General features: G+C 46.6%; 1 protein-coding gene across 1 annotated transcript; it reads left to right on the forward strand.

The window, feature by feature from the left end:
* The first annotated feature begins 1,553 nt into the window (after nt 1–1,553).
* Nucleotides 1,554–19,416, forward strand: gdf5 (growth differentiation factor 5). Its single transcript, XM_055652281.1, has 2 exons — nt 1,554–1,774; nt 16,331–19,416. The coding sequence occupies exons 1-2, from the start codon at nt 1,660–1,662 to the stop codon at nt 17,200–17,202; spliced, it is 987 nt and encodes a 328-aa protein (XP_055508256.1). The 5' UTR covers nt 1,554–1,659; the 3' UTR covers nt 17,203–19,416.
* Nucleotides 19,417–72,089: the final 52,673 nt, after the last annotated feature.

The raw sequence follows: 72,089 nt of genomic DNA on the forward strand, positions 1-72,089 counted from the left end.
TATCTACACATCTCATCCCATGCCTTAAAAGTGCACTGTAAAGCCCCTGTCCCACTTAGGAGACCTAAACATCAACCTCTGGTGACCTTGCCCGTCACCCCAAAAAAAAATCAAGGTCGAGGTGACCTGCAACCTCCTACCACCTCCTACACATACGTTGAAAACCTTCCTCGACAATGAAGAAAACTTGCTACGACTAGACCTGCGACTAAAATTTTTTATTAATTTTTAAAACGGCAACATATTTTTAGTCGAGGCCGGTTTTAAACATGATGAAAAAATAGCAGCATGAAGCCTAGATGAAGCCTCGACCACGCGGAAACCACTTTCGACCATAAGGGAGAGTGACCAAAACCTCCGGTAACCTCATGGAAACCTTGGGTGGCGGGCAAGGTCACCAGAGGTTGCTGTTTAGGTCTCCTAAGTGGGACAGGGGCTCAATAGGGGAGCGTTTTGGAAATTGCAAATTCAAGCTGTCATCTGAATTTCATACCAGTGTATCCAAATTTCATTTTTTTTTTTTTTGGAACACAGGACAATGTTTACTTTGCCAGACCATTGCAAAGAGTCCGCACACTGTGGATGCCGAGATCTATCTATAAGTGTGCACCTATATATTGCACCAAGAACTGTACATAATATTAGAGGCTCTTCTCCCTCTCCCTCTTTCCCTCCCTCCCTCTCTCTCTCCCCCCCCCCCCTTCACCCCTCCTCCCTCCCCCTCCCCCCCCCTCTCCCACCCTCCCTCCCTCTCCCTGTGCCTCTCTCCCTCGCAGGATTGTTGACATTCACCGAGAGCGAATCCGTGGGCACCTGCCCCGAGCCGCATTTTGAGTGTGAACTATTTTTACTGGACGTGATTCAATCTTTGGAAGTTTTTAAGAGAGCGCGCTAGACAGAACCCACGCCATTCCTGCTCCTTTGGACATGGGATTTAAACAAGACTGAGTCGCCCCCCTCTCTCTCTCTCTCTCTCTGTCTCCCCCTTCCACTCTCTCAGCCTCCCCGGGCTGAAGGAACGAGGGAAGGTTTTTTTTTTCTCCCCCCCCCCCCCCCCTCCCCTCCCCTCCCATTCACCCCTTCTCTCTCTCACTCTCTCACTCTCTCTCACTCTCTCCCCCCCCTGCCCCTCTCCCTCGGCTGTCTGGAGAAAGGGTCCGGGGGGTTCAACTACGCGCCGCTACAACAACAAAACGAGAATTCCACTATGGGACAGACTGAAAGAGTTCGGTGGAAAGTTGTGAAGACGTTTTCTTGGGAGTTTTGGGAGCCTTTACATGTGCAACTGGGAGTCGCTTTGGCAGCATCTGTTCCCGGCCAGCGCGGACCATGGAATTATTGAGGAACTTCGCTTTTATCGTTTGCTACCTCGGCTACTTCGGGGACCTCGCCGGCCTGGAGGCGGCTGCGGTGGAAGGAGCATCGCGCAAGGGGCAGCCCGCGTCCCGCCAGCCGCAGGGCAACGCCGGGGCGGCGGGGAGATGGAGCCCCGGGGTCGGCAGAGGGAGCGCCGGCGTGAGGACGGCCAGGGGCAAGAGCGGCGGCGGCGGCGGCGGCGGCAAGCCCGGAGACGGGGACAGAGGCAAGGGCGAGAGCGGCAGCTTGAGGCGGAGGGCGAAGGGGGCGGCGGCCACTCCGGCCGTCACTCCCCACGACTACATGCTGTTCCTCTACAAGACGCTGTCTGTCATCCAGCGCGGAGGCTTGAACGGCAGCGCCCCGCAGCCCGCCGCTCTCGCCAACACTGTCACCAGCTTCGTGGACAGGGGGCAAGGTAAGCCTCGGCGCCCGGCGGGACGGGCAGCGGGCTGGGGTCCGGGAACACACACACACACACACACACACAAACACAAAGAGACAAACTGGCACTGCACACACACACACACACACACACACACACACACACACAAACTGGCACTACACACACAGACGGATACGCACATACACACAGATACAGACGTTGACACACACACTAACACAGAGATAACATAGGCATGGACACACTCACAGACATATACACACTCACGGATCCACACACTTGCGCGTTCTTGCGCGATGCAGACACACGCGCACACACACACACTCTCACATTGACACACACACATTGACACACACACACTCACATTGACACACACACACACACACTCACACTGACACACACACACACTCACATTGACACACGCTGACACACACACACTCACATTGACACACACACACACTCACTGACACACACACACACACATTGACACACACACACTCACTGACACACACACACTCACATTGACACACGCTGACACACACACATACACACACTCACACACGCTGACACACACACACATTGACTGACACACACACACACTCACATTGACACACACACACACTCACTGACACACACACACTCACATTGACACACACACACTCACTGACACACACACACTCAGAATGATATACACACACTCACATTGAACACACATATACATCGACACACGCGGACACATTCACTCACATTGACACACACATATACATTGACACATATTCACTCACATTGACACACGCTGACACACACACATACGCTGACACACATTGACATGCACTCGCATATTTTAACACACACGCTGACACACGCTCATACACATTGACACACACACTGCAAGCACACTGGCACACACACTGACACGCACGGACACACAGTGACACACACACTGCTCTGTGGGGTACCGGCATATACAAACAGGCAAAGCCTTCTCCATTTAGGAATCGCTCCTCGCGCAGCGGTAGAGTTGCTGCCTCGCAGCACTAGAGACCCGGGTTCGATCCTGACTACGGGTGCTGTCTGTACAGAGTTTGCACATTCTCCCCGTGACCGCGTGGGTTTTCTCCGGGTGCTCCGATCTCCTTCCGCGCTCCAATTACGTACTGATTTGAAGGTTAATTAGCTTTGGTAGAGATTGTAAATTGTCCCCAATGTGTGTGGGATTGTGCTAGTGAACGGATCCGGTGGTCGGCAAGGGTTGTTTCTCTGTTGTTTCTCTGTTGTTTCTCTGTTGTATCTCTAAACTAAAATAAAACAATGCGGAGACACAAGCAACTGCGGATGTTGGTTTAATACATAGATTCCACTCTGAAAAAAAAAGTCTCGATTAGAAACTCACCTATCCATGTTCTCCAGTGATGGTGACTGACCCTCTGAGTTACTCCAGCACTGTGTGTGTGCTTGTGCCAAGATAAACTAATCTCCTCTGGCAGCACATGATCCATATCCATCCATGCGCACTATCCAAATATCTCTTAAACGCCACAATCGTATGTGTCCCCAGCAGCGCGATCCAGCTTCACTCATTCACCACCCTTTGTGTGTAAAAAAACGTACCCCGCAAATCTCCTTTAAACGTTGCCCCTCTCACCTTAAAACTATGCCCCTCCAGTCTGTGGCCCAGCATTTTCACCCTGGGGGAAAAGGGGTTCTGTCCACCCTATCCGTGCCTCTTACATTTTTAGACATTTCTATCACGTCTCCCTCCCTCAACATCCAGTGAAAACAACGCGAGTTGATGGTACTCTCCGTCTCGTTAACGAGACTGTCTTGTTGTCTGGAAGTCAAGCAGACGAAACTCTGCTCCCATCCTCCAGGAGAGAACTTGCCCCCCCCCCCCCCTGCTCCCCTCCCTCTCCCTCCTCCTCCTCCCCCCCCCCCCCCCCCCTCCCCCCTTTCTCCCCCCCCCCCCTCTTCCCCCCCCCCCCCCTCTCTCCCCCGTCTCTAGCCCGGACATTCGCCCCCCACCCCATCCAAAAGTAACAGAGTTCTGGACATTGGAGCCCAGGCGTAAATCAGAGATGGTTTAATTTAGAGAATACAGCATGGAAACGGGCCATTCGGCCCATCAAGTCCATGCTGACCAACGACCATCCGTTGTAGAAACGAGGAACCGCAGATGCTGATTTAACAAAAACATACAAGGTGCTGGAGTAACTCAGCGGGTCAGGCAGCATCTCTGGAGAAAATGAAAAGGTGACGTTTCGGGTCCGAGATCCTTCGTCTGACTCAGGCTGAAAGTCAGGTCTCCGCTAAAGCGACCCGAAACATCATCTATCCCTTCTCTCCAGAGATGCTGCCTAACCCGCTGAGTTACTCCAGCATTCGGTTTATATATGCGGTGTAAACCAGCGCCTGCGGTTAGCTCCTTCCGCCACATTTAACCTACAAACCCGCACGTCTTTGGGATGTGGGAGAAAACCGGAGCACCCGGAGAAAACCCACACCCACGCGGTCACAGGGAGAACTTGCAAACTCCACACAGATAGACAGTACCCGAGGTCAGGATCGAACCCGGGTACTCTGTCGCTCTCCCCGTTGCATCGCCCCTTTGAGAAAGTGTGAACAGTCTGGAACTCAAGGTCTTCAACGCTCAGTACTTGCAGCTCATAAAACCGTTCGCCCCAAACGACCACCCCTCCCGTCTCCAAAGCGTTGCTTTCCATTTAATGCCGTGGGGGGGGGGGGGTGGAGTGGCCCGGTTGTATTGTAGTCCCGCACGGTTCGTCCTGTACGGGATACACCGACACAAAGCCTGGCGTTGAGGTTCCCACCCGGCTCCGCTGAATATCAAGGGTTACGACGCGGAAAAGGCAGGAGAATGGGGCTGAGAGGGAAACACAGACCAGCCGTGATCGATGGGCGCAGATGGGCTTAATGGCCGAATTCTGCTCCCGTGTCTTATGGTCAACTCAGGGTTATTGTCAGTTTGAAGTAGTGTCTCGACCCGAAGCGCCACCCATCCTCCAAAGATGCTGCCCGACCCGCTGAGTTACTCCAGCACGTCGCGTCTATCTTCGAGCTTATTGTCATCTGCACAAGTGCAATGAGGTTGAGTGACAATGAATATCTTGCTTACAGCAGCATCACAGGCGGGTAGAGTCAGATAACACACAGAAACATACATTACACACATATTCAAAAACATATGGAACAATGTGGAACAAGCTGCCAGAGGAGGCAGTTGAGGCAGTTACTGTAACTCCATGTAAAATACACTTGGACAGGAACATGGACAGGAAAGGTTCAGAGAAATATGGGCCAAACGTGGGCAGGTGGGTCTATTGTAATTGGGGCATCTTGGTCAGCATGGGCAAGTTGGGCCGAAGGGCCTGTTTCCATGGTGTGAGTCTCTATGACTCCATGACTCTATTGTGAAATGAAAAAGACACGCAAAATCAAGAAATTCGTTTTGTTTTTTTAAAACAGGATTAGAAAGCAAATACAAACAGTGGTCCGTGATGTTCTGTTATGGACACAAGGAACTGCAGATGATGGTTTATTAAAAAAACTGCAGCGTCAGAGTTACTCAGCAAATCAGGCAGCATCTCTGGAGAATACACAAAAGTGACATTTTGAGTCGGGTCTGAAGAAGGGCCCTTACCTGAAATAACGCCTAAACATGTTCTCCAGAGATGCTGACTGACCCACTGAGTTACTCCAGCACTTTGTGTTCTTTTTCTGTTGCTGCATGGGGTCAGTTCAAGTACCTCGTGGACGTAGGAAAGTAGCCACTTCGTGTAGAGATACAGCGTGGAAACAGGCCCTTTCGACCCACCGAATCCGCAATGTCCAACGATCATTAGTTCTATCCTACAGGACAATTTACAGAAGCAAATGAACCTATAAATCTGCAGGTTACACAAAAAAGCTGGAGAAACTCAGCGGGTGCAGCAGCATCTATGGAGCGAAGGAAATAGGCAACGTTTCGGGCCGAAACCCTTCTTCAGTCTGAAGAAGGGTTTCGGCCCGAAACGTTGCCTATTTCCTTCGCTCCATAGATGCTGCTGCACCCGCTGAGTTTCTCCAGCTTTTTTGTGTAACCTTCGATCTCCAGCATCTGCAGTTCCCTCTTAAACACTATAAATCTGCACGTCTTTGGAATGTGGGAGGAAACCGAAGCATCCGGAGAAAACTCATGTGGTTACAAGGGAGAAGGTACAAACTCCGTACAGACAACACCCATAGTCAGGATCGAGTCTAGGTCTCAGGCTTTGTGGCAGCAACTCTACTGTTGTGCCACTGTGCCGCCCCCTAGTGTATGAGTGATTGTTGGTTGGGGTGGACTTGGTGGCCTGTTTCCACGCTGTATCTCTAAACTAAACAGCTACTTTCCTACATCTGTTCCTGAACCTGGTGTTGTGGGACTTAAGGTTTCTGTACCTTCAGCTCGGCGGCAGCAGCGAGAGGAAAACACGGCTCGGATGGTGAGGACCCTTGGTGGTTGATGCCACCTTCTTGAGGCTGTGCCTGGTGTCGATGCTTCCAATGGTGGGGAAGGCTGTGTTGAGTCCATGATGGACCGGGATGAGTCCATCACTCTCTGCAACCACTTGCATTGAAATTGCCGTAGCAGGCTGTGATGCAACAAGCCAGAACTGGGTGGCACAATGGCACAGCTGGTAGATTCACTGCCAGAGACACGGGTTCAATCCTGATCTCAGACGCTGTCTGTGTGGAGTTTATACATTTTCCCTGTGACCACGTGGGTTTTCACGGCGGCTCCGTTTCTTCCCACACGCCAAAAAGGTACAGATTTGTAGGTTAATGGGCCTCGGTAAATTGGAAATTATCCCTAGTGTGTGGGACAGTGTTAGTGTACAGGATGATCGCTGGTTGACGTGGACTCTGTGGGCCAAAGGGCCTTTTTACCATGCTGTATCACTTAGCTCTAAACTCCTAACTCTCAATGATACTCACTACAGTGCATCTGTAGAAGTTCGAGTATCTGGCAACAATTTGCCAAATCTCTGTAAACGTCTAAGAAAGTAGATTCACGTCCGCCCATTTAATAATGGGCAGAAGTTCTATGGTTGGAATTTGGTCACATCTGGCTTGGAGGGCTGTCCCATCCTAGACAAGGTGGTGGCTCTCCTAGAAGGTCCACACCAGATGCTACACCTGGTTGCGAGGTACAGGTGACTGGGGTGTTGGTGGGACGGGGCTAGTGGGGAGGCCAGATGTGGAGAGGTCAGGTTGTCAGGAAAACAGCCTGGGATGGTGGGGGTGAAGGGTGTGGGAGGGGTTAAGGGTGAAGGTGGTGGTAGGGTTTAGGGTGCTGGGCTGAGTGGGAGTGAGTGTGGATGGAGGAGATGACATGAGATTGTGAGCGGTTTAAAGACTGGATCAGGTTGGGTAAAGCCTGGATCAGAAGATCATAAGGCATTGGAGCAGAATTAGGTGATTCGGTCCAATGACTGCTCTGCCAACTCTATCCAGGCCTTTCATTATTCAGTAGGTTTAAATGAGGTCTCCCCTCATCATAAACATTATTAGCCAAGTATGTTTTGCAACATAGTAGGAATCTGGTTTGCCATGCAGTCAGACCAAACAAGCAACAAGACACACAACTACATAACATTTTGACATAAACATCCACCACAGCGGCGCCTCCACCATTCCCCACTGTGATGGAAGGCAATCAAGTCTTATCTTCTTTCCTCTTTTTCTTCCGCGGTCGGGGAGTCGAACCATCCGCAGTCGGGGTGATTGAAGCTCCCGCAGTCGGGGCAGTCGCGGCTCTCGTGGCTTGGTGCTCTGGAAGTCAGTCTCTAACCAAGGGACGACGAGATGCACTATGTTAAACTCCCGAGGTCCCAGCAAGAGGCCGACAGCTCCACGATAATAGGCCGCAGTGCAGCCGGAGATACGACACAGAAAAAGTTGCATCTCCATCGCGGAAAGAGATTTTAAAAAGTCCCCCCCCCCCCCCCCCCCCCCCCCCACATAACGCAAAACTAAACTAAAACATACATTCAATAACAAACTAAAAACACAAAGGAGAAAAAAGACGAGACCGACCATTGGCAAGGCAGCCATCGGTGGTAATGTATCTAAGCTGCAGCAAGTACAGGCCTAGAGCCGCCAAACGCTCATCATACGTGATACATGAACCCATTCATCTCTGGGATCATTCTTGTAAGTATCCTCTGGACCCTCTCCAACACTACCATATCCTGCCTCAGATGTGCATCCCAAACCTGTTTACAATATTTTAAAATATCCCACGACACCTTAGATTCCTGCTTGGGTATCTTACAACCCGTGGTATGAATATTGAATTGTCCAATTTTAGGTAATTTTGTCAAATATCTCCCTCCCACACCCCCCACACCTTCATTCACTAAAAGTCCATTAAATAATTCACAGTTCGCAACAGTGCATCCCACATGGGCCCACACAGTCTCTTGCCAACAATCAGGGAACCTCCTTGCCTGAGGTCATCTGTTGGTAGCCCTGATTTGTCTTGGGTTTTTTTCACACCTCCAGTAACCCCCCCCTCAAACACCACTACACTTGGAATTTGTACATTCTCCCTGTGACCACGTGGGTTTTCTCCGGGTGCCCCAGTTTCAATCCCACACTCCAAAGACGTACAGGTTTTGTAGGTTAATTGGCTTCTGTAACAATGTAAATTGTCCCTAATGTATAGGATAGTGTTAGTACGGGGTGATCGCTGGTTGGCACAGTCACGGTGGCCCAAAGAGCCTGTTTCTGTGCTGTGTCTGTAAACTAAGATGTCTTGACAGGTTGCTAACAGAGGGATTTGCAGATGATGCTCACAGTGGCCTCAGTGTTGGAGGGCAGGGGGTGAATGCTTAGATTGGGGGTGTCGTGTGCCTAATGGGTGGGCTGCTTTGGCAGAAGCTTGCTGGACCTTCATCATCCTGACAAGTGGAGGGGATTCCAACTCTCTCCTGACGTGCCTTGGAGATGGTGAGAAGTCTTTGGGGAGACTGGGAGAGAGCAACCACCACCAACCTGTGTTGAATCTATATGACCAACGCAGTTAAATGTACTACTACTAGTAACAAAGTCACAAAGTGCTGGAGTAACTCAGCAGGTCAGGCAGCAACTGGAGAACAGGGATAGGTGACGTTTAGAGTCAGGACCCCTCATAGGTTATAGGAGCAGAATTAGGCCATTCGGCCCACCGAGTGTACTCTGCCATTCAATCATGGCCTATCTCTATTTCCCTCTCAACCCCACTCTCCTACCTTCTCTGTAACCTTTGACACCCACACTAATTCTTCAGACTCATGTTCTCCAGAGCCATGTTCTCCAGAGATGCCTGACCTGCTGAGTTACCCCAGCACTTTGTGTCTTTTTTTGCAAACCAGCGCCTGCACTTCCTTAGTCCTGAAATCCCACCAGTGATCAAAGTGAAATCCCCCCCCCACCCCCCAGGCCAGGGAACTGAAGATAATTGGTTGATGAATTTATTGGTACAGTGTGGAAACAAGTTCCTCAGCCCAATGAGTCCACGCTGATCACGCATTCACACTAGTTCTATGTTATCCCACTTTCACATCCAATCCCTACACATTAGGGACAATTTACAGAGAGACCAATTAACCTAGAAACCTGCGGGAGGAAACCAGAGCACTCGGAGAAATCCCACACGGTTGCAGGAAGAACGTAGAAACGCCACACAGATAGTATCCGAGGTCAGGATTGAACCTGTGTCTCTGATACTGTGAGGCAGTGGCTCCACCAGCTGTGCCACTGTGTCGCCTGTATCAAGCCTCTGCTGCAAGCCCACATCTCGAGCTGCAGGACAATGCTGAGATCCCCTAGTCTGTGTTTGATTGAAGTAACTTATGCATATTTTTTTTAACCTTTCAATGTTATAACTCTTTCTTGAAGATTTGGGATGTCTGCAGTTGACGATGAAAAATGGAAAGGCCCAAGACAGAAGGAACTGCAGGTGCTGGAATCTTGAGCAAAAACACAAAGTGCTGGTGGAATTCAATGAGTCAGGCAGCACCTAAGGAGGAAAATGGAGCAGGTGACGTTTTGGGACGAGACCCTTGTTCAGACTCTTCTTGAATCTGAAGAAGGATTTCTACTTAACGCATCGTTTCACGGATGCTCCCTGACACCCCCGCTGAGTTGCACCCGCACATTGTGTTTGCTCAATCTTCATGGGCAACCTCTTCAGGACTTCTTTATTTGATATTAATTAACCCAGTCATATTATTAAATATTCCTATGGGATACAATGTGTCTGATCACACTTAGGAAGGATATCATAAACCTGGAAAGATACAGCGGAAATTTACGAGGTTGTTGCCAGGACTTGATGTACAGGGAGACGTTGATGTACAAGGCTATGAGTTTATTCCTTGGAATGCAGGAGACTGAGAGGCGATCTCATAGAGATATATAAAATCATGAGGGGGGATAGAAAGGATGAATGCATAAAATATTTTATCCAGAATAGCGGAATCAAGTACCAGACGGTACCGGTTTAAGGAGATAGAGGAATGGTTTAATAGGAACCTGAGGTGCAGCTTTTTCACACGGTGGGTACATGGATTGAGCTGTTTAATGATCCAAACCCCTTTCAATCCGTCACAGTGGCGCGTCGGGTAGAGCTGTTGCCTCATCGCCGGAGGTCCAGGTTCGATCCTGAACGGATATTGTCTGTCATGCCATGCTTTGTCCTGCCCCTCCTCTCTTCCAGTTTTTTCACCCTCTCTGTTCCCCTAAACTAATTTAAAAATCAAGTTGTAATCTGAATCAACCCCCCCCCCCCCCCCCACCAGTCATCTATTAGCTTTGTCCTTCCCTCCTTTGTACACCAGCCTCTGCAGAATCAGTCATTGTCCTCCTTTGTACACCAGCCTCTGCAGTCCATTGTTTCTATTCACAGATAACATATAATAATAAACAAAAAAATCTATACATTAATAGCCCAAAGCTTTAGTGCAACTAAAGAAAGTCCATAGTTCATAGCTGAGGTTAGTGTTGGGTTGTGTTCAAGTGCCTGATGGTTGTTGTGAAGAAGCTATTCGTGATTTTCACACTCCTGTACCTTCTTCCCGAAAGTAGATTGTTTTCTTGGAGGGAGAAATTTGGCTCCATCCAATTCCACCTCTGCCCATCTCCTCCTCCCTCTAGAGGGCAGTGTCTGTGGCTGTGCCACTTCTCGTGTCCCAAGCACACCTTGGAGAAGTATTGTTTTGTCTAATATTGCTATATTACCATAATGCTGCCTGGATAAGGGGGCATTAGCTTAAAGGAGAAACTTGGATAGTTTCCACTTGAACGCCTGATGAAAGTATATAAAATGATGAGACAGATTATGGGCGGGAGAGGGGCATCATTATGAATTATACGGTTCATGTGTCTAACGGAGGGAAGAATGGCTGGTGATTGAAAATCGCACCTGGTCTCCTAGAACTTAGAAGCGTTCTCACCATCACCCTCCCGCCAGCCTCTGCCAGTGCCGCTGCTTGTGTGACAAAACCTCTCTGTGTTTGGAGTATTGCATGCAGCTTTGGTCACCCCATTACAGGGAAGGTGTGGAGGCACTGGAAGGGGTGCAGAGGAGGTTTACCAGAATGGTACACAAAAATGCTGTAGAAACTCAGCGGGTGCAGCAGCATCTATGGAGCGAAGGAAATAGACAACGTTTCGGGCCGAAACCCTTCAGGGTTTCGGCCCGAAACGTTGCCTATTTCCTCCGCTCCATAGATGCTGCTGCACCTGCTGAGTTTCTCCAGCATTTTTGTGTACCTTCGATTTTCCAGCATCTGCAGTTCCTTCTTAAACGGGTTTACCAGAATGTTGTCTGGATTAGAAGATTTCAGCTGCAGGGAGGGGTTGGATAGACTTGGATTGTTTTCTCTGGAACGTCGGAGGTTGCGGGGAGGCCTGATAGAAGTCTATAAAACAATGAGAGGCAGAGATAGGGTAGATAATCAGAACCTTTTTTCTCAGGATGGAAAAATCAAATACCAGAGGGCATGCTCCACCTATTGTACTTGAGCTTGGCTTGGTTGTATCTATGTATGGTATTAACTGGTCTGTTTGAATAGCGTGCAAAACAAAGCTATATCACTGTACCTTAGTACATGTGACAATAATAAATCTGAACCTAAACTTCAAATTCATTTTAAGACCTTTCAGAAATGCTATATCTGCCCTCAACAGCATTTAGCCTATATGTGATTTCCAAGTTCGAAAGAATAGCCTTCTGAAATAGGAAAAAAGACACAGTGCTAGAGTAACCTACATGGCCATAGGAAGAACATGCAAACTCCACACAGACAGCACCTGTAGTCATCAGATCTCTGGCGCTGTAAGACAGCAACTCTGCTGATGCATTCTCAATGCTGCATAGCTTGATGACTCTTTGACTCACTGCCACCCAAATACCACAGGTTGGCTAAAAGTGGTTGATTTTGCATTCTTGTCCCCATTGATAATTTCCCAAACACAAATCAAGCAAGCAAGGAAAGTGTGGAAACTGTGAACTGCAGATGCTGGTTAATACACAAAAGGGCTGGGTGGGTTCCGATCCGAAACATTACCTATTCTCTTCTCTGAGATGCTGCCTGGCCCATTGAGTTACTCCAGCATTTTGTGTCTATCTGCAGTTCCTTCATCCACAAAGGGCACAAAGTGCGGTAGTAACTCTGCGGGCCAGGCAGCATCTCTGGAGGACATGGATAGGTGACGATTCGAGTCAGGACCCGTCTTCAGACTGACTGTAGGGAGGGAATCAACCTGAAATGGCCTGGCCACCTTCTTAAGGAGAAATGGGAGACTGCTAATAATTAATGGTCTTGCCTGGAACACTGCATTAACTTTGAAAACAGTTATTGGCGATATAAGAAGCTTCCTTCCTGATTCAGGAGTTGTAAGAGTGCAGTATGTATGGTTTATTTTTTCAAGAGCAAAGTTTAGGAAACTTTAGTACCTTGAGCATAATATCTATTTACATTACATGCTGGCTGCAATCAAGTGTAGATTTATCATTCAATATAAATTCATACTCCATTGCAGTAAGTTCTCTGGAACGCCGGAGATTGAGGGGAGACCTGTTGGAAGTATATAAAATTATGGGAGGCATAGAAAGGATTGACAGTCAGAACCTTTTTCCCAGGATGGAAAAAAATCTAATATTAGTCATAGAATTGTAGAGTAGGGTCAAGGGGCAAGAGTATTTTACTGTAATTTGACCCAAAACGAACAATGAATTTCTTACGAACAGATATGTGAACATAGTACTCTGTAAAACCCATAATAACAGCAAAAAGCAGTAAATGTAACAAAAACGAAGGCAAATAAATAGACAACAGCAGTGCAATGGAAACACGCAGGTTTGTAGGTTAATTGGCTTCGGTAAAAATTGTAAATTGTCCCTAGTGTGTAGGATAATGCTAGTATACAGGGATATTGCTGGTGAGCGCAGCCTCGGTGGACTGAAGGGCCTGTTACCCGCGCTGTATCTCTAAAGTCTAAAGGTGAAACCTTTCACCTCTACATGTAACGCGTGGCAGGAACTGGAGTGTCTCCCACGAATGACAACCAGTTAGAAGATGGAACAGCACAGCACAGCCCTATGACCCACCATGTCCATGCTGAACATTAGATGTCAAGACAAACTAACCTCACCAGCCTGCACGTGATCCATATCCTTCCTTTAGTTTAGTTTTACTTTCAAGATACAGTGTGGAAACAGGCCCACCGAGCCCACGTTGACCAGTGATAACCCCGTATACCAGCACCATCCTACATACAACTTACAATGTTTAAATGGAAGTGGATCACTGACCAAGGCAATCTCATTGGATGAAGGAACAGACTGGAGGGGACATCTTGATTAGCAAGGATGAGTTGGACTGAAGGTGTATGCGACTCCATGACTCCGTGACTCTACACTAACAGCGAAGCAAGCCAACATTTCTCAGGCTTCTGAATGGTGCTCTCATTATATACTGGGGCACTGACCGATTCATCTGTAACCCATCACTTACACTGGACTGTCTATGGAACTGGTGCTCTACAATGCTGAGAACTATATTCTGCACTCTGTATCTTCCCCTTTCCTCTACTTATTGTACTGGAGTTTGGCTTGATTGTATTTTTGTATAGCTTCATCTGATTTGATTGGAGACCATGCAAAACAACGTTTTTCATCGTACATCACTAAACGTGAGAATAATAACCCTAAACCTAAACATTATTTTCTCCTTTGGAATTTTTTTCCCAGTTGCACGACCTGTTGTGCTTGAGTTTGAACTGATTGTATATATTTGTGGTACGTTTGATCTGTTTAGATAGCGTGCAAAACAAAGCTTTTCATTGTACCTGACACGTGAGAATAAATAGAACAAAACTCAACTAAAACAAAATATGGGAAGGAACTGCATCTGAGATGAGGTGTAATGAAAAGGAACTGCAGATGCTGGTGTATACCAGGATTGACACAAAATGCTGGAGTAACTCAGAAGTTCAGGCGGCATCTCTGGAGAAAAACAAAAAGCATGGGTGACGTTTCGGGTTAAACCCTTCTTCAGACTCGCTGAGTTATTGTGTCTAATGCTTGAGATCTTGCACCCCTGAAATTGGTATTTGTTTATTATTGAAATGTGTCATAAAGTCAGAAATAATAGGAGCAGAATTAGGCCATTCGGCCCATCAAGTTTACTCCACCATTCAATCATGGCTGATATATCTCTCCCTCGTAACCCCATTGGCCTGCCTTCTCCCCATAATCCTTGACACCCATACTAACCATAATTTGTGTCTTATGGTTGAGATCTTACACCCCTGGAACTGGTATCTTTATCATTGTCACGTGTATCGAGATGCCGTCAGCAACTTGGTTTTTGCGTTCTTTGCCGGCAAATCGTACCATACGCAATGTGTAGGAAGGAACTGCAGATGCTGCTTTACACCGAAGAAAGACAAAAAGTGCTGGAGTAACCCAGCAGGTCAGGCAGCATCTCTGGAGAAAATGAATAGGCGACATTTAGGGTCAGAACCCTTCTTCAGACCGGTTACCTATTCTTCTTCCCGTAAACAAAAGCATTCATTGTATGCCCATGGTATGGGTTAATGAGCAAAGGCTTAAGTTGTGATGTCCTCTGTCCACAGTGATATTGGTAAACATCTTGTGAGAGAACGTGCCGTCTACAGGGACAAAGAACCAGTCTTGAGTCGACGGTGGGTTTATGAATCACACACTGCGATGCATTCTGCATTGATCCCTTGCTTTGCCACAGTGGTTGGCATTACAATGGAAAGCACACAGTTTGTGGTGGAACCTTTCCGACCCTACTACTCACTCGCCCATTATTCCGAAAAAAACGGAATGCCCGCAGATTGCTAGGACGATAGTTTCTGAGTTACAGGCAAGAGGCACCACTGATGTCACCTCCGAGAATTGCACCCTGTTACCAACTCCTGATTGTGGTCCCATCACAAATGGGCACCAGTGTCCATTAGTGGTCAACTCTGATTCTTCTAGCAGAGTGTGACTACTCTTTGATTATGTTTCTTGAGGCAGCATGAAGTGTGGATGGAGTCAATGGTGGGGCGTCTGGACTGTGTGATGAACTGGGCTACATCCACAACTGAGAGCTGATCCCAAACCAGGCTGTGATGCAACGCAACGGTATATTGTTTCCAGAAGCTCCTAGGTCACCAGCTCGTATTTCCATGGAGGTGATACTTTAAACATTTCTTTAAACTGTGCCAAGAGAAGGGGGCAAACCAACGAACTGCAGATGGTGGTATAACAAAAAAGGCACAAAGTATAAAATCATGAGAGGAATAGAACGTGTAGACGCACAGAGTCTCGACCAGAGCAGGGGAATTGAGAACCGGAGGACAAAGGGTTACGGTGAAGGGGAAAGATTTAACAGGAATCTGAAGGGTAACTTTTTCACACAAAGAGTAGTAGGTATATGGAATGAGTTGCCAGAGGAGGTAGTTGAGGCAGGGTCTATTACAACATTTAAGAAACAATTGGACAGGTACATGGATAGTGCAAGTTTGGTGGGATATGGGCCAAATGCAGGCAGATGGGACTAGTGTAGATGGGACATGTTGGTCAGTGTGGGCAAGTTGGGCCAAAGAACCTGTTTTCTCACTATATGATTCTATGACTCTAAGTGCTGGAGTAACTCAGTGGGCTAGGCAGCATCTCTGGAGAACATGGATAGGCGACATTTAGGCTCCACCATCTGTAGATCAGAATCCCCTCTCACCTGTATCAACCTATTACTTCCCGACTTTGCCCTGCCCTTCCTCTCTTCCAGCTTTCTTTCCTCTCCCAAAAATCGGTCTGAAGAAGGGCCGCGAGCAGAAACATGACCAACCATGTCCTCCAAAGATCTTCTTGAATGGTTGAGATACTCCAGCACTTTGTGTCATTTTTTGTATCAGTAGAACATTATCTATTTGAAAGACAGAAGTTCCGTTAATGCATCGCTCTATATCTTGACCCCATTAATTGAACTAATCGGAGCATTAAATGGGTTTGTTTTCTTTTTCCCGCAGATGATCGTCACCCCTTTGTGAGGAGGCAGAAATATATCTTCAACATCAGTGCGATGGAGAAGGAAGGGTTGCTGGGTGCGGAGCTGAGGATTCTCCGAACACGACCTGTGGACGGGAGGAGAGGGCGGACTCCAGGGAACATGTGCACTCTCCGATTGTCCAAGTGCCCCGCCGACAGGCAGAAGCCGATTGTCGTCGACTCTCGCTCCATTGACCCATTGGACACGTCAAAGTGGGAGGTCTTCAACCTCTGGAAGCTTTTCAGGACATCGAGGAAGGAGCAGCCTTCGACGCAACTCTGCTTCGAGCTGGAAGCCTTGGACAGAGGCAGGACGGTGGATCTGAGGAGCTTGGGATTTGGAAGAGCTGGGCGTCAGACCAAAGAGAAGGCTCTCCTACTCATGTCCGGCAGGACCAAAAAAAGGGACCTGTTCTTCAATGAGGTCAAAGCCAGGTCCGGGCACGACGACAAGTCAGTTTACGAGTTCCTGTTCAACCAGAGGAGAAAGAGAAGAGCACCTCATGCATCCCGCCAGACAAAGGGCAAGAAAGCCAAGCCCCGTTGCACGCGGAGACCCCTCCACGTCAACTTCAAGGAGATGGGGTGGGACGATTGGATCATCGCGCCGTTGGACTACGAAGCGTATCACTGCGAGGGGGTTTGCGACTTCCCCCTCCGCTCCCACTTGGAACCCACAAACCACGCCATCATCCAGACCCTCATGAACTCCATGGACCCTGAATCCACCCCGCCCAGTTGCTGCGTGCCAACAAAACTCAGCCCCATTAGCATTTTGTACATAGACTCTGCCAATAACGTGGTGTATAAACAGTACGAGGACATGGTGGTAGAGTCCTGTGGTTGCAGGTAGCATTGGTCTGAGGCACCAGGCAACCACGTAATAATGAGCACACTGGGACTTCTACCTGAGTGAGTCTTGCAGGTATTGGTTGGTCTCCTGGTAATGCTATTTGTCATTGGACACCGCAAGCTATTGGAAGTGAGTTGGAGATGAAAGATCCATGGCGATAAAACTGCCACTGAGGCTAAAGGTTCCTCAGTGCAGCTCCAGATCAACAGTGGCCCCAATGCAATTCTCTCTGCACCACCCGCCCCATTCCTGGGGGTATCTGGTGCCATCTGTCCTAAGACTCAGACAGTATGCTCCCTCCAGTGCAATACTGCCACCACTCACTGCCTGCTGAACCCAGATAGACAGGGAGAGTTCTGGTGGGTTAGACCATGCTGGAAGGAGTGAGGTTGAGATGGGAGGGGTTTCCGCTGGGGATGCAAGGGGTAGGTGAATCTGAGAGCCAACTCCAAGAAGGTTCTTTCATTAACCTCCGTGACTACAGCCAATGAATCATCTCGGAAGCAAACCCCAGTACAACACTGATCTTGTAGAGGTGTATATAATCATCAGTGGAATAAATCAGGTAGACGCACAAAGTCTCTTACCCAGAGTAGGGGAATCGAGATCCAGAGGACAGAGGTTTAAGGTGAGAGTGGAAAAGATTTAGTAGTAACCTGAGGGGTAACTTTTTCACACAGTGGGTGCATGGAACGAGCTGCCAGAGAAAGTAGTTGAGGCAGGTACTATCACAGACATTCAGACAAGTGCACGGATGGGAAAGGTTTAGAGGGATATGGGCCAAACGTGGGCAGGTAGGATTAGTGAAGATGGGGCATCTTGGTCGGCATGGGCAAGTTGGGCCAAAGAGCCTGTTTCTGGGCTGTATGGCTTTAGACTAGAGACACAGCACGAAAACAGGCCCTTCGGCCCACCGAGTCTGCGCCAACCAGCGATTGTCCTGCACACTAACAGTATCCTACACACTAAGGACAATTTCCAATTTTTACCAAAGCCAATTAACCTAAAAACCTGCACATCTTTGGAGTGTGGGAGGAAAGGAAGCACCCGGAGAAAACCCACGCGGTCACAGGGAGAACCTACGAACTCTGCAGCACCCATAGTCAGGATTGAACCCAGGTCTCTGGTGCAGTAAGTCAGCAACTTTGCCGCTGCACCACCGTGCTGCCCTGTGCAGAATTTGCTTTGGACGGGAGGGGAAAATATACATTTCAGAACAACCGCAGATGTAATCAGCGCATGTTGGGATGAATTCAGATATGTGAATCGTTTACTGTTTGTCTATGATGAGGATATTTGTTGCCTGGTCATAAATGTTACTGTCAATTTGAAGTTGTCATGATTTTCATGAATTCCTGTACCACACAACAAAATGAACAGATGGGGGTGATCGAGATATTATTAAAAAATTGAATGCAGAAAATCTTAAATAAAAAAATACACAAAATGCATAGAATTGCAAGATCTTGACTCATCGAAACAAAGAGAATTGGTCCTATTTGCAAGTGAACCATAAACACATCAGGTCTTTTCGTTTTTTGTCCAGGGTAGTGGAATCATAAATAAGAGGACATATGTTTACAATACAATACAACACAATACAATTTATTTGTTATCATTTGAACCTCTTGAGATTCAAACGAAATTTGGTTTCTGCAGTCATACACACAAGAAAAAGAACCAAGACACAACACAATTTACACAAGCATCCAACACAGTGAATCTCCTCCTCACTGTGATGGAAGGCAAAGTCTTATCTCTTATCTTATTTAAGGTGAGAGGGGCAAGATTTAATACGATCCTGAGGCGTAACTTTTTTACTCAGATGGTGTGGGTATATGGAATGAATTGCTAGAGAAGGTAGTAGAGGCAGGTACCATAACAGCTATTTAAAGGACATAAAATGCTGGAGCACCTCAGCGGGTTAGGCAGCATCTCTGGAGAAAAAGAATCGGTGACATGGATACGAAAGGTTTAGAGGGATATGGGCCAAACGAGCAGCAAGTGAGATTAGCTTAGATAGGGCATCATGGTTGGCATGGACGAGTTGGGCCGAAGGGCCTGTTTCCATGCTGTATGACTATGATATATATATAACGATTTGTGCAAAAGGTTTTGAGGAAAGTTTGGGGATATTATTTTTGACAAATCGAATTGTGTTATGATCGGGAAAATTCACTACCTGTTGAAGGAAGTGGATAGAGAACATTTCAAGTCGGGACCCGTCTTCAGACCCGAAACATTATCTCCCCATTTCCCCCCATGGATGCTGCCTGCTTTTCTGAGTTGAAACAAAGTTAAACAAAGATTTCTAAAAAGGAGACACAAGAGACTGCAGATGTTGGAATCTTGAGCAAAAAACAATCTGCGGAAGGACATGCAAGGAACCGCAGATGTTTCCTTCGGCCCAACTTGCCCATGCCGACCATGATAGCCCATCTACACTAGTCCCACATGCCTGCATTTGGCCCATATCCCTCTAAACCTTTCCTATCCATGCACCTGTCCAAATGTATTTTAAATGTTGTTATAGAACCCGTCTCAACTACCTCCTCTGGTAGCTATTCCATATATCTACTATCCTCTGAGTGAAAAAGTTACCCCTCAGGTTCCTATTAAATCTCCCCCACCCCCCCTCACCTTAAATCTACACTATGTCTTCTGATTCTTGATTCCCCTTCTCTGGGCAAAGGAGTCGACCTTGTAACGATTTGTGCATGTCTCCTATCTATTCGTCCCATGGTTTTGTCAACCTCTAGAATATCACCCCTCATCCTCTTGCTCTCCAAGGAATAAAAAACCCTAGCCTGCTCTATTACCTATAGTCCCCTGCACCTAAGAGAAGCAGAAACTGTGGCCTGAACTGAACACTAAAGAGGGAGAAAGCTTTGCACAATTTTATTTCCAAATGCTAATTGTGGAATCGTCACGATATAAGCCGTGAAGTTGGGGGTTTCAAATAAACATCCAATTTAGTACAGTAATAAGTAGTAGTTTTTATTTCGAGCCCCACTTCCGTCAAAGAATTAAAACAACACAGGAGAGAACTTGTCTTGTAATTGCTGCAATGTGCTTACTCCCATCAGGGGCTGCTCTGGTATTCAGTATTCACAATAGCAAGAGCTGTACGTAATCAAGTGGAACCGATCCAAGACTTTATTGGGGAGGGATGGGATTTGCACAACTGGAACAGAGGTTACCAGGGACGCTGTTGTTTCTGCTCTCCTCCCTCTCTCCAGTTACAACTCAGCCCCAAACCCCCACTGGACTGAGTTTGGTTTTAGTTTAGCGGTACAGCATAGAAACAGACACTTGGGCCCAGCGAGTCGGCACAGACCAGAGATCAACGCTACACCAGTTCATAAATTCATACGTTATAGGAGCAGAATTAGGCCATTCGACTCATCAAGTCTACTCCGACAATCGATCATGGCTGATCTATCTTTCCCTCTCAACCCCATTCTCCTGCGTTCTCCCCATAACATATAGGTGCAGGAGTAGGCCATTCGGCCCTTCGAGCCTGCACCGCCATTTAATATGATCATGGCTGATCATCCAACTCAGTATCCCGTACCTGCCTTTTCTCCATACCCTCTGATCCCCTTGGCCACAAGGGCCACATCTAACTCCCTCTTAAATATAGCCAATGAACTGGCCTCAACTACCCTCTGTGGCAGAGAGTTCCAGAGATTCACCACTCTCTGTGTGAAAAATGTTCTCCTCATCTCGGTTTTAAAGGATTTCCCCCTTATCCTTAAGCTGTGACCCCTTGTCCTGGACTTCCCCAACATCGGGAACAATCTTCCTGCATCTAGCCTGTCCAACCCCCTAAGAATTTTGTAAGTTTCTATAAGATCCCCTCTCAATCTCCTAAACTCGAGAGAGTATAAACCAAGTCTATCCAGTCTTTCTTCATAAGACAGTCCTGACATCCCAGGAATCAGTCTGGTGAACCTTCTCTGCACTCCCTCTATGGCAATAATGTCCTTCCTCAGATTTGGAGACCAAAACTGCACGCAATACTCCAGGTGTGGTCTCACCAAGACCCTATACAACTGCAGTAGAACCTCCCTGCTCCTATACTCAAATCCTCTTGCTATGAAAGCCAACATGCCATTCGCTTTCTTTACTGCCTGCTGCACCTGCATGCCTACCTTCAATGACTGGTGTACCATGACACCCAGGTCTCGCTGCATCTCCCCCTTTCCCAATCGGCCACCGTTTAGATAATAATCTGCTTTCCCGTTTTTGCCATAACCATTAACACCTGTACTAATCAAGAATCTCTCAATCTTAGCCTTAAAAATATTCATTGACTTGGACTCCACATCTTTCTGTGGCAATGATTTCCACAGATTCACCACCCTCTGACTAAAGAAATTCTTCCTTATCTTCTTTCTAAACGTATGTCCTTTTATTCTGAGGCTGTGGCTTCTGGTTCTAGACTCTCCCATTTCTTCTTTCGTGTCCATCTTCCATGTTTCAAATGAAAAGGACGCAAGCTTCCGGTGACAATCAGTGGGAGGCAACACTTGTTGCAATAGATGATGGTGGGAGCAGCATTAGCTCGGGATACTTCCAGTTTCCAGCCCCGCGATGTGGACACTTCTGCTATGGGGCCACTCTCCCACTAGTGGTAACATCGTCTCCACATCCACGCTATCCAGGCCTTTCACTATTCGGTAAACGCAATCCTACACAATAGCAATTTACGGAAGCCAATTAACCTACAAACCTACACATCTTTGGAATGTGGGAGCGAACCGGAGCACCCAGAGGAAACCCATGCAGTCACAGGGAGAACTAAATTAGATAGAGAATGATGAGAGCCATGGATAGGGTAGACAGTTAGAACCTTTTTCCCTGGATGGAAAAATCAAATGCCAGAGGGCATAGCTTTAGGATGAGAGGGACAAAGTTTAATGGAGATGTGTGGGGCAATTCTTTTACCCAGAGGGTGGTCGGTGCATGGACTGCGCTGCCAGGACTGGTGGTGGAGGCCAATACGATCGTGGTGTTTGAATAAGCACATGGAGGATACAGAGAATGGAAGGATATGCATCATGTGCGAGTTGATCTTGGCATCTTGTTCAGCACAGACATTGTGGGCTGAAGGGCCTGCTCTCGTGCTGTACTATGTTCTATGTTCTAGAATGCCAGTCATAGAGAGTCACAGAGTCCTACAGCACATAAACAGGCCCTTCAGCCCGACCTGCCCCTGCCGATCAAGATGCCCCATCTACACTAGTACAACCTCACTACATTTGGCCCATAAATCTCCAACCCTTTCTTATCCCAGGATCCCAATGCATGAAGGGTCCCAACACGAAACCATCACCTTCCCATGTTCCCCAGAGATGCTGCCTGACCCACTGAGTTACTCCAGCACTTTGAAACTTAGCTTGAGAAACCAGCATCTGCAGTTTCTTGTTGCTTTATATTTTTGCGCCTCTTTTCTCCTTGTCTTTTGCATTCTCAAGCCTTTTGCATTCTTCTCATCTCTGGTCTTTGTCCATTCATCTGCCTGTCAGACTCCCCACTCCTGTATCCACCTATCGCTTGCCAGGCGTCGTCCTGCCTCCACCTGTCTTCCAGCTTTCTCTTACCCCCTAGTACAATCAGACTGAAGAAAGATCCCAATACAAAACCCACCTATCCATGTACTCCAGAGAGGCTGCCTGACCCAATGAGTTACTCCGGCACTCTGTGTCCTTTCTTCTGCATTATCCCACTATTTTGTTCTCTGCATATTTTCATCAATGCCCCCCCCCCCAAAGAGATTCTACCATTCACCTTTACTGCAGGGTAAGTACAGTAGTCCATTAGCCGACCGACACCTTCATGTGTTTGGGATGTTGGAGCAAACGGGAGATTTAGCTTAGTTTAGTTTAGAGATACATTCGGCCCACCAAGACCACGTCGACCAGCGATCTCCACACACTACACACACTAGGGACGATTTACCATTTTATCAAGCCAATTAGCTAGACATACAAATCTGTATGTCTTTGGAGTGCGGGAGGAAGCCGGAGCACCAGGAGTAAGCCCACATGGTCAAAGGTTGGACGCACAAACTCTGTACAGACTGCACCCATAGTCAGGATCGATCTCGGGTCTCTGGTGCAGTGGGGCAGCAACTCTACTGCAGCGCCACCATGCCTCAGGAGCCCGGCGGAAACCTAGCCAGTCACAGTGAGAATGTCTAAACTCCACACAGGCAGCCGTCAGTCAGATCTCTGGCGCTGTGAGGCAGCGACTCTACCAGCCGTGCCCCTGTGCCATCCACAAAGTGGGTATCTGAACTTGGGATTATGTGCCCCATAGTCTAGGGGTAGAAATGCTGGTTTTACAGGAGTAATAAGTAACTAACTTTACCCAGGCAAATCGAAAAACCACTGGTATTGCTGGTTTAGGAACACTAACAATGCCGACATTATGTAGACAACCTGTTCCTTCTAAGATTTCCTGGGCTTTCACTTGCAAATCACACTACATAACCACACGGGAAAAGTCTACACAAGTCAGGCCAAGAATATCAGGCTTCTTCGTAGAATATGTCCTTATCCAAAAGGAATATTGTTAACCACCACAGCAAAAACACAAATTGTGCAATTCTACCTACAATTGTCAGTACACTTCAGGATCCGAAACCTTCCTCGTTAAACAAAAAACTACTTTCCTCCATTCTCTGTGAAGAAGCATTGCTTTTTTTTTTCACAATATCCGAGCAGTTATTTTAGACAAACTTTGTGTTTTTCCCTTTCACATTTCTCCACGAGAGAAAATACTGAAATTACTCATTAAAAAAGCCGCAAAGTAGCCTTGAGAGGAAGTAACACTATTTGCAGTTGGGGAGTGGAGGAAAGAGAGAAGCAGCCAGTAATAATATCAAAAGATGTTGCCTAAAGGATTTACCCCTTAATGGGACTAGCCAAGTGAGTTTGTTTTCCAGTCTTAAAGAAACACTCCCGCTAAAAGAGAGGAGGCTTACCAGAATACTGCCTGCATTGGAGGATATTAGCTATAGGGTTGGACAAATTTTGTTCCTTTAAACCTATGTCCTCTGTTTTTTTAGACATAAAAAGCTGGAGTAACTCAGTGGGTCAGACAGAATCTCTGGAGAAAAGAAATAGGTCGAGACTATTCCTTTCCTCCAGAGATGGTGTCTGACCCGCTGAGTTACTCCAGCTTTTTGTGGCTATCTTCGGTTTAAACCAGCATCTGCAGTTCCTTCCAAAACATCTCCTCTGTTTTTTTGATTGGGTAGGGGAATCGAAAGCCAGAGGTCCTATGTTTTAAGGTGAGATGGGGAAGTTTTAATAAGAACCCGCGAGGCAACTTTTCTACTCATCGGTTGGTGGGTATATGGCAGGAGTTGCCAGAGGAGGTAATTCTATTTGACAGTGGGTAGAAAGTGCAGTTAGCAAACTGGAGGACAAGTGGTGCAGTTCCATAGACTTATTTGGTTTAGTTTAGTTTAGTTTAATTTAGAGATACCGCGCAGAAACAGGCCTTTCGCTCCGAGTCAACGTCGACCAGCACCCCTTACATTAGCACTATCCTACACACTAGGGACAATTTACAATTTTTACCAAAGTCAATTAACCTACAAACCTGCACGTCTTTGGTAGGAAACCGGAGCTCCCGGAGGAAACCCACGCGGTCACAGGGAGAACGTACAATCCGTAGTCAGGATTGAACCCGGGTTTCTGGCGCTGTAAGGCAGCAACTCTACCACTGAGACACCGTGATAGCAGGGAGCCGCACTGTCAGGAGTCACGGCAGATGTGTAGAAATCCACCCTTGCACCTGAAACCCACATTGCCAAAAACGATCATCTTTCCACTTTCAATAATTCTGCTGATTCCGTCTGATAGCGGAAATTCTGGTGATTGTAGGAAAATTGGGCAATTTGTAATATATATCACCCAAGAGCTTACATACTAGGGAAGCATGGTGGGAAAAGAGGCCAACATAGTGAAGGTGGCATAATGGTAATGTTAGGTGGGGTAATAAATGCGTTTAGGAAGTGTTTAGATTGCGAGACATCGCTAGCTGGAGTAAAGATGAACATAGGTGGCTGTGAACCAGGCTGAGAGCAATGAAACTGATCATGAGAGAAAAGAATCATCAGATAATAACAGAGACTTGTAGATATAGCCCAGTCCATCACACGGACCAGATTACCCACCATCGACTCCATCTACACTACTCACTGCCTTGGAAAAGCAGCCAACAAAATCAAAGTCTTGTCCCACCCCGGTCATTCTGTCTTCTCCCTGCTCCCGTCTGCTGAAGATAAACTTGAAAGCGCGCATCACCAGACTCAGGGACAGCTTCTCCCCCTCTGTATTCAGGCTTCTGAACGGTCCTTCCATAAGCTTGGGGGCCGTCCGATTCACCTCTACCCCATTGCGGATGTTGGACATTGTCTGTGGAACTGATGCGCTACAATGGTATATCCTGCACTCTGTATCTTCCCCTTTGTTCTATTGTACGAGCTTGATTTTGATTGTAGTTATGTATGATATATCTGATCTGTTTGGAAAACTTTTGACTGTGCCTCGGTACATGTGACACTAATAAATCTAAATTTAAACCTACAAATCACTTTATTGCACTCATTTGATAGATAAATGGCTTTCAAAATAAGAGGGAACAAAAGGTTAAAGGTAACTCCAGCAGGGTAAAAAGAACAAGGATGAAAGACTATAAAGAAGCTTACATACTAGGGAAGCATTAACCACTGATGAATTATGTCAGAAATGTAAAATCTGGATGCAACCATTGCGGCACAGAGTGTAAAAGGGTTGTGGCTTCTGCGAGCCAGTAAACTACTTGGACTTTAGTCATTTAGACTTTAGAGAAACAGCGTGAGTCCGAGGCGGTGCCGACCAGCGATCATTAGCACTATCCTACACACTAGGGATAATTTACAATTTTACCAAAGCCGACTAACCTACAAACCAGTACGTCATTGGCGTGTGGGAGGAAACCGGATCGCCCAGTGAAAACCCATGGTCACAGGGAGAACATCCAAACTCCGTACAGGCAGCACCCATAGTCAGAATCGAACCCGGGTCTCTGGCGCAGCGAGGCAGCAACTCTACCGCCGGGCCACCGTGCCACACTTTGTGTTCTCTAAAAGCATTTCCCAGTACAGGCCCCTCGTGTTTTACCTGTGTTTGATTTATGTATTTTTGACATAACGCGCTCGCTCGTCTAATTCCAAAGCTTGATTTACAAATTGACATTTTCGAAATAACACACTAAAATTTACCGCTGATGGCTCAGTCATGTACGTGTTTAATTTACGCATTTTTGAATTACACGCTGCTTTCCAAGCAGATAAACCCCACCCAAACATGAGGTGCCTGTATATATGGTTAATGCCTTATAGAAACCAACGTGTTTGGAGCTCACCACCGCTCTACGAGATTTTCTTTGTGTCTGTCCTGACCTGAGCTGTAATTTAGAGGCCAATGAGGCCCCACGTGAAAGCGGGGTTCAGGGTAGCGTTCAAACACAAAATTCCATCCATTATGTTCCTGGCCCGAAACGTCGCAGCACGGCGCAGCGGTAGAGTTGCTGCCTCACAGCGCTAGAGACCCGGGTTCAATCCCGACTACAGACGCTGTGTGTACGGAGTTTGTACGTTCTCCCTGTGACTGTGTGGGTTTTCTCCGGGTGCACCAGTTTCCTCACACACTCCAATGACGTGCAGGTTTGTAGATTAATTGACTTCTATAAATTGTATTAATTGTAAATGGTCCCAAGTGTGTGTAGGATAGTGCTAGTGTACGGGGTGATCAGTTGCCAGAGCGGACTCGGTGGGCCGAAGGGCCTGTTTCCACGCTGTATCTCTAAATAACCTCTGGGAATATTAATTGATTGAAAGATACAGCATGAAAACAGGCCGTTCAGCACACCAAAATCTAACATCGCCAGTCCATTCATTTCCTCCACAGATGCTGCCTGACCTGTTGAGTTCCTGCAACACTTTGCGTGTTGCTCAAGAGTTCAGCATCTGCCGTCTCTTTTGCCTTCTTTAATATCATTGTGTTGAAGAATTCTATCGCTTCTTTCAAAAGTTTCCATTGAATCCCAGACTCCCTGTTGTGCAAACAAGGCCACAGCTGGATCGCTTGTACAATGTTGCCAAAATTCAATTCCACTTCTTAAATGTCTGACCCTTTCTCCTAAGATCAGATCCTCTGATGCCAACAGCCTAAGGAGATATTCTCTTGGCCGCTATACCATCTCTCCCTCACGGAACCCTTCCTCTCAGTGCGATTTCCTCTCGTTCTACTAAACGCTGGTGAAATCCACCCTTCCTCATCTTTCATCTGCACTGCACCAAAACATCTCCTTAGTAAGGGGTAGATAGCAAGCCACAGGTCTCACTGTGGTGGTGCAGCGGGTAGAGCAGCTGCCTCACAGCGCCAGGGAACCTGGGTTTGATTCCAAACCTCAGGTGATGTCTGTGCGGAGTTTGCACGTTTTCCCTGTGACCGCGTGGATTTCCTTTGGATGCTCCGGTTTCCTCACACATCCCAAGGAAAGACAGACGGACGCCTGGAACACGTCGAATATTCACTGTTCCAGGCGTAACTGGCTCTATCCCCGAACTCTACCTCCGCTGCATTGGTGCTGCCTCCTGCACCCATGCAGAACTCACTGACCTCATCAACATCACGACTAATTTCCATCTTGCACTCAAATTCACTTGGACCATCTCCGACACCTCCCTACCATTTATAGATCTTACTGTCTCCATCACAGGAAACAGACTATTGACCAACATCTACTACAAACCTACTGCCTCCCATAGCTATCTAGACTACACGCCTTCCCACCCTGCTTCCCTTAAGACTCTATACCCTACTCCCAATTCCTCCTGCACCCAGGATGAGGTTTTCCATACTAGATCATCGGAGATGACCTCATTTTTTATGAAACGTGGGTTTCTCTCTTCTATTATAGATGAGGTTCTCACTAGGGTCTCCTCGATATCCCGCAGCTCCACTCTTGTTCCCCCTACCCCCATTCGCAACAAGGACAGAGTCCCCCTTGTCCTGACCTTCCACCCCATCAGCCATCGCATACAGGATATAATCCTCCAACACATTTGCCACCTCCAACGGGATCCCACTACTAGCCACATCTTCCCATATCCACCCCTTTCTGCTTTGTGCAGAGACCGTTCCCTCCGCAACTCCCTGGTCAACTCGTCCCTTCCCACCCTCTCCCCAGATACATTCCCCTGCAACTCATCTATCTTTCCCTTTCAAACCCATTCTCCTGCCTTCGCCTCCTAACTCATGACACCTTTACTAATCAAATATCTGTCAATCGCCTTAAAAATATCCATTGATTTGGCTCCACAGTCATCTGTGGCAATAAATTTCATAGATTCACCATTTCTTCTCATCGCCTTTCAAATGGTATGTCCTTCTATTCTGAGTCTGTGGCCTTTGGTGTTAAACTCCCCCACTAATGGAAACATCTACTCTATCCAGGCCTTTCACTATTTGGTAAGTTTCAACTAGGTCCTCCCCTCATCCTTCTAAACTCCAGCGAGTGCAGGCCAATGTTTTCAAACGTTCATCATATATTATCCCAATCATTCTAGGGATCATTTTTGTAAACCTCCTCTGGACCTTCTCCAATGCCAACACATCTTTCCTCAGATATGGGGCCCAAAACTGTTCTATATTCGATACATCACTATAAGTTCACCCTTCAGCCTCCAAAACCTCAGAAAAAAAATCCCCAGCCTATCCAGTCACTCTTTATAACTTAAGCCCTGCAGTTCTGGCAAAATAAAGATGCAGCATGTTCCGAGATACATCGTGGAAACTGGCCCTTTGACCCACGAGACCACACTCACCTTCAATCACATGTCCACACTAGTTCTATGTTATCCCACTTTCTCATCCACTCCCTACACATGCGGATGAATTTACAGAAGCCAATTAACCTGCAAACCCTCATGTCTTTGGAATGTGGGAGGCAACCGTAGAACCCAGAGGAAACCCACTCAGTCTCAGGCAAAATGTGCAAACTCCACAAACACACAGACTGCACTTGAGGTCAGGATTGAACCCGGGTCTCTGGCGCTTTAAGGCAGTGGCTCTACCCACAGCACCTCTGTAACATCCTCCTGAATCTTTGCGGCACCCTTTCAAGCTTAAAGACTTCTTTCCAAATAGTTAGATGGCCAGAACTGCACACAGTGTGTGTGTTTGTACAATTGTGCAATTGTATGTGTGTGATTATGTGTGTGCAGCATCTTTGGAGAAAAAGGATGGGTGGCGTTTCAGATTGGAACTTTTCTTCAGACTGCAGTTTGAAGAAGGGTCTTGACTCGAAAAGTCACCCATCCCTTTTCTCCAGAGATGCTGCCTGACCCACAGAGTTACTCCAGCACTTTGTGTCTATCTTGCGTGATTGTGTGTGTGTGTGTGTGTGTGTGTGTTTAAGGCAGGGTGGAGGAGCAGCCTAGGCAATGTTCATGCCCACCGTCTCCCAAAGCGATTATATTTCTTCTAATTTTGATCCAAACAAGTTCCAAGTTGGTGTTGAATCAGTGGGACCCAGCCAACGAGCTGCTCCACTCGACCTGGATTCAAACCAGTTGCCTGTGTGTGGAGTTTGCATGTTCTCCCTGTGACCGTGTGGGTTTCTTCCGGGTGCTCTGGTTTCCTCCCATATCCCGAAGACGTGCATGTTTGTGGGTTAATAGGCCCTGTATAAATTGTCCCTAGTGTGTGGTGAGTGGCTGAGAAAGTGGGATAACAAAGAACTATTGTGATCGAGAGCCAGCATAGACTCCGGGCTGAAGGGCCTGTTTCCATTCTGTTTCTTTCAGTCAATCAATCTTGCGTCATCTATCGGAAGAAGGATCCCAACCGAAATGCCAACTATCGTTGTTCTCCAGAGATGCTACCCGGCCCGTCGAGTTACTCCCGCATTTTGTGTCTATTTTTTATAAACCAACATCTGTTGTTCCTTGTCACTACCTGCAGGTTCCATCCTGGTCTGGAAGCTTATCTCTAGTCCTGCACGGTTGAAGGATCTAATTCCTGGAACTCCCTGTACAAGTGTACCTTGGCAGCATCTTCACCAGAAGGACTGCAGTGGGTTAGGACGGCAGAGCCTGTTTCATAGAAACATAGAAACATAGAAAATAGGTGCAGGGGTAGGCCATTCGGCCCTTCGAGCCTGATTCAATATGATCATGTCTGATCATCCAACTCAGTAGCCCATCCCTGCCTTCTCTCCATACCCCCTGATCCCTTTAGCCACAAGGGCCACATCTAACTCCCTCTTAAACATAGCCAATGAACTGGCCTCAACTACCTTCTGTGGCAGAGAATTCCACAGATTCACCACTCTCTGTGTAAAAAATGATTTTCTCATCTCGGTCCTAAAAGACTTCCCTCTTATCCTTAAACTGTGACCCCTAGTTCTGGACTTCCCCAACATCGGAAATTATCTTCCTGCATATAGCCTGTCCAACCCCTTAAGAATTTTGTAAGTTTCTATAAGATCCCCCCTCAATCTTCTAAATTCTAGCGAGTACAAGCCGAGTCTATCCAGCCTTTCTTCATATGAAAGTCCTGCCATCCCAGGAACCAGTCTGGTGAACCTTCTCTGTACTCCCTCTATGACACTGTATCTCTGTACTCCCTCTTCCGCGCTGTATCTCTAAAGTGTAGGTCTAAAGGGACGGATAGAACTAGTGTATGGGTGGTCGATGGTCGATGGTCGGCGTGGGCTCAATGGGCCGAAAGGCCAGTTTGCACGCTGTATCTCTAAACTAAACTAAACTAAAGCAAACACTTTGTGTCTTTCTTTGTAAACCAGGATCTGTATTGGAAACCCGTGTTTCCAAGCAGACCATACAACGCAGCTTTAAAACCAAATATCTTTTCTTGATGTTGGGCTGTAGGAATTTTGGAATTCTGTTCAAAGTTGTGAATTCCGAATCACGGAATCGCAGGAGTGGGGATACTCAATCAGCATTCTCTGTGGACCCCGCATCCAGGGAATGGCAGGGATAAAAGGAGCCCTTGGCAGCTCGTGGTATTGTTTTGCTCGAAAGTTGATGTCAGACCAGAAAATCAGTCTGATGTTGCAGCCAAAGTGTAATTTGATTAAAACAAAAATCCCAAAGTACTACAGAGCAAAACCATCGCCCTTAACGCAACTGGCAGTGTCCGTGGCTTCTATTGTTGGTGTTTAATTACTGCAATCAATATGTGTGGAAAAATACAAGCCAGCAGTTGCTGGGTGTCTCTTCTAGTTCATTTAGTTTAGTTTAGAGATACAGCATGGATACAAACCCTTCGACCCATCGAGTCCACGCCAACCATCGATCACCTGTTCACACTAGATCCATGTTATGCCACTAACTCATCCACTCCCAACACACTAGGGCCAATTTACAGAGGGCCAAGTAACCTACAAATCCGCACGTCTTTAGGATGTGGGAGGAAACCGAGCACCCGGAGGACACCCACGCGGGCAAGGAGAAAACGTACAAACTCCACGCAGACAGCACCCGAGGTCAGGGTGGAAGCTGGGTCTCTGGAGCTGTGACTTCAGTGGAGTGAAATGCTTTGGACCAAAATATAGATCAAACTTCCCTGCTCCTTTTCAATTGGAACTGTGGGTTCTTCAAAACTCAGCCAAAAGTGCAGCTAGAATCACCATCTTGTTTGGCCCTAAACAATTGTAATTACGATAGAAAATATAACAATACAGGAAGCGTTGGAGTAACCCAGCGGGTCAGGACATAGATGGGCTACATTTTGGGTCAGGACCCTTTTACAGATGATAAGTAGACAGACAGAAAGAGGCACAGCGAAGAGAGGGAATAGACTTGTTTGGCAGAGTACATGTGTGAAAACACACACCTCCAGGCTTAGGGACAGTTTCTTCCCAGCTGTTATCAGGCAACTGAACCATTCTCTCAACAATGAGGTGGTGGTCCTGACCTTCCATTTACCCCATTGGAGACCCTTGGACTACCTTTAATCGTTCTTTACTGGAGTCATCTTGCATGAAACGTTGTTCACTTCATCCAGTATCTGTACACTGTCGATGGCTTGATTGTGTTCATGTAGAGTGTTTCTACTGACTGGATAGCATGCAGCAAAAAAAGCTTTTCACTGTACCTCGGTACATGTGACAATGAACTAAACTAAACTAAATATAGGAGTTGAGAGGTCATGGTGCAATTGTATAAGACGTTGGTGAGGTCACATTTAGAGGAGGGTTTAGAGGGTTCCACAGATTGACTACCCTCTGACTAAATAAGTTCCTTCTCACCTTTCTAAAAGTGCGCCCTTTAATTCTGAGCCTATGACCTCTGGTCCTAGACTCTCCCACGAATGGAAGCATCTTTTCCACATCCACTCTATCATTCATTTCATTATTCTGTAAGTTTCAATGAAGCCCCCCCCCCTCAACCTTCTAAACTCCAGCGAGTAGAGGCCCAGTGCTGTCAAACGCTCATCATATGTTAACCCACTCATTCGTGGAATCATTCTTGTAAACCTCCTCTGGACCCTCATTTAGACAGGTATATGGATAGGACAGATGGATATGGGCCAAACACAGGCAGGTGGGACTAATGTAGATGGGACATGTTGGCTGGTGTGGGCACATTGGGCAGAAGGGCCTGTTTCCGCATTGTATGACTCTAAAATAAACTAAGGATAGAAATGTCAGATTAAGAGGGTGGGCGGAATTAAAACGTAGCCAGCACTGACCGGACTGAATGGTGAGCTGGGTTGAAGCTGGAATGAAGGGACCGACAGGTTTTGTCCATTTTTAATGTAGTTTAGTTTAGAAATACAGCTTGGATACAGGCCCTTCGACCCACCGAGTCGATACCGACCAGCGATTCCTGCACTTTAACACTATCCTACACAAACTAGTACCAATTTACAATTTTACCAAGCCAATTAAGTTACACACCAGTACGTCTTTGAAGTGTGGGAGGAAGACGGAGCTCCCGGAGAAAACCCACGCGGGTCGCGGGGAGAACGTACAAACTTTGTGCAGACAGCACTCGCAGCCAGTATCAAATTAGGGTCTTTGGCGCAGTAAAGGGCCTGTCCCACTTACGCGACATTTTCAGCGACTGCCGGAACCTCATCATAGGTCGCCGAAAATTTTCAACATGTTTTTCACGCTGCGACTCTGGGTGACTAGGAGACTTGTCGCGGGGTGAAGCCTGTATGGTCGTGAGTGGTCGCCCAAAGAGTCATACCTTGTTCTGGTCGCTGCTGGATTTTCAACATGTTGAATATTTTCGGCAACCTGTGACGACCTATGACGGGTGCCGGCAGTCGTCGAATAAACTGCGTGAATGGGACAGGCTCATTAGGCAGCAACTTTACTGCCTTGCCTCCATGCTGCCATTTTTCTCTGCTCGTGCTGTGTCAAAACAAGGGGTGATTTTTTTTCCCCAGGCAGCAACATAGGTAGAGAGAGGCTGGGATAGAGTTAAACGGTTCCTGTTCTCCTTCAAAACTTTCCTGAAACTTGGTATGGCATGGGAGTGACACTATCCATTCCTCACACCAGCCATCGTATGACCTCACTGGGTCTGCGTGCCAACTTAGTGGCAATTAGTCATGAATTATAGGCAGCCTTGTGCTGTGGATTCAGACCTCTAGGGTGCAATAGCGAGATTGCCCTGAATCTACTTCACTAAGGACCAAAGTCAACATACATCAACACCGAGAGAATATTTTCCTCCTTATCCATCTGTGCTGGATTCAAACTCTGGACCCAGAAGTGAAGGCACAGAACCTGACCCCTCTGCCCACACAACCCCCCCCCCCCCCCCCCCCCCCCCCCCCCCCCCCCCACAATCATAACAAACGTTTTATTTGTAATCGAGAACTTTGTCTCTACGTCCTAGTTACTAAATTTGTGCTTTAAATTGTGTGAGCCTTTTTTCTCCGTTCCCTTTCAAGTTGTAGAGACGATTTTGTGAGTCTATGTTCATCGATGCAGGGTGGATTCAGACAAGGCCCATTTTGTTTTGATTTTTGTTTCCCTCCTGACTTTGTACTGTATTCACAGGGCGTCTGTACCTGGCAGATGAAAGACCGGTGTTAGTACAGGCGCTCTCCTAAGGGTTACCTTCCGTGAAAACTTACATGTCAGATTTTACGTAAGCCAGGATCGCCATTGCCATCCACCGTCTGAAATCAATCACCATGAATATTAACTGTCTCTGTGGCGTCCAGCTCCGTCCAGGGCACCTTCTGCAGCGCACGGCCTTCTGGGTAAGCACCACCACCATTGCCTGCTTGTTTCTGATGTAAACTTGATCGGACAGTGTGGTGGAATTTACAACACGGCACTAATTGCACTAGGGACTGAGTACAGAATTGTTTACTTAAGTGCGAGCTTACGTAAGTCACATATCCCTGTGACCGCATGGTGTTTCCCTGGGCTCTCCCGTTTCCTACCACACTTCCAAGGGTTGTAGGTTAATTGGCTTTGGTAAAAATTGTCTTGAGTGTGATCACTGGTCGGCGCAGACTCGGTGGGCCGAAGGGCCTGTTTCCGCGCAATATCTCTAAAGTCCATGGAGCCACAAGCAGATGCAGATCTTGTAATCTTAAGCAAAACTCACAAGTAAAAATAAGAGTAACTCAGTGGGTCAGGCAGCATCTCTTGGGAAGACAGACACAAAAGGCTGGAGTAACTCAGTGGGTCAGGCAGATATGGATAAGCAATGTTTCAGGTTGGGACCCTTATTCAGTTTGATCCGCTGAGTTGCTCCTTAAAAGGGAGCTGGGTTAACGCACATGTGGACGCACTGCCATACCCCCCCCCCCCCCCCCCCCCCCCCCCCCCCCCCCCGCCTCCGCTAGCAACCACCGCATGCTGAGGTAAGCTGAATCCAGGCCATTTTCTCTGGTATCATCAACCTCACAAACAATGTATCCTCAAGCTCAGTCAACAACTAACCAACAGATATATGAACAAACCAAAGGCTTTAACATGATGGGAGTCAATATGAATAATTAATAGGAGCCATTGAGCTATCATGGAGAACAAATAAAGGCCAGGGATTGTATAGGTTATACACAAGATTGTACACAAGGAACTGCAGATGACGGAATCTGGAGCAAAACTCAGGAGTAACTCGGTGGGTCAGGCAGCACCTGTGTATGTGTGCATCTGTGTGCGTGCGTGTCTGTGCGCGGGCATCAGTGTATGTCTCAAAGGATCTCAACTCAAAACGTCACCAATTCCTTCTCTCCATTGATGCTGCCTCACCTGCAGTTTCTCCAGCATTTTTTGTCTACCTTTGTGTATGTCCGTGTCTGTACGTGTGTGCCTGTATATATGAGTTGATGTGTGCGCGGGTGTCTGTGTGTGTATGTGTGTGAGTGTGTATCTAAGCGTATATGTGTTTGTGTGTGTATGTGCGTGTGTTTGTGTATATGGGTGTGTGTGAGTGTGCATGTGTGTGTGTGTGTTTGTGTCTATGGGTGTGTGTGTTTGTGTCTAGTGGGTGTGTGTTAGTGTGTTTGTGTATATGGGTGTGTGTGTTTGTTTGTGTCTATGGGTGTGTGTGTTTGTTTGTGTATATGGGTGTGTGTGTATGTGTGCAGGCATAGCTGATACACTCAGGGTAAAGCAAATATTCATTAATGCTCCTTGGCTGTAGATGACTGCTTCGTGATTACATTTGAAGTGGAAGGAATGACCAGGCGATGGGGAACTGACTGCAGTGGCGTGGAGTTAAGCAGGACCTGCGTTAAGTAGCAACACTGTTTATTAAACCAAGTGAACCAAGTACTGGAGGTTTCACAGCATCTTGGCACCAACTCTGTTGAAATCAATCTCAGTGTTCCTCATGGTCGGAGTGGCGATGGGAGTGCAGTTGGTGCAGTGCAGCCCAAAACACACGCTGCAACACTGCTGCATGTGTCAACAACACGGTGGCAGCACAGTAGCGTAGAGTAACATTGCTGCCTTACAGCCCCAGAGACCCAGGTTCGATCCTGACTACGGGTGCTGTCGGTACAGAATTTGCACGTTCTCCCCGTGACCACGTGGATTTCCTCCGGGTGCTCCAGTTTCCTCCCACACTCCAAAGACGTGCAGGTTTGTAGGTTAAGGGGCTTTGTAAAAATTGTGAATTGTCCCTAGTGTGTAAGATGATGTTAGTGTACGGAGGGATTGCAGGTCGGCGCCGACTCAGTAGGCAGAAGAGATTGTTTCCGCGCTGTATCTCTAAACTAAAATTAACAAAAACACTCTGGTTGTGCCTTTGTGATCCAGGCTTACCCTAGAATTCCCGAGAGCGACCTGTTAGAGCGCTGTGGTGCAGAGGGGACGGTTGACTTCATGCATCAAACATGGATCCAGATAATACCAGACATTGGGAAGGTAAAGACAATGTTGGCTGTTATTGCAAAGGGGCACAAAAACAAAGAAGTCTCTCTACAATTGAACAGATGGCTGGTTTAGTTTAGTTTATTTTAGTTTAGTTTAGAGATACAGTGTGGAAACAGGCCCTTCAGCCCACTGTCCAACTCGACCAGTGATAACCCCCTATACCAGTTCTATCCTACACACTAGGGGCAACTTACAGAAGCCAATTAACCTACAAACCTGCATGTCTTTGGAATGTGAACCGACACAGTCACAGGGAGAACGTACAAACTCCGTACAGACAGCACCCATAGTCAGGATTGAACCCGGATCTCTGGCACTGTAAGGCAGCCACTCTACCGCTGTGCCACTGTGCTGCCTCAAGGGCGAGACTGCATACAATGTTGGTATTCTTTATTTTAAAAATACAGCACAGCAACAGTTCCTTCGGCCCACAATGTCTGATGCAAACAAGATGTCAACATTTATCTTCCAGCATGTGATTCATTCCCACCTTCCCCTACACTGTACTTTGACCTACAGTGAGATCAGGAACCGAGCTGGAATATGAGACTTCAGATTGGGGATAAAGTGTGGTCTCCATATTAAGGGAGGCAGTGTGTGGCAGCAGCAGAGTTGGTTGCATGAGGAAGAGAACACTAATCAGATCAGCGCTTTCTCCAGGGCTGTCATTTTGTGCGAGTTAATACTTCTCACAAATGCCGAACGCATGTTACCAATAACACAAGCACTGATTCAATCTCTGCACCTGCAGCCCAGTGAAATAACTCCACTAATTGACTTTCAAAAGTGCCATAAACCCCGTTTTTTTATTACTTTGGATCAGAGATACAGGGCGGAAGCAGGCCCTTTGGCCCACCCAGTCCACACTGACCAGCGATCACCCCGTACTGTAGCACTATCCTACACACCAGGGACAATTTACAATCTTTACCAAAGCCAATTAACCTACAAACCTATACGTATTTGGAGTGTGGGAGGAATCCGGAGCACCAGGAGAAAACCCACATGGTCACAGGGAGAACGTACCCACTCCGAACAGACAGAACCCGTAGTCAGGATTGAACCCGGGTCTCTGGCGCTGTGAGGCAGCAACTCTACCACTGTGCCACTGTGCTGCCCCGATGTACTCTAGGTATCTATTTAATACAAATAAAAATGGAATTACAAAAAGGTTGTCAGCACAATATTGTTGGGCGTGAAGCAACGGATTTTGGCTAACACTAAAGAACCAGCTGAATCCTGGTTGGAGATGTACTTGGAACACAGTCATAGCGCCACACAACATGCAAACAGGACATTTGGCCCAACTCATCCATACCAACCAAGATGCCCCATCTAGGCTAGTCCCATTTGCCCACAATTGGCCCATATTCATCTAATGGTGAATATATGGAACAAATTGCCAGAGGGTATAGTTGAGGCAGTTACTTTAACAGCATTTATTAGACACTACAGGAAACATGGATAGGAAAGGTTGAGAGGAATATGGGATTTGGTCAGAATGAAGGTTGATAGGTTGATATGGAGATTGATAAGAGAGTGATAAGTTCTTGATTAGTAAGAGTGTCAAAGGTTGTGGGGAGAAGGCAGGAGAATGGGTCTTGAAGGAAATATAGATCAGCCATGATCGAATGGTGGAATAGACTCAGTCGAATCAATGGCCTAATTCTGCTCCTATACCTTATGGTCTTATGATCTCACGGCATGGATGAGTTGGGCTGAAGGGCCTATTTCCGCATATATGACTGGCTGTGACATAATACACAGTGTACAGGTAAATGGAGAGGGAAGGTTTAGAGGGATATGGGCCAAATGCAAGCAAATGGAACCAGCTTCTATGGGTCTAGCTTAGATGGGACTATCTTAGATGGGTATAGATGTGTCTGAAGAAGGGTCCTGACCTGAAACGTCACCCATCCTTTTCTCCAGAGAAGCTGCCTGACCCATTGCGTTACTTTGTGCCTATCTATCTTAGATAGGTCAATCTTAGATGGAACTAGCTTAGATGGGATTAGTTTAGATGGGTCATTCTGTTCGGCATGGATGAGTTGGGCAGAAGGGCCTGTTTCTGTGCTGTATAACTGAAGGCTGGGAGGTGGTGTTACCATGCAGGGTAGAGTCGCCAGTGAGTGCCTTCTCAGTCTGTGAAGCCTGCAACCAAAGGAACAGTCTCAGAAGTAAGAGATCGGCCGTTTCGGAACGAGATGAGGTGAAATTCCTTCACTTGGAAAAATGAATTGTTGGAATTTCCTTTCCTGGAGGGCTCAGTCAGCAGTTTCAGTCGAGGATGTGATTTGGGATTTGGTGGAGAAAGTGAATTTGAGACGAGCAGTGGGCCAGAACCTCATTGAGTGACGGACTGAACTGAAGGGGGCTTCTTGGCCGCTCATCCTGCTCAGATGTAACCAGTTTGCCCCTCATCACTGACAACAATATTTAGGGCCACGTTAACTTAAAAAAAAAACATGTGTCACTTATTAATAGGGATAGTGTTACACAAATAACAGATGTCTGGGAATGTGTTGTAAGTCTGTCCTGCACTGGTGGGAAGTTGTAGCGAATGTTATTAAGTAACGGAGAGAAATGGGAGTGCTTTATCAGTTCGATCTGAAAGCAGTGTGTTACACCCTTGTTACACAACCGCACACACTGTTACACTCTGTACGCTATTGACATCTATTTTCTTTGGGCTTCAAACATATTTCTGTACCAGTTTTAAATGTGGGCTTAGATTTTGCAACAAGAAAGTGCAGATACTGGTTTACAAACGAAAGACACAAAGTGCTGGAGTAACCTTGGAGTAATATCTTTAAGGCAGAGATTGATGGATTCTTGATTGGTACAGGTGTCAGGGGTTACGGGGAGAAGGTAGGAGAATGGGGTTGAGAAGGAAAGATAGATCAGCCACGATTACACAAAGTACACTTGATAGGCCTATTGGCCTAATTCTGCTCATATCACTTATGAACATGAACTGATGACCCTGAGCTTGTACTCACTGGAGCTTAGAAGGATGAGGGGGTTCTCATTGAAATGACCCAATAGTGAAAAGCATGGGTAGAATGGATGTTTCCGCTATTGGGAGAGTCTAGGACCAGAGGCCATAGAATAAAAGGATCTACCTATAGAAAGGAGATGAGGTGGAATTTCTTCAATCAGTGGATGGGAAATTTGAGGAATTCATTGCCACAGATGGCTGTGGAGGTCGTCAATGGGTATTTTTAATTGACAGGTTCTTGATTAGTAAGGGCATCAAAGATTATGGGGAGAAGGCTATGGGGTTAGGGTGAAAGATAGATCAGGTTATGGGGTTCAGGGGGAAAGATAGATCAGCCAGGATTGAATGGTGGAGTTGATTCGATGTGCCGAATGGCCTCATGCTGCTCCTATGACCTATGAACTCAGCCAGTCAGGCAGCATTTCTGGAGAACATGGATTGGTGACGTTACGGTGGGAACATTTCTTCGAACTGATCACCTGTCAGACTAACTTCACTTGTTATCAGTCTGAAGATGAGTGTCGACCTGAAACATCACCGATCATTGTTCTCCAGAGATGCTGCCTGGCCTGCTGAGTTACTCCAGCACTTTGTGTATTCGCCTTTGTGTAGCACTGGGCCGTAGCCGTGGAGCAAGTTTGATGCACATTATAAACAAAGGCTGAGTGCAAACCTGCTAGAAGTATATAGAATTATGAGAGGCATAGATAAGGCAGGTTGGCCTGTTTCCACGCTATATCTCGAAACTAAAACTAAACTAAACTAAACTAAGATTTGTAGGTAAATTGGCATCGGTAAAAAAATTATAAATTGTCCCTAGTGTGTAGGGTAGTGCTAGTGTACGAAGTGATCGCTGGTCGGCACAGACTCGGTGGGCCGAAGGGCCTGTCTCTGTGCTGTATCTCTGAAGTCTAAAGTCTAAATCTGCCAATCAACTCTCCTCACCTGCATCCACCTATCATTCACCAGGCTCTGTCCCACCCCCACCTCTCTTCCAACTTTCTCACTCCACTACAATCAACTTGAAGAAGAGTTTCTGACCCGAAACATCACCAGAGATGCTGCCTGGTCTGCTCAGCTACTTGATACAGGTGAGGGGGGTGTTGAATGGCAGATAAGTGGACAAAGGCTAGATTAGAATAGGAGACAGACGGGTGTTAAAGGGAGAAGCGGAGTGAAATGTAACGCTGGAGGGTGTGATAAAGGTGGAAGAGCTCAGAGGTATCAGGGTGGGATGGGGAAGAGGGGGAAGAGGCAGAATTGGAGGCACTTCCCAGAATTGGGAAGTGTTACTTAAAATTGGAGAATTCCATGTTCATTCCATTGGGTTGTCAGCCCAGCACGAGGTGCTGTTCCTCCAGCTTGCATGTGGCCTCTCTGGCAATGGAGGAGGCCCAAGACAGGAAGGTTGGTATGGGAATGGGAAGGGGAGTTGAAATGGTTAGCAACTGGGAAAATCACCATAGTGCCTTAAACCAACAATTTACAACCATCTTCTCAATAATAATTAGAGATGGGAAATATGATCCCTCATTTATTACCTATTAGATTTGGTCCAAATGCAGGAAGATGCAGATAGGTTGAAAGGTCAGCAAAGACGTGCTGGGCTGAAGGGCCCATTTCTTTGTTGTACAAGTCTCTGGTTCTACATGGGTCAACATGTGACTCCAGTTGGCCTTATAGCGAGTAACAAGAGGATTTCAGTATAGGAGTAAAGAGGTTCTTCTGCAGTTGTATAGGGCTCTGGTAAGACCACATCTGGAGTATTGTGTCCACTTTTGGTCTCCTAATTTGAGGAAGGACATCCTTGTGATTGAGGCAGTGCTGCGTAGGTTCACGAGATTGATCCCTGGGATGGCAGGACTGTCATATGAGGAAAGATTGAAAAGACTAGATTTGTATTCACTGGGGTTTAGAAGGATGAGGGGGTATCTTATAGAAGCATATCAAAATTATAAAAGGACTGGACAGGAACAATGTTCCGAATGTTGGGCGAGTCCAGAACCAGGGGCCACAGTCTTAGAATAAAGGGGAAGCCATTCAAGACTGAGGTGAGAAAAAACTTTTTCACCCAGAGATTTGTGAATTTGTGGAATTTCCTGCCACAGAGGGCAGTGGAGGCCAAATCACTGGTTGGATTTAAGAGAGAGTTAGATAGAGCTCTAGGGGCTAGTGGAATCAAGGGATATGGGGAGAAGGCAGGCACGGGATATTGATTGGGGACGATCAGCCATGATCACAATAAATGGTGGTGCTGGCTCGAAGGGCCGAATGGCCTCCTCCTGCACCTATTTTCTATGCTCATCGGCACAGTGGCGCTGCAGTAGTGTTGTTGCTTTACAGTGTCAGAGACACGGGTTCAATCGTGACGACTGGTACTGTCCGTACGGACTTTCTACGTTCTCCCCGTGGCCTGGGTGGGTTTTCTCCGGGAGCTCCGGTTTCCCCCCACACTCCAAAGAATTACAAGTTTGTAGGCTAATTGGCTTTGGTAAAATTGTACATTGTCCCTAGTGTGTAGGATAGTGTTAGTGTGCAGAGATCGCTGGTCGGTATGGACTCGAGCTGTTTCCGTGCTATATCTCTAAAGTCGAAACTAAATTGAACCAGAATCATATGGGACAGGCTACCGGAGGAGATAGTTGAGGTTGGTATTATCACATTTAGACAGGTACCTGGGTATAAAGGTTTAGAGGGATATGGGCCAATTCAGGCTGATGGGACTAGTGTAGATGGGGCATGTTGGTCAGCATGGGCAAGTTGGGCCGAAGAGCCTGTTTCCATGCTGTATGATCATATGACTCTAATTCTATGAGTCTAAATGTGAGCTTTTTCAATTGATGGCCACATGCCAAAAAATAATTTGGATACAGTGTTGGCATGATGATTAATATCGGACTAATAACCAAGAGACCTAGACTAACAATCCAGAGCATTGAGTTCATGTCCCACCTCCACAGCTGTGCCATTTAAATTCAGTTAGTAATCTGGAATTTAAAACATCTAGACATTAGTAATGATGACCACAAAACTACCAGATTGTTCTAAAAACTCATCTGGATCTGTGAATGTAATTTAGGGGAGGAGGTATGTTGGGTGGATCAACATGTGACACCAGTTCCACCTATAGGGACACAGTGGTGCAGTGGGTAGTTCCACTACAGTGGTGCAGTGGGTAGAGTTATTGCCTCACAACGCTGAAGATGCGGGTTCGATCCTGACCTTGGGCGCTGTCTGTGATTGGAGTTTGAGTTTGTTTGAGTTTAGTTTATTGTCAGGTGTACCAAGATACAGTGAAAAGCTTTTTTGTGTGTGTGCTACCCAGTCAGCAGAAAGACTATACGTGATACAATCGAGCCATCTACAGTGTGCAGATACATGATAAAGGGAACAATGTGAATAACATTTAGTTCAAGATAAAGTCCAATAAAGTCCGATGAAAGATAGTTCGAGGGACTTCAATGAGGTAGATAGCAGCTCAGGATTGCTCTTCAGTTGTTGGTAGGATGGCTCAGTTGCTTGATAACAGCTGAGAAGAAACTATTGCTGAATCTGGAGGTGTGTATTTTCACACTTCTGTACATCTTGCCTAATGGGAGAGAGGAGAGAGGGTGTTTACACCTTTTCCACGTGACCACGGGGGTTTCCTCTGGGTGCTCTGGTTTCCTCCCACATCCCAAAGACGTGCAGGTTTGCAGGTTAATTGGCTCTCTGTAAACTGTCCCTAATGTGCAGGGAGTGGGTGAGAAAGTGGAATAATATAACTGGTGTGAACTCGGTGGCCAAATGACCTGTTTCCATGCTGTATCTCTAAACTAAACTAAATTATCTGTCTCCAGCAATCCACTTCCTTTCAAAACTTTCATAACATTTAAAATACACTTGGACAGGTACATGGATAGGAATGATTTAGAGGGATTGGGCCAAGTAAGTGAAAATAGCTTGGATAGGGCATATTGGAGAGCATGGACTGGTTGGGCCGATTGGCCTGTTTCCGTGGTGACGCCAAGGCATTAGCAGTAAACGCTTATATTGTCAAGAAAAACAAATCCAATTAAAGAGGAATGAACCTGATAGCGTGTGAAAAATGAAGGGCATAGATAAAATAGAGAGTCATACATTCTGCCCTAGCAGGGATATTTGTAACTAGAGGGCCTGGGTTTAAAGGATGGGGTATCACAACATTTAAGGTCTATTTTGAATCATCAAGGTTTGGAGAGTCAAACACTAGGCCCTCTAAAACAGCAAAATATACTAAAGCAAAAAAAAAATACTGAATTACTGGCTTGTGGTAAACCTGCTATGAGTCTGAAGAAAGGTCCCGACCCAAAACGTCGCCCATTCCTTCTCTCCAGAGACGCTGCATGTCCCGCTGAATTACTCCAGCTTTTTGTGTCTATCACAGGTTTGTAGATTAATTGGCTTTGGTAAAAAATGTAAATTGTCCCTCGTGTGTCGGATCGTGCTAGTGTATGGGAATCGCTGGTCGGCATGGACTGTTTCCATGATGCATCTCTGAAACTAAAAACTAAAACTGCTTGTGTTGCCATTTTCAGGGACTTATGGATTTTGACCCTAAGATCCCTCTGTACGTCAGTGCTGGTCAGGGTCTCGGCATGTGGAGTGTTGTATTCAGTTTTGATCATTCTACTAGAGGAAGGATATTGTTAAGCTGGAAAGTGTGTTGGGGAGATTTATCAGGGTGTTCCTAGGACTTGAGGACTTGCGCTATAGGGAGAGGTTGGGTTGGTCGGGACTTTATTCCTTGGAGTGCAGGAGGTTATCTATTGTATCTTGTTGAGGTGTATAAGGTCATGATGGGAATGGGGAGGCTGAATGCACAGAGTATTTTACCCAGAGTAGGTTTAAGGTGAGAGAGGAAAGATTGAATGGGAATCTGAGGGGTCAACTTTATCAGCTAGAGGGTGGTGGATGTATGGAATGAGTTGCCGGAGGAGGTAGTTGAGGCAGGTACTGTAGTAACATTTAAAGGACAGGAACATGGATAGGAAAGGTTTGGAAATGTACAGTATGGGCCAAACGTGGGCAGGTGGAACTAGGTGAGATAGTGCATCTTGGTGGCATGAATGAGTTGGGCCAAGGGGCCTGTTTCCATGCTGTATACAATCTTTGTCTCATAGAGACTCTATGACCTTGTGACTCTATCACACTTGTTTGAGCTGCAAAGGCTACAGATATGAATACCCTCGGCTGCTATTTGACAGGGATGCGGTTAGCTACGCAATTTTACCCAAGAGACACAAAGAAGGAGGAAGCAACTCTTGTTTCTTGAAAATACCAAAGGCCCCATGGTGATTCTTATGTATAAAAAAAATAATTGAAGTGCATTCTTCCCTGAAATCCCGGAATTAATTTGAGTGGCGTGGGCCAGAGATTGCTGTTGCTCGTGTTCGCCGTCTGCTCACTGCTCTCCCTCTTTATCTCGCCCTTCCTGATCCCATTCCCACCCCCTCGGCACCTCTTCAATCCCCATGAATGTTCTCCACTCCCCCTCCTCCCCCATCCCGCAGCCCACCTCCGGGAACATGTAGTCCTGACCTAGAGGCAGACTCGACCCGTTCAGAAAACACAGTGTTCCTCTGGTGCAGGAGCTGCGAGCCTTTTGGTTTATTTTAAAATGAGAAACAAATGTAGAAGGAGGAGCGCCAAGGGGATTGGGAATGTGGAATAGCTGGAATGTTTGGAATAGCGGCTGGAGGGGCAGTGTCCACCTGCAGCGTTGACTCCACTCCAGGAATCCGCTCCGCTCTCCCCTCTCCATGGTCCCCGTCAGAATTAAACAGTCTTGACAGTCATCATGACTCAAATCCTGGACAGCCCGCGTCCCAAAAGGAAATTGTTTGTTTTGGTCTGCGGGACGATTTGAGAAGAAGTCCCACCCTCCCTGTCTCGCACAACCCCCACGAAAAAAAACGCAGCTATCTGCTCGGCCAAATAACTTGGCCGCGGTTTAACAGCGGAGACGGCTGCCAACTCCGCCAGCTTTGTTGTCTCCTGTCAGCTGTGGCCACATCAACAACTCTTGTCCTTCTGGGTCGGAAGTCTGAGATCCAAAAGCCAGCCACACTTGTTGAAAGACAGAGTTTAGTTTAGTTTATTAGTTTATTTATTGTCACGTGTACAGAACGTGTTCCAGCCAAGTCATAGCGCAGATGAGTGCAATAGATCCTCGAAGATAGACACGATAGACTCAACCCGAAACGCCACCTATTTATTTTCCTCCTGAGACGCTGCCTGACCCGTTGAGTTACTCCAGCATATTGTGTCCATCTTCGGTGTAAACCAGCATCTGCAGTTCCTTCCTACACAATAGATCCCCCCCTCTGGAACAGCATCAACTTCTGTTCTATTTTGGGACGGTGGCGCTGCGGTAGAGTTGCTGCCTCACAGGGCCGGAGATCTGGGTTCGATCCCGGTCATGGGTGCTGCTGGTGTGGAGTTTCACTAAAATGCTGGAGAAACTCAGCGGGTGCAGCGGCATCTATGGAGCGAAGGAGATAGGCAACGTTTCGGGACGAAACGTTGCCTATCTCCTTCGCTCCATAGATGCCGTGGCACCCGCTGGGTTTCTCCAGCATTTTTGTGTACCTTCGATTTTCCAGCATCTGCAGTTCCTTCTTAAACACCGGTATGGAGTTTGTTCAGTCTCCCTGTGACACCCCAAAGACGTGCGGGTTTGTAGATTAATTAGCTTCGGTAAAATTGTAAATTGTCCCTAGTGTGTAGGAAAGTGCTAGTGTGCGGGGTTGGCACGGACTCGGTGGGCCCAAAGGCCTGTTTCCACGCTGCATCTCTAAAGCTATATTAACGAAACCTAAAGATCAGATACACCATACATACTGTAGATACAATGAGCTTAAACTCAAATACAACACATCGAGTAAAGAAGAAGATACAGAAAGTGTAGAATGTATCTCAGTATTGTAGCACATCAGTTCCATTGACAACGTCCAATGTTCTCAATGGGGTTGAGGTGAATTGGATCGTACTCTCGCAGGGAAGGAAGGTAGATGGATTGTGTGCAGGCCGATATGTGTTGGTCTTGGTTCACAGTATTCTACTTTCTATTATTTATTTTCCTTTGCACTGTCGAATGTGCACATGCATGGAAGAAGGTTTTTCATTCCATCTCACAGTACATGTGACAATAATAAACCAATATCAATACCTGTTGAACATAAGATAGACACAAAAGGCTGGAGCAACTCAGCAGGACAGGCAGAATCTCAGGAGAGAAGGAATGGGTGACTTTTCGAAGGGTCTCGACCCGAAACATCACCCGTTCCTTTCTCCAGAGATGCTGCCTGTCCCGCTGAGTTACTCTAGCTTTTGGCGTCTATCTTGGGTTTAAACCAACCTCTGTAGTTCCTTCCTACACCTGTGGAACATATTCCAGATTGGACGCATCCCTGAGTGTAGGATACACCCTGGTCTGATCTACCACAGCCTGGCACCTGAGTGAAATGTCCCCACCATGGACATCTGAAGGAGCAGGTGTGGGTCAATGGTGGCGTGTGCTGGCTCAACCTACTCCCCATAGAACCGGCATCTGTTTTGATCTACAGATGTACACACCCACACGCAGAAAAATGCAATTTAATCGTCCATCTGTTTCAGACACAAGGCACGAGCAATAACAGAGGAAGAAAAATAAATTGTTTCCTGCTGATGCTCGGCTGATTCCATTCCTCCCTTCGATACATTTGGATAGATCTTGATAGTTTCATGCACTAACCAGAAGGATTTATTTGCCCAATAACTCACATTTTAGTTAGGTTTTGGTTTAGTTTACTGTCAGTGTTGTCGCCGACTGGTTAGCACGCAGTCTAACTGTATCGAAGTACAGTGAAAAGCTTCTTGTTGCGTGCTAACCAGTCAGCGGAAAGACTGTACATGATTACAATCGAGCAGTCCACAGTGTACAGATACAAGATAAAGAGAATACCATATAGTGCAAGATAAAGTCCAGTAGAGTCCGATTAAAGATAGTCCGAGGGTCTCCAATGAGGTAGGTACGACCACTTTCTAGTTGGTGATAGAATGGTTCCGTTGCCTGGTAACAGCTGGGTAAAAACTGTCCCTGAATCTGAAGGTGTGCATTTTCACACTTCTGTGCCTCTTGCCTGATGGGAGAAGAAATGACGGGGTGAGACTGGTCCTTGATTATGCTGGTGGGCCTTACCGAGGCATAGTGAAGTGTAGATGGAGTCAATGGAAGGGAGGTTGGTTGGTGTGATGGCCTGGGCTGCATCCACAATTCTCTGCAATTACATTGCGGTCTTGGATGGAGCTGTTCCCAAATCATACGTTGATGCATCCCCCGATAAAATGCTTTCTACAGCTTCCTAAAATGCTTTCTAGTTTAGAGAAAGAGCGAGGAAACAGGCCCTTTGGCCCACCGAGTCTGCAACTGACCAGCAATTACCTGTACACTAGTTTTCTATCTTACACACGAGGGATAATTTACAGAAGTCAATTAATCTACAAACCTGCACGTCTACGGTTTACGGGAGGAAATCGGAGCACCCGGAGAAAACCCACGTGGTCACAGGGAGCACGTACAAACTCCGTACAGGCGGCACTCGTAGTCAGGATTGAGCACACGTTCCCGACACTGGAAAGCAGCAATTCTACCCTCCATACAGTGACAGAGCGGTGGAGTTACTGTCTGACAACGCCAGAAACCCAGGTTCGATCCTGATCTCGGGCGCAGTCTGTACAGAGTTCGTCCACTCTCCTTGTGACCGCTTGAGCTTTCTCCGGGCACTCCGGTTTCCTTCGACACTCCAAACACACACATATTTGTAGGTTAAGTGTAGGGAGGAGCTGCAGATGCTGGTTTAAACCAAAGACAGGCGCAAAATGCTGACGAACTCGGCGGGTCACTCCAGCTTTTTGTATCTGTGACCCACTGATTTACTCCAGCTTTTTGTATCTGTCAGATTTGTAGGTAATTTGATTTGATTAGTGCCAGGATCTGGTAACGGGGGATGAAAATTAATGGTTGGTATATCCCTTTTTGCGGAGTTTTTTTATAATAGTTTCTCTTTCTTTCTTTCTTTCTTTCTTTCCTTTCTAGGGTCTATTTCTTAACTTTCTTCTCTAACTCTCTCTCTAATGGGCTTTCTTTTTCCAACACTTTCCTGCACTTTCACGACTCTTTCTCACTTTCCTTACTTCTTTTATTTCTATCTTTCTTAAAGCTCAAAAAATGAAGGGGTACAACAAATGTAATGAGATATTTGTGGTGTGTATTACTGTAACATATTGTACTTCTAATAAAAATAAAATTAAAAAAAAAATTTAAAAAGATTTGTAGGTAAATTGGCTTCGGTAAATTATAAATTGTCCCTATTGTGTAGGATAGTGCTAGTGTGGACGGGTGATCGCTGGGATGGACTCGGTGGGCCAAAGGGCCTTTTTTCATGTCGTATTTCTACACTAAACTAAACTAGTGTGAATGGGTGATTGATGGTCAGCACTGACTCGGTGGGCTGAAGGGCCTGTTTCCACACTGTACCTACAAACTAAGCTAAACTAAGCACTTTTGTTTTTAAAAGCTCAAAATCCTTTAACACCAAATCAGTATAAATTGGAATGAAGGTTAGACTCTGAGAACTAAGTGTGAAGAACCAGTGGAGGGGACTTAAATGGGGAAGATCGCGGATAGATTTGGTCACGGTGCTTAGAATAATTGAAAGATTTGATGAAGGTGTGTAAAGAGAGAGTTTCCACTGACGGTGGGGAGTCTCCAAACCATGGAATAATATTAGAAATAGTACAGCATGGTAACTGGCCATTCAGCCCATCAAAATGTTGCTGGTTCCTCATGGAGCAACTTTCTCAGTCCTACTGTCTCATTCTTTCCCCACAGCCCAGCAGATTATTCTTTCTCACGTATCTTACCCAGGATAATTCACTGTCCACCAGCCCACAGGAAGTGAACTTGAGACCCATCTACGCTAAACAGAATTTATTTGTATTTATTGCCCAAAATGTTGAATCTGTATTGCTTGATTCTTGCACCATCTACTGATAGGAAGAGATTCCTTCTATTCCATGATCCTGTATACCCCCAATAAATCTCATTTCAGCTTTCTTGGTCCCAATGGCATTCCCATCTTCTCCAGTCCAACCTCATGGTTGAGATGTAATATAAAGGAATTGCAGATGCTGGTTTATACCAAAGATAGACACAAAATGCTGGAGTAACTCAAAGATAGACACTAAGTGCTGGAATATCTTAGCGGGTCAGGCAGCATCTTTGGAGAAGAAGGGTGGGTAATGTTTTGGGTCAAGACTTGCTGAGTTACTCCAGCACTTTGTGTCTATCTTTGGTATAAATCAGCACCTTTGCAATTGCTTGTTCTTACCATGTTGGAGTAACTCAGCAGTTTTGGCAACATCTCTGGACAAAATGGAAGGACGTTTCCTATCCATTTTCACCAGAGATGCTGCCTGACCCGCTGAGTTTTTCCAATGTTTTGTGCCTATCTTATGATTGAGATCTTGCACTACTGGAATTGGTATTGATTTATTATTGACATGTGTACCAGGATTTGCAGGCAAATCATACCATACACAAGTCCAGCATGTGGTGCAAAGAAGAGGCTAAACAGAGTGCAGAATATACTGCTGCAGCTACAGAGATTTAAAATAATAAGTGCAATGGCTACAGGTAGGTTGACTGGAAGAACGGGTAATTCATCCCTAGTTTAAGAGAGGGCCTTTCAAGAGTCTGATATTAGTGGGGAGGAAGCTGTTCTTGAATCAGGTGGTATGAGCCTTCAACCTTTGTATCATCTGCCCAACAGGAGAGGAGGGAAGGGAGGATGACCGGGTATGTGAGTGATCTTTGATCTTGTTGGCTACAAATAGGGGGCATGACAAAATGTAAAGGCACAAAGGGTGGCGACGGGCGAATTTCTGTCTCCTGCCATCTTTGCTGGGGCAATTAAACAATGTACAAGTTGCAGCCTTACAGCGCCAGTGACCCCGGTACGATTGTCTTTACTGAGTTTGTACATTCTTCCTGTGACCGTGTGGGTTTTCTCCTGGTGTTCAGGTTTCTTCCCACATTCCAAAGATATACAGGTTTGTGGGTTAATTAGGCTTTGTTAAAATTGTACATTGTCCCTAGTGTGTAGGATAGTGCTAGTGTCTAGAGTGATTACCGATTGGCAGGGTGGGTTGAAGAGCCTGTTTCCACGCTGTATATCTAAAGTCTCCCTGTGACCATGAGGGTTGCCTCCCACACTCCAAAGGCGTACGGGTTTGTAGGTTGATTGACATCTGTAAATTGTAAACTGTCCTAATGTGTGGGATAGTGCTAGTGAACGGGGTAATCGCTGGTTGGCAAAGACTCGGTGGGCTGAAGGGCCTGTTGCCATGCCATATCTCTAAAGTAAACCTTCCAGACTCCATTCCAAGCAAAACAAGTGCATGTTTTAACCCTTTGGTCACCAGTAGCTGTCCTGGTTTATAAACTGCAACAGAACACAACAGCTGTTTTCCATCACGCAACATCTGTAAAAGATGAGGGGTGCTTAACTGCAATTGTACATGGAGCATTGAGCGGTGCACTTGCAGGTGAGAGTTGAAACACAAATCACAGTGGCGCAGCAGTAGAGTTGCTGCCTTACAGCACCAGAGACGTGGGTTCGATCCTGACTATGAGTGCTGTCCATACGGAGTTTGTACATTCTGCCTGTGACTGTGTGAATTTTCTCTGGGTGCTCCGGTTTCCATCAGACTCCAAAGGTTTGTAGGTTAATTGAGTTTGGCAAGTTGTAAAAATTGTCCCTCATTTGTTGGTTAGTGTGCTGCTGATGTCCACTGATCACTGGTTGGCACGGACTCGGTGGGCCGAAGAACCTGTTTCAGCACTGTCTCTCTAAAGTCTAAAGTCTACTGCTTTTGTGGCATGAAGTCGGTGGGATTTTATGGCCGTCCCAGGAACTTACTCTCAGCAAACCAGCCAAAGCCAATACCTGGAGAGTCACAAACCAAGAGAAGGTGCAGAAGACATTTACTGGAATTCTGACTGGATTAGCAAGGACAAGGAGTGAAAAGGACACAAAGTGCTGGAGTAACTCAGTGAGTGAGGCAGCATCTCTGGAGAACATGGATAGGTGGATTTTTAGCTCAGGACCCTTCTTCAGACCCAAAACGTCACCTTCCATGTTCTCCAGAAATGCTGCCTGACCTGTTGAGTTATTCCAGTACTTTGCGTCCTTTTGTGTATTAATCAGCATCTACAGTTCTTTGTTTCTAGCTCTAAAAATAGGTTGGACAAAGTTTTGAGATACAGCCTGGAAACAAGCCATTCAGCCCATCAAGTGTGCTAACCAATGATCCCCTGTACACTAGTTCTATCCTACACACCAGGGACAATTTGCAAAAGCCAATTAACCTATAAACCTGCATGTCTTTGACAAGTAGGAGGAAAGTAGAGCACTCGGAGAAAACACTTGTGGTCACAGGGAGAACATACAAACTCCGTACGAACAGCACCCATAGTCAGGATCGAACCTAGGTGTATGGTGCTGCAAGGCTGCAGTTCTACCACTGTGCTGCCCGGATTGTTTTCTCTGGTACGTTCGAGATTGAGGGATGACCTGGGAAAGGTTCTGACTGTCTACCCTATCTATGCCTCTCATAATATTATAAACTTCTATCAACCTCTGATGTTCCTGAGAAAAAAAATTGTCAATCCTTCTCCTTACAGCTACTAATCCAGGCATCATTGGCGAACAAGCGATTATAGCTGGAGGTTGAAGTCAAACCTGTTGGAAGTATATAAAACAATGAGAAGATCGTTGGATCAAAGACTCAAGGGCATGGGTTTCAGGTGAGAGGGGCAAAGATTAAAAGAGTTGGGTGGCACAGAGGTACAGTGGTACAGTGGTAGAGTTGCTGCCTTACTGTGCCTGAGAGCCAGGTTCGATCTGACTACAGCTGCTATCTGTACAGAGTTTTGTACATTTTCCCCATGACCTCGTGGGTTTTCTCCAGGTTTCTCTGGTTTCCTCCCACACTCCAAAGACGTACAGGTTTGTAGGTTCATTGGCTTCAGGTATATTGTAAATTGCCCCAAGTGTACAGGATAGTGCTAGTGTAGGGTGATTGCTGGTTGGAGCGGACTCAATAGACTGTAGGGCCTGTTTCTGCACTTTATTGCTAAAGATTAAACTCTAGTTAAAAGTCTAAAGTCATGTGTGGGGCATGTAAGTTCCTGGAACGGACTGCCGAGGGGTGAGGGGGTGTGGATACGATTGTGGCGCTTAAGACAGGCATGATCGATACGCAGGAAATAGAGGAATATTGATTATGCTCAGACAGATAAGTGTTGGACTGGGCATCATGTTCGGCATGGACATTGTGGGCCGAAGGGCCTGTTGTTGTGCTGTACGGTTCTATGTTCTGTGCCATTGGGGGAAAAACTAAATGTCACCAAATAAAATACATTTAAAAAACAAGGCAAGATATTATTTTGCAAAAGCCTGACACCAATTTTCAGCAACATTTGCACGCGCGAGCCATATTTCAAAGATGGCAGTGCTGGTTTTAATTCTGCGTTCCCCCTCCCTCTGGGGATCTGTAAAGACTGGTGTATTTTGCTGCTTTAGTTCCAGCTGCTCTGGCACTCTCTAATTGCCTGCCTCCCCTCTGTCGGCTGAGGAGACTCCGGTACCCGTCTCCATGCTCCAACTCGTGAACCTGTGAAAAGATTTCAGGTGGTAACAATTAGCCAAATTACTCAGTAAGTAGCAGTCTTTTGTCCCATCTGGTTACGGGTGGAATAGAGTGCAGGAGCAATGCCCTGGACAACAGCTGGTCACTGATACGCCCTGGAGTTCCTCGTGCCCCACCATCGATCGCCCGTTCACACTCGCTCCAAGTTATCCCACTTTCTCGTCCACTAAAGAACCCCGTTTAAACCTGACCTCGAATGCTGTCGGCGTGGAGTTTGCATGTTCTCCCTTTGACCGTGTGGGTTTCCTCCGGGTGCTCTGGTCTCCTCCCACATCTCAAAGATGTGCGGGTCTGTAGGTTAATTGGCCCTCCGTAAATTGCCGCCTGTGTGTAGGTAGTGGATGGGAAAGTGGGATAACTTGGAACTAGTGTGTGACTGGGTGATTGATGGTCTGCGTGGGTTCTGTTGGCCAAAGGACCTGTCTTTCAATTCAAAAAGGTGGTCGGAAAAGAATCTCAGTTTTGGAAGAATTAAGTGGAATTCCATTTTTTAATTGCCTGATTTTTGCACCCAAAGGTGCACTGAATATTTCATACTGAACACTGGAATTTATTTAGAATATAAGGGCGAGAATAATCCATACCCATGAGTAGAGAACAATCAATCACTACTATGCACAGAGGAGGCAGGAGCAGGCGAACAATAATTTAGCACGTTAATGGTGTGTGTATGCGCATATGTGTGTGTTTAACATACTGTATACCCTCAAAAGCAAATTCCTGGGCGCATGGAATAACTCCAATTTAAAAAAATTCAAAGATAACTAGTAATGTAATAATAATGTTGCCTGCATATAATAATAGATGCTGCCTGACCCGCTGTGTTACTCCAGCATATTGTATCTATCTTTGGTGTAAACCAGCATCTGCAGTTCCTTCCGACACAATATAATAATACAGGTTCACCACCGTTTTTCCGACAACTGGTGGTCCGGCATCTCCTTTAATCCAGACAAAAGTACAAGAGCGCATTGGAAACCCCCCACCCCTCAAAGTACCCTGAAAATATGGCGCCGAGGCCGGATGAGGTGGCTGATCCTGACCTCATCGGGACCACCGCGCCGATCAGCTGGTCAAATTTACCCCCTGCTGCCGGGGCTCTGGATCTCCAGCCTGGCTGGAGCCGGCAGATCCATTCCCATAGGCGACTTCCACGGCATACTTTGCGGGCCAGTATCTCAGCCTCTCTGAGGCCACGACCTCCGTTTTTCCGGCAAAACGGATAATACGGCAAGGCTCTGGAACCAAGGGTGCTGGAAAATTGGTGGTGGACCTGTAGCTATCAGCCAGTGTGTTAAAGACATCTAACTTATCAAGGATTCAAGTAGTCTGCATAGTGTTTAAGGTGAGAGGGGCAAGGTTTAAAGGAGATGTGCGGGCAAGTTATTTTACACAGAGGGTGTGGGTGCCTGGAACGTGCTGCCAGGTGAGGTGGTGGAGGCAGAATCAACAGTGGCATTTTAGAGGCTTTCAGGCAGGCGCATGGATACGCAGGGAATGGAGGGATATGGATCAGGTGCAGGCAGAAGAGATTAGTTTAACTTGGCATCGTGTTTGCACAAACATTGTGGGCCGAAGGGCCTGCTCCCGTGCTGTACTGTTCTATGTCTTATAATCTATATGAAATAAAGCCAGACAGGTTAGAGAAGAATTGATGACAACCTAAACCAAGTTTACATGATTGAAATCTAGTTGATAGAGTAACAGAGACCCGGGTTCGATCCTGGCCTTGGGTGCTGTCTGTGTAGAGTTTGTACATTCTCTCTGTGAACAGTGTGGGTTTCCTCTGGGTGCTCCGGTTTCCTCCCACTTTCCACAGACAAGTGGGTTTGTTGGTTAATTGGTTCACTGTAGATTGTCCAAAATGTGTAGGGAGTGGATGGGAGAGTGGGATAACATAGAGCGAGTGTGAATGGGTGATCGGTAGTCGGCACGGTCTTGGTGGGTCGAAGGGCCGGTTTCCATGCTGTGTCTCTAGAATAAACTATACTAAACCGAAAGCCTTCACCTATACATTTAAACATGGCCTATTTCAGAACCCAATCCAGTCGGAAGTAGGGTCTTGAATCAAAACGTCACCCATTCCTTCTCTCCAGAGATGCCGCCTGTCCCGCTGAGTTACTCAAGCATTTTGTGTCTATTTCCAGTACTTCACTTGATGTGGGAAGCGTTAGTAGACTTCAATGCAAAGCAGCACATCACTTTGACTTCATAAGTGATAGGAGCAGAATTAGGCCATTCGGCCCATCAAGTCTACCCTGCCATTCAACCATGGCTGACTTGCAGGGGTACAACACCTCTAAGCAAGTGCAGAGAAGATTTATGAGGTTATTGCCAGGTGTGTGGACCGGAGCTAAAAGGAAAGGTTGGGCGGGCTAGGATTTTATTCCATGGAGTGCAGGAGGATGAGGGGTGATCTTAAAGAGGTGTACAAAATCAGGAGGGGAGTAGACGGGGTGGATGCACTGAGTCCTTACCCAGAGTAGAGGAATCAAAGAACCAGAGAACGTAGGTTTAAAGTGCGAGGGGTAAGATTTGATAGCAATCTGAGGGGTAACTTTTTCATTCAGAGGGTGATCGGTATATGGAACGAGCTGCCAGAGTAGGTAGTTGAAGCAGGTACTACATCGGCATTTTAAAAGACACTTAAACAGGTACAAGAATACACAGTATGGACAAAATGTGAGTAAATGGGACCGACTTTAGGGGAATTTTGGTTGGCATGGGTGAGTACGACTGAAGGGCCTGTTTCCATGCTGTGTGACTCTGATTATGACTTTGTGTTTTGCTCAAGATACCAGCATCTATCTGCAGGCTTTTGTGTCTCCGATCTATGACTCTGGTGGTCTGATTTGTAATCATTTTGGACAAAGCCTGGCGAGTGATAGGTGGATGCGGTTTTGATAGGTTGATGGTTGGACAAAGGCCAGAGAGGAAAAGACAAAAGTTGTGAGTTAATGACAGAAGTGGTTTGCAGGGTGAGGCCAGAGGAACCCATCTACCCGCCAAAAACAACACTCGCCTGTATCCACCTATCACTTCCAGATTTCTCCTCTTTCACCATAATCAGTCCGCAGAAGGCTCCCGCCCCAAAACATCACATATCCACATTCTCCAGAGGTGCTAGGTTAGTTTATTTTGGTGTGTTTAGTTTGGTTTAATTTAGTTTAGTTTAGTTTGGTTTAGTTTAGACTATTATTGTCACCTGTACCGAGGTACAGTGGAAAGCTTTACGTTGCGTACTATCCAATCAGCAGAAAGACTATATATAATTGTAATCAAACTATCCACAGTGTACAACTACAGGATAAAGGGAATAATGTTTAGTGCAAAGTAGAGTCCGATTCAAGGTTGTTCGAAGGTCCCCAATGAGGTAGTTGGGAGGTCAGGACCACTCTAGTTGGTGAGAGGGTGGTTCAGATGCCGGATAACAGCTGGGAAGAAACTGTCCCTGAATCTGGAGGTTCGTGTTTTCAAACCTCTGTACCTCTTGCCTGATGGGAGAGGGAAGATGAGGAAGTGACCGATGTGCGACTCACCCTTGATGATGCTGGTGGCCTCTCTGAGGCAGCGTGAAGTGTTGATGGAGTCAATGGAAGGAGGTTGGTTTGTGTGATGGTCTGGGCTGTATTCCATAACTCTCTGCAATTTCTTGCAGTCTTGGATGGAGCTGTTTGCAAACCGTGCTGCGATGCATCCTGATAAAATGCTTCTACGGAGGTAAGTTGTGAGATTATAGACACCCGTATAGCTTGTTCTTGGAGTCAATGGCAGGGAGGATGTCAGGATACATCCTGACCCACTGAGTTACTCCAGCGCTTTGTGTCTTAGTCCATGCACACACTGGGTGTAGAGGCAGGAGCGATCTGTGGTCTCTTCTTGGCTAAAGACTGAACCAGGATGGGGAAAGAGTAACGGAGAGCAAGCAGGGTCACTCTGAGTGATACCGGTTAGACACAAACCCTGCTGTTCGGCTCGGAAAGGCAATGCCTTGCGTGTTGGAGAAAAGAGGCTTTGTTGAGAGTTTAGGAAGTTCACGCGTTTTAAAATAAAGTGCATAGGCCGAATGTTTGATCAATTCTTCCGTTCCTGTTGAAAATAAAACATGCAGAACATTCCCAGAAAAGTGTGAAAATGGCAGTGGGCAACGTTATTGGACTGGGTCAATGCCAAGTGGTGCCTGGGAGGGCAAGGCTGTCAATGGAAGAGTGGATGAGTTGAGTCCTGGCAGTGCCTGGGTGCCAGTGGATTTGAAAGCTTTGATTATCTTGCAAAGTCCTCCGCTTTAAACAAACGTTGACTGAAGTGGGTGTGTGGGATGGGCGGACTCCAGGCTTTAACCATCAAACAGATTCTGAAGGTAGACAAAAATGCTGGAGAAACGCAGCTGAGTTTCACCCGCTGAGTTTCTCCAGCATTTTCGTCTACCTTCGATTTTCCAGCATCTGCAGTTCCTTCTTAAACAGATTCTGAAATTTAGTTTAGTTTGGTTTAGTTTTGAGATACAGCGTGGAAACAGGCCTTTCGGCCCACTGATTCCGTGCCAACCAGCGAGCACCGTTCACTAGCACCATCCTGCTCACGAGGGATAATTTAGAATTTATTTTTTCTGAAGTTAAAATTAACCAACAAACCTGTACATCTTTGGAGTGTGGGAGGGAACTGGAGCACCCGGAGAAAATTCATAGGGAGAACGTACAGTACAGACAGCACCTGTAGTCTGGATTGAACCCAGGTCTCTGGCACTGTAAGGCAGCGACTCTGCCACTGTGCCACCGTAAAGCAGGGAAATAAGCCATCCTCATCCACCCACATCCCTCCATCCAGCTTTATGTTTCACTCCACTTCTTTCCTTATCTCACACTCCTATCATCTCTAGCCGGGCAGCAAAGTGGCACAGCGGTAGAGTTGCGGCCTTACGGCGCCAGAGACCCGGGTTCGATCCTGGCTACGGATGCTGTCTGTATGGAGTTTGCACGTTCTCCCTGTGACCACATTGGTTTTCTCCGGGTGCTCCGGCTTCCTCACACATTCCAAAGACGTGCAGCTCCGTAGGTTAGTCGGCTTGGTAACATTCTAAATTGTCACTAGTGTGTGGAGGATAGTGTCAGCGTGCGTGGATCGCTGCTCATGGACTTGGTGGGCAGAAGGGCCTGTTTCCGCGCTGTATCTCTAAACTAAACTACACTTGGATACTTGTCACTAACTCCAACCATCTGCCAATTACCCCCCCCCCTTTACACAAATCCACCTATAATTTGCCAGACTTTGTCCCAACTCATCGCACCTTCCCAGCTTTTATCCCCCCCCCGCTCTATCACTCTGAAGAAGGGTCCCAACATCAAATGTCACCTGTCCATTACCCTCCACAGATGCTGCCTGATCAGTTGAATTACTCCAGCACTTTGTGATTTGCTCAAGATTCCAGCATCTGCAGTTCTTTGTGCCTCCAATCTATGACTGTTACTCTGATTTTAAAATCATTCATATTTCAAAGTATAGTCTCCTAACTTGAACTAAAGTAGCCATTGCCATCTTTTTATTCATTTCTCAGATACATCATCAGAGACTCCATCTACACTTCACGCTGCCTCAGAAAAACAGTCGACAGAATCAAGGACTTGTCCCACCCTAGTCATTCCCTCTTCTCCCTGATCCTGTCCAGCAGAAGGAACAGAAGCTTGAAAGCGCACACCACCAGACACAGGAACCACTTTGTCCCCTCTGTTATCAGGATTCTGAACGGTCCTTCCAGAAGATAGGGTACTGTCCAATTCACCTCTGCCCCATTGCGGACTTTGAGTTTAGTTTAGTTAGATAGATACAAACTACTGGAGTAACTAAGCGGCTCAGGCAACATCTCTGGAGAAAAAGGATGGGTGACGTTTTGGATCAGAACCCTTCTTCAGATTGAAAAACTAAAACTTCTTTTGACTGAAAAATGTTAGTTTAATATACAGATACTGCGTGGAAACAGGCCCTTCACTCCACTGAGTTCATGCCGACCATGATCACGCATCACTTTGTCTCTGCAACTGATGCACTACAATGCTGAGAACTATATTCTTCCTCTTTGCTCTACCTATTGTATGTGGTGGTATTTATGTATGTCATTGTCTGATCTGTTTGGACAGAATGCAAAACAAAGCTTTTCACTGTATCTTTGTACAAGTGACAATAATAAACTCGAACCCAAACCTAGATATTATCCCTTCAGAAACTTGAATTTAGACTTCTAGATACATTCCTCCACATCTCAATTAAGCTGACACTTTATCTTGGAATTCCCAGGTTCCTTAGAGAGTTGTTATTAGGAGATTTGATCAGAATGATTCTCCCTGGAATAAAATACATGTGTTTGTGTATTTTGGGCTTTAGACGTGAATGCTGGAATTAACGATCCCCTCAGATACCAAGGTTCTCTTTTTCTGTATTTATATGAGTGTGTGTAATTGGGTTTGCACTGAACACGTTCTATAAATATTCAAATAAAAATGAAACAACAATAAAAAACCTGTAATGTTTCCAGCTCCTGAAGCTACTGTACATTCTTTGCCTTGATGTGACTTCATTGTTCTCAGGACCATCTGCATTAGATTTGCTAACTGGAGGAGACCAGCATGTTTGCTTGGCTTCAGGCCAGACCCCCACAACCATCTTAAAACACAACTTGAATTTCACATCTGTGAATGTTCAGCTCGCACAGCCCTCCATTACCTCCTACCCCCCCCCCCCCCCCCCCCCCACACCTCCAAGATACTCTAGCAAATCACCCCCCTCCCTCCCAGATTCCACAGATTCACTACCCTCTGGCTAAAGAAACTCCTCCTCATCTCCTTGCTAAAGTATATCCTTTTATTCTGAGGCTGTGCCCTCTGGTCTTAATGCCCCTGTCCCACTTAGGAAACCTGAACGGACCATTAGGGAGAGTGACAAAAACCTCCGGGAACCTCACGGAAACCTTGGGTGAGGTGCAAGGTCTCCAGAGGTTTCCATGCAGGTTTCCTAAGTGGGATAGGGCCATTAGACTCTTCCACTAGTTGATAGATCCTCTCCACATCCACTCTATCCAGACGTTTCAATGAGGTCCCCCCCGCCTCTCATCCTTCTAATGAGTACAGGCCCAGTGCCATCAAACTCTCATCGCATGTTAACCCAATCATCCCAGGGATCATTCTCATAAACCTCCTCTGGACTGTATTGATTATTGTATCTGTATTGGTCATTGATTGATTGTATCTTTGTATGGTATATCAATTCTGTTTGGATATCATGCAAAACAAAGCTTTTCACTGTGCCTCTGTACAAGTGACAATAATAAACCTCGACTGTACAAGCGGCTGCATGATCAGGTGGCCACAAAGCGTGCGCTTGGCAAGACCAGTGAAAGAGGAGACCAAGTGGCACCGTTTACGCAGCTGGTAGAGATGCTGCCTCGCATGCGAGAGGCTCAGGTTCGAACCCTGCCTCAGGTGCTGTCTACGCACAGTAGGGACTGCATACAGAAGCCAATTAACCTGCAAACGTGCATGCCTTTGGGATGTGGGAGGAAACCGGAGCACCCGGAGAAAACCCACGTGGTCACAGGGAGAATGTACAAACTCCATACAGACAGTTCCGGTAGTCAGGATGGCACCCGGGTCTCTGGCGCTGAGAGACAGCAGCTCTACCACTAAGCCACTGTACTGCCTCTCCTTTGGCAGCACATTCCAGATATTAACCCTCTCTGTGTAAAGACACCCTCCCCAAAGATCCCCCTTAAAACTCCTTCTTACTTTAAACCTTTGCCATTGTGTTTTTGAAAGCCCTCTCATGGGGTATCTTTTAGAAATATTTAGAGGGATTTGGACCAAATGCAGGCCTTCTTAGATGGGGCATCTTATGGAATCCGAAGTGTTTGCTCATGACCTTGACTGTAATTTTAGGAAAGCCCTCTCATGGGTTTATCTTTTTAGAAAGTTGTATCTTAGTAGGGTTTTGGAAAACCAAATGCTGGCAAATGAGACTTGTGGGGGAGGTGGGGGAGGGGAGGGGAGGGGGGTGAAAGGGAGGAATAACCTCACAGGGGTCTACAATGCCATGAGAGATATAAAAAAGGAGATCATCAAAATATTTTTCCCTTATAGTCTTTCATCCAACGCATCCATGCCGACCAAGATGTCCCGGGTAAGCCCGTCCCATTTGGCCCATATCCATCCTCACCTTTCCTATCCACCTCCTGTCCAAACGTATTTTAAATTATTGTACCTGATTAAACCACCTCCTCTGGCAACTCGTTCCATATACCCACCAGCCTCTGTGTGAATAACTAGAAATGACTCACATAGGGCTTTGTCATTTCTAGTTATTGAGCCGGGGGACCCAAACTTCAAACTGCAGGGGACCTCATTGGAACTTACCGAATAATGGAAGGCCTGGATAGAGTGGATGTGGAGCGGTTGTTTTCACTAGTGGGAGAGTCTAGGACCAGAGGCCACAGCCTCAGAATAAAAGGATGTACCTTTAGAAAGGATGAGGAGGAATTTCTTTAGCCAGAGGGTGGTGAATCTGTGGAATTCATTGCCACAGGCGGCTGTCGAATGACCTAATTCTGCTCCGATAGCAAGGAGGTATCTTTACAGGAATATCTAGGGGAGAGACATGGAGTTCATGGAACGATTGCCAGAATTACGGTTCTTGGAAGCTGGCAAAATGGCCCGGAGTGCTGGAACGTATTAAGGAGTTGGGCTGATAGCAAAAACTACTGGAGTTTCTCACATGTTACCGCCTCGTAACACACTCCAGAAGTAGTTACTGTTTATAACTTTTACCAACTTAACACTGTTTACTGTTTATAGTCTTGTATGTTTAGGTGTGTTTTATTTGCTCTTGGGTGTGGTTCAGTCAATGTTAACTGAAATGGCAGCCCACATTCCCACAAATTGTCAAGCCCCGTATTTTTAGTTTACAAGAACGGCACAGTGGCGCAGCGGTAGAGTTGCTGCCTCACCGCGCCAGAGACCCGGGTTCGATCCTGACTATAGGTGCGATCTGTACGGAGTTTGTACGTTCTCCCTGTGACCGCGTGGGTTTTCTCTAGGGTGCCCCGGTTTCCTCCCACACTCCAAAGGCACGCACGTTTGTAGGCTAATTTGGCTTAGGTAAGAGCGTAAATTGTGCCTGGTGTGTAGGATAGTGTTAGTACGGGGTGATCACTGGTCGGCGCAGACTTGGTGGGCCGAAGGGCCTGTTTCCACACTGTATCCCTAAACTAAACTCTACAAAGGAAATGGGAGAATTTTGTACCTATATTAATGTTCATCGAGGCCATTGTATTTCCCTGTGTCAGTCTGGAAAATAACTGTTTAATTTAGTTTAGAGATACCGCATGGAAACAGGCCCATCAGCCAACCAAGTCCACACCGAAAGTTAAGGAAGATACCATCAGAAACATTTTGACAGGTACATGTATAGGATAGGTTTAGAAGGATATGGGCCAAGGTGGGGCTGAAGGGGCTGTTTCCATGCCCTATGACTCTATAAATAAATGGCAAGCTCCGTTTTCAAGAGATTGGATTGGGTGGAGGAGCAAAGAAAGTAAGAGCAGTTTCCTTTTTCTGAACCGGAGTCAGAAACTTTCATAGCCTTGTGTAACAATCCCATCTCTTTATATGGTCGAATTCCCAGACCCGCATGTTGACCTTTCACCTTGTGTTCTCCCGATTATTAGTCTAGTAACATAATCCCTGCTGCATCATATCCCGGGGGTGGAGGTCAGTTGTCACTAGCAGTGATCCACAAAGATGTTACATCCATGGAAAGGAGCCATTATTCAACAGGTTCTGCTAACATGCATGTGCTCCTGTCTGCAGCGTTTGAAGCAATGTGCTTGGATAACACTGATGATGTAGACTTTAGATACACGGCATGGAAACAGGGCCTTCGGCCAAACCGAGTCCACGCCGAACAGCGATCATCCCATACACTAGCACTATCCTACACACTAGGGACAATTTACAATTTACAGATGCCAGTTAATCTACAAACCTGCACGTCTGGAGTGTAGGAGGGAATCGGAGCACCTGGGGAAAACCCACAATGGGAGAAGGTACAAACTCCATACAGACAGCATCCGTAGTCAGGATTAAACCCGGGTCTCAGGCGCTGTGCAGCATCAAGTCTACCACTGCGCCACTGTGCTGCCTTGTAACACTAAAGTTGTAGCTGTGCAGCACTGTGCTCTGCTTTTTGTTAATTTGTTATTTTGTTGTACTTGTGAATGGTTTGACTGTACTCATGTACAGGCTGAGTTGTGTGGATGGCACATTAACAATGTTTTTCACTGTGTCTCGGTACATGTGACAATAATAAACAAACACCAATACGAGTTACAGCACTGACGGTGAAATGTTTCTTTGGGCTGTATTTCCTTAAAGGAATGTGTGTGGCACTATATAAATGTAAGGCTTATTGTTTTATTTATCCCTTCCTGTTGTAGACCAGTGGGTGAGAGACTGAGTTCTGAACAAAATGAAATCTGGGTCATACCAGATAAGGGGCGACACTGTGGCACTGTGGGTAGAGTTGTTGCCTCACAGCGCCAGAGACCCCGGTTTGATCCCGACCTCGGGTGCTGTCTGAATGTGGAGTTTGCATGTCCTCCCTGTGACCACGTAGGTTTTCTCCGGGTGCTCTGGTTTCCTCCCACATTCTAAAGGTTCATAAGTTCATAGGTTATAGGAGCAGAATTAGGCCATTCGGCCCAGCAAGTCTACTCCGCCATTCAATCATGGCTGATCTATCTCTCCCTCTCTATCTCATTCTCCTGCCTTCTCCCCACAACCCCTGACACCTGTACTAATTAAGAATCCATCAATCTCTGTCTTAAAAGTATCCATTGACTTGGCCTCCACTGCCTTCTGTGGCAATGAATTCCACAAATTCACCATCCTCTGACTAAAGAAATTCCTCCTCACCTCCTTTCTAAAGCTACGCCCTTTAGACATTTTTTTAGAAAGTGTGTGGGTTTGTAAGTTAATTGGTTTCTGCAAATTGCCCCTATACTGGGATAATATAGAACGAGTGTACGGTGATCGATGGTCGGCTTGGGCCAAAGGACCTGTTTCCATGCTGTGTCTTTAAACTAAACTAAACTAAACTGATGTAAAGCTGAGATGTCGGAGCTGACTGCATCGACCACGGTGATTTATTGGTCTTCTTGAACAGTTCAAAATACCATAACAAAGATAATGTTCATGAATTCCTTAATATGAAACCATGTTTTAGTGCTTGTAACAATAAAGTGGGGAATAAATATGCTTATTTGTAGCTGTCAAGAGCAATAAAAAAGTGGGAGAAAAGCGAGACGTTATTGAAACAATCTATAGGGGCCTGGATGAAATGACAGGGGCACTACTTTTTCACAAGTAAAATATGCCGTTGCTTTCATTCTGGATAAAATAATTATTTGCAGATGTACTGTGCAACACTTAAAGGTGAAAGTCGTAGTCTACACTGTTTCAATTATGCAAGAAATCGAGCAAAAAAACAAAACAAGCTATATATTTTAGTTTGGAAATAAAGATCCAGCGGGGAAACAGGCCCTTCGGCCCGCCAAGTCCATGCCGACCATCACCCGTTCACACTGGTTCTATGTTATCCCACTTTCTCATGTTCATAATTTCTAGGAGCAGGAACAGGCCATTTGGCCCATCAAGTCTGCTCCTCCAGCCAATCATGGCTGATCTATATTTCCCTCTCAACCCCATTCTCCTGCCTTCTTCCCATTAGAAACATAGAAACATAGAATATAGGTGCAGGAGTAGGCCATTCGGCCCTTCGAGCCTGCACCGCCATTCAATATGATCATGGCTGATCATCCAACTCAGTATCCTGTACCTGCCTTCCCTCCATACCCCCTGATCCCTTTAGTCACAAGGGCCACATCTAACTCCCTCTTAAATATAGCCAATGAACTGGCCTCAACTACCTTCTGTGGCAGAGAATTCCACAGATTCACCACTCTCTGTGTGAAAAATGTTTTCCTCATCTCGGTCCTAAAAGATTTTCCCCTTATCCTTAAACTGTGACCCCTTGTTCTGGACCCTTGACATCCTTACTAATCAAGAACTTATTAATCTCCACACTAAAAATATCCATTGACAGCCTCCACAGCTGTCTGTGGCAATGAATCCCACAAATTTACCACCCTTTGACTAAAGGAATTCCTCGTTATCGCCTTTCAAAAGGTAGGTCCTTTTATTCTGTGGCTATGGCCTCTGGTCGTAGACTCTCCGACTACTGGAAACACCCTCTCCACATCTACTCTAGTCAGGCCTTTCGCTATCTCATCCACTCTTTCACACCACGTGCGATTTACCGAGGGCCAATTAACCTACAAACCCGCATGTCTTGTGGATGTGGGAGGAAACCGGGGCACCCGGAGGAAACCCAGGCCATCATAGTGAGAACGTGCAAACTCCACACAGACAGCACCTGAAGTCAGGATTGAACCCAGGTCTCTGACGCTGTAAGGCAGCGGCTCTACCAGTTCTGCCACTTTTGTTGTGCCTGCAGTTGCTAGTGTCTCCACTGTGCCACTGTCCTTGAGGGTTTAGGTTTAGGCCTAGTTATTATTGTCACGTGTACTGAGGTGCAGTGAAAAGCTTTTGTTTGCGTGCTGTTTTAATCAAATCAGATCATACTTTCAGTCTGAAGAAGGATTCCAACCCAAAATGTTACCTATTTCAATTCTCCAGAGATGCTGCCTGACCCGCTGAGTTACTCCAGCATTTTGTGTCTGTCTTCGGTATAAACCAGCATCTGCAGTTCCTTCATACCGTACATGAATGCAGCCAAGCCATACACAAGTGCTGTACATCAGATAGAATGAAGAGAAACATACCAGAGGGCAAAATATTGTTTGTCAACATTGTTGCGTTACAGTTCCAGAGAAGATATCCAATATCCGCATTGAGGTAGATTGGAGAATCAGACACTAGGCTAACCTATGGAAGGACCATTCAGAAGCCTGAAAACAGAGGGGAAGAAGCTGTTCTCGAGTCTGGCGATACGCGCTTTCAAGCTTCTGTATCTTCTGCCCAACGGGAGCAGGGAGACAAAGGAATGTCCGGGGTGGGATAAGTCTTTGATTGTGTTGGCTACTTTCCCGAGGCAGTGTGAAGTGTGGATGGACTCAGTGGTGGGGAGGCTGGTCCGTGTGATGGACTGGGCTACATCTACAACTCTCTCCAATTCCATGCACTCTTGAGCAGAGCTGCTCCTGAACCAAGTTGTGACGCAACCCGGCAGTATGCTTGCCCCTTTCTCCACTCACTCCTCACACTACATCCCAGTCCTCCACTTGAACTTTCATTTTTCCTGCTGAAACATAGTGCAGAATGTAGTTCTCAGTATTGTAGCACATCAATGCCATAGAAAACGTCTAATGTCCGCAATGAGGTGAATCGGACAGTACCCTAGCTTATGGAAGGACCGTTCAGTAGCCTAATAACAGAGGGGTAGAAGCTGTTCCTGAGTCTGGTGCTGCATGTTTTGTAGCTTCTGTACCCTCTGCTGGACGGGAGCTGGGAAAAAGACAAATGACCGGGGTGGGACAAGTCCTTGACTATGTTGATAGTTTTTATCAAGGCAGCGTGAAGTGTAGATGGAGTCAAAGGGCCAGCGATTTCCAGGCCGAGTAGTTACGTAGACTTACAAATGAAATCTTATTATTAGCCCTGTGTTTTTATATCCACCCTGAAGGCAACGTGTACTGATAACATCGCTATAGATGGGGCAGCACAGTGGAGCAGCTGGTAGAGGTGCTGCCTAACAATGCTAGAGACCCGGGTTCGATCCTGACTTTGGGTGATGTCTGTGTGTGGAGTTTGCACGTTCTCCCCATGACCGCGTGGGTTACCTCCGGGTGCCCCGGTTCCTTCAGACTTCTTTCTTGAATTCCCCCCGTACGGCTATCGCTATCTTGCCACAATCTCAACGTGTTCCGTGTTTGTCCTAACATAGAGCTTTTCTTCCATTGCCTCCGTCTCTATGAGAAGGAGCCCTCACTGCCCAGCGATGAGCCCATTCTCCCGTCTCCAACGTTCCTCCTTCCCCTGCACTCTGCCGGACGACCATCTATAGCTTGCAGTCAGAGGAAGCTCCCCATTTCTTCAGAGATGCTGACTGACCCACTGAGTTCTTTGGTATAGACCAGCCTCTGCAGTTCCTTGTTTCTACACATAGCCTTGAGAGGCCTGGAGAGTTGAAGTATGTTTCTCTCCGGGGTTGCAAAGCATGAGGTGTGGAAACGGGAAAGGCTAGAAGGTGAAATGAAGATTTTCAGGCCCATGAGAAACCCTCAGCCTCCCCTCATTCCTCCTTTGTGTCTTGTCCTCTCGGATATCTTCACACACACGCAGAAGGCTCAGAGCCAGGCTGATAAATCTGTAGTAGATGCTAATAAATACAATTGGGAACTTCAGGAGAAGTTTCCTCACCCAGGGATCACTGGGAATATGGGGGTCGTTCCCACATGGAGCTGTGGAGAGAAACGGATGTACTTACACATGAGGCTGGATCGACATGTCTGGGAGAAGGGAACAGAAACTAATGTGGTGAAGTTATGAGATTATAGTTTAGTTTCATTTTTTTATTGTCATGTATACAGTGAAAATAATTTAGACTTTGGAGATGCAACCTGGCAACAGGCCCTTCGGCCCACTGAGCCTGCACCAACCAGTGATCACACCGTATACTAACACAATCCCACACATGCTTGAGATCATTTACAATTTTACCAAGCCAATTAACCTACAAACCTGTACGTCTTTGGAGTGTGGGAGAAAACCAAAGTACCTGGGGAAAACCCACGCAGTCACGGGGACAACATGCAAACTCCGTACAGACAGCACCCTGAGTCAGGATCAAACCTGGGTCTCTGGAGCTGTGAGGCAGCAACTCTACTGTTGTGCCACTGTGCTGCCCGTACATGGAGAATGTAAATGGGTGGCTGATGTCGGCACAGACTTTGGTGGGCTGAAGGGCGCTGCATCTCTCTAAGACTAACCATGACAATTGATGGGCTTTATGGATAAATAAGAGTACAGTTGTATGCCAATGGGTTTGGTCTGTCAGGATGAAGGAGTGCAACAGAGAGGAACAGGGGAAGCAACACATTGCAACTGAAGGTAATAAATTAAAGGCAGTAGAAGTTGGGAAACGGGTCGGATCCAACAAACGTGGCTGAGAAAATCGACAGCAATGCACAGAAAATGGATGACCCGTCCACTTGGGAAATGAATATCTTGGCCTCAGAACTTGGTTCCTCCATGAACATAAATCAGTTCGGGGAGAGAGGACATTGGCCGTCTGGTTGAAGATGCAAGAGAGACACGGCACAGAAACTGAGAGACGATCGGCGTAAGTAGGGAGAATGAGGAAGGGCAACGTGAAGCGGATGAGCCAGTTCCGTTTTGTTTCACTTAGAGATACAGCGTAGAGACAGGCCCATCGAGTCACACCGGCTGAAGAATCACCCCTACACTAGTTTCATCCTACACACTCGAGACAGTTCACAGAAACCTATTAACTTGCAAACCCTCTCACCTTACACCTGTGGCCTTTAGTTCTTGAACGCATCACCGGTTCCTCAATCCCCTCCATTGAGTGTGTCCAAAGCAAGCGTTGTCTGCGAAGGGCGCTCAGCATCGCCAAGGACTGCTCTCACCCCAACCATGGACTGTTTACCCTCCTACCATCCGGGAGGCGCTACAGGTCTCTCCGTTGCCGGACCAGCAGGTCCAGGAACAGCTTCTTCCCTGCGGCTGCACACTACTCAACACTGTACCTCTGTGACTGCCAATCACCCCCCACCGGACAATCCCCCCACAGGAAAAACACTATGACTGTATGCATGTAAATAGATTTATTTATTGAAATGATATTCTATGTCGCTCTTCCAGGGAGATGCTAACTGCATTTCGTTGTCTCTGTACTGTACACTGACAATGACAATTAAAGTTGAATCTGAATTCTGGGTAAAAGACTCTGTGCATTCACCCTATGTAGTAAACACTGTCTTGGGAGCGTGGGAGGAAACCGAAGCACCCGGAGAAAACCCACACTGTCACCGGGAGAATGTCCAAGCTCCGCATAGTCAGCACCCTTAGTCAGGATCGAACCCGGGTCTCTGGTGATGAGAGGCAGCAACTCTACCACTGCGCCACTGTGCCGCTATTCCCAAGGGAGTTGAGGAAGAGGGACATGGCTTAACATTGTGCAGAGAAGATTTGGAACGAGCTGCACTGGAGGTAGTTGAAGGTGTTGTGTTGTTAAGCTGGAAAGGGTGCAGTGAAAATTTACGAGGATGTTGCCAGGTTTCGAGGGCTTGAGCTATAGGGATAGATTGAGCAGGCTATGACTTTATTGCTTGGAGCACAGGAATCAAGAACCAGAATCAATTATCCATAATCAAGAACTGGAGGGCATAGGTTTAAGGTGAGAGGTTTTTGTTTAGTTTAGTTTAGTTTATTGTCAGACATACTAAGGTAGAGCACAAGGCTTTTTGAAAAAGGGAAAAAAACAGAGGGACAACTTTTTAATGCAGAGGGTTGTCGCTATGTGGAACAAGCTGCCAGACAGCATTACAATAACAATGTTTAAAAAGTATTTCCATACATGGAAGGAAAGGGTTCAGAGGGATACGGGGGGGACAGGCGGGCAAACGGGACCAGCATAAATGGAGTATCTCGGTCATCATGGAGAAATTGGGCTGAAGGGCCCGTTCCCATGACTCCATGATTCTCTGACTCCATTTTGACAAGCATTGTAAGGGCATAAGATATCCTTGGCCGATCAATGGGGAACCAGAGAGAGTTATAACGCTCTCCCATCGGCAAGAAGCTGGGAGAAGGAATGATATTGGCACCATGAACACACAAGAAACTGCAGATGCTGGTATCTGGAGCTAAAGACACACTGCTGGAGTGACTCTGCGGGTCAAGCAGCATCTGTATATAGAAAGGGATGATTGATATTTTTGCTCCTTTCCCCCTGTTATCAGACTACTGAATGGTTCTCCCATAAGCTGGGGGTGTAGTCCTAATCTTCCAACCTACCTCGTCGTGAACATTGCACTTTTTCTTTGGAACTATAATGCCACAATGTTGCAAAACTACATTCTGTACTCTGGTATTTTTCTCTTTGTCATATTTGTGTATGGGCTAATGACACTCATGTATGGTAAGATCTGATTTAATCAGATAGCACACAAATAAAAGCTTTTCACTGTACCTCGGTAAACGTGAGAATGAAAAACCAATGCCATTACCAGTGAAGGAGGCTACAGACAGACTGGCCAGAGACACATGGAACTGCAGTTGTGGAATCTCCAGCAAAACGCAAAGTGCCAGAGAACTCAATGGATCAGGCAGCATCTGTGGAGGGAATGGTCAGGTGAATCAGTCTGAAAGGACCTGTCCCAAAATGGGGCCTGTCCATTCCTATTATTTATCTATTTGTTTTTATACTTATCGTGGGGGACCCGGGGGAAGAAGAAGCCATCACTGCCGGCCCGCGGCCAACTTCTACCGCGGGTCCGGCATGGACTTACCATCACCCCTGGAGCGGAGCTTCGACCGCCGGCCCTGCAGTCTACGGTGCTTCTGGCTGCGGCGGAGACTTTAAATCTCGACCGCCGGCCTGCGGCCTACAACAACTTAAAGCCGCGGTCTCCGGTGAGGAAGAGCCGATCCTGGACTGACTCTGGACTTTGGTCCAGTCCACGGGGGGGGAAATGGAGGAGGACTGGCCAATTTTTTTTTGTGCCTTCCACCACAGTGATGAATGCTGTGGTGGATGTTTGTGTTACATTCTTATTGTGGTTGTGTGTTCTTTATTATTGTACCGCTGCTGACAACCCAAAATTCCACCGACCCTGGTTGTGTGGTAATAAATTCTATCTATCTATCTATCTATAACAACTAAAAACTATCTATATACTGAACTGTTTTTAGTTGTACATTATGGGTTTTACAAAGTAACATGTTCACATATTTGTTGTGCTGCTGCAAGTAAGAATTTGATTGTTCTGTTTCGGGACATACGACAATAAAATACTCTTGACTCACCAGATGCTGCCTGACCAGCTGAGTTCACCCAGCACTTTGTGTTTTACTCAAGATTCCGGCATCTGCAGTTGCTTGTGTCTGCCAGGTAAGTCAGCGTCTGTGGAAGGAAGAGGGCAGACATTTACCTTGAGAAAGGACATGAGGAGGAATTTCTTTAGCCACAGGGTGTCAAATCTGTTGAATTCATTGCCACGGACAACAGTGAAGGACAGGTCATTGGGTATTTTAAACCGTTTGGGGAGGGAATGGACAGGCGACATTTCGGGTCTGGACCCTTCCTCGGACTGTGGCGATATTCCAGGTCAGGTCTCTTCTGCAGACAGTCTGAAGAAGGTCCCGACCGAAACGCCTCTGTCTATTTCCTTCCATAGATGCTGTCTGATCCGCTGAGTTCCTCTAGCACTTTGGTTTTCTGGAATAGGTCCAGTTGGAGAGGGCTGGAGATGTAAACTTGTGGGTGAGAGAATCCTAACTAACAGGAATGCTGGTACAGCAAGCCGTCAAAAGTCTTCCGGTTGCCAACCATCTCAACTCCCCTTCCCATTCCCACACTGACCTTTCTG

This window comes from Leucoraja erinacea, chromosome 21, assembly GCF_028641065.1.
Source record: "Leucoraja erinacea ecotype New England chromosome 21, Leri_hhj_1, whole genome shotgun sequence".
Lineage (NCBI taxonomy): Eukaryota > Metazoa > Chordata > Chondrichthyes > Rajiformes > Rajidae > Leucoraja > Leucoraja erinaceus.

Bases quoted from the DNA above. Each gene is read 5' to 3' on its own strand.
- gdf5 (XM_055652281.1), top strand. From the start codon at position 1,660: ATGCTGTTCCTCTACAAGACGCTGTCTGTCATCCAGCGCGGAGGCTTG. The intron at 1,775-16,330 runs GTAAGCCTCGGC...TTTTTCCCGCAG, and splicing joins CTTCGTGGACAGGGGGCAAG to ATGATCGTCACCCCTTTGTG.